Source organism: Ipomoea nil, unplaced genomic scaffold, assembly GCF_001879475.1.
Source record: "Ipomoea nil cultivar Tokyo-kokei standard unplaced genomic scaffold, Asagao_1.1 scaffold0519, whole genome shotgun sequence".
Classification (NCBI taxonomy): Eukaryota; Viridiplantae; Streptophyta; class Magnoliopsida; order Solanales; family Convolvulaceae; genus Ipomoea; species Ipomoea nil.
The window spans coordinates 1,087,036-1,147,983 of record NW_017616947.1 but is presented as its reverse complement, the minus strand read 5'-3'; the positions used below and the strand labels follow the sequence as shown (position 1 = coordinate 1,147,983).

The window sequence follows — 60,948 nt, the reverse complement described above, 5'->3', positions numbered from 1 at the left end:
CTGAATGTTGCATCAAGCGGCATTGCTTCGTTGTTGATGCCCGGCGGTCGTACTGCACATTCACGCTTTGCTATACCAATTGTTGTGAATGAGGACTCTACTTGCAATATTTCACAGGGATCCGATCTTGCTGAGCTACTCATTCAATGTAACTTGATTATTTGGGATGAAGCACCTATGATGCATAAACATTGCTTCGAAGCTTTAGACAGAATAATGCAAGATTTGTTACGATTTGTTAATCCATTGAGTTCATCGTTGCCGTTCGGCGGGAAAACAGTTGTTTTAGGAGGTGACTTTAGACAAATATTACCAGTGCTACCAAAGGGTTCTAGGCAAGAAATTGTTGGTGCAACCATTAATTCTTCTTATTTGTGGGCTAATTGTAGGGTATTGAGATTGACAAAGAATTTGAGGTTGCAAAATGTGGGTTCTGTTCAGGATGTGGAAGAGCTTAGTTCATTAGCTAATTGGATAGCTGCAATTGGTGATGGCGACATCGGTGGCACAAATGATGGTCATGTGGATGTCCAAATTCCCGAAAAACATGTGCTTAAACCAGATTGTGATCCTATTAAAGCTATTGTTAAAAGTACATTCCCTATGTTTCAAGAAAATCAAAACAACGGGGATTATCTAATTGGTCGAGCAATTTTAGCGCCAACACTCGAGGTTGTTGATGAAGTTAATGACTACATGAGTACTTTGAATGATGCTACATCTAGAACCTATCTTAGCTCCGATTCGGTATGCCCCACTAAAAACACGTCTGATACGGTAGCTGCATTGCATACTCCAGAATTGTTAAATGGCCTGAAATGCTCGGGTTTGCCAAACCATTCGCTCACTCTTAAAGTTGGATCTCCAGTCATGCTACTGCGAAACATCGACCATTCAGCTGGCCTTTGCAATGGGACAAGATTAATTATTTCTAAATTAGCAGATCATGTTGTTGAAGCCAAGATTCTTTTTGGTGGTAATGCAGGTGAACAAGTCTTGATCCCACGATTGTCTCTTACACCGTCAGATACTAGGCTACCATTTAAATTCCAACGAAGGAAATTCCCACTTATGTTGTCTTATGCTATGACAATAAACAAGAGTCAAGGCCAAACATTGTCTACAGTTGGACTTTTGTTGAAACAACCAGTCTTTGTTCACGGACAATTATATGTTGCTTTGTCTAGGGTTAGTAATCTGAATGGTCTTAAGTTACTTATTTGTAGCGACAATGGAGAGTATGTTTCTTCAACGTCGAATGTTGTATACAAAGCGGTCTTTAACAATTTATAAAATTTGTATATTATTAATTATTTGTTACCTATGCAATATGAAGTTATATTTTACATACTTTTCGAGATGCCAATATAATTTTTATATTACTATTACTAATAAACTAATAAATAAATAATTGAATACATACATACATACATACACACACACACACACACACACACACACACACACACACACACACACACATATATATATATATATATATATATATATATATATACTATTTTTTTTATTTTATTTTAGCCGTGCATCGCACGGGTGGAGTACTAGTTTCATATAATTGATTAATTGAGAACAAATCGTCATCAATATCCAATGCCCACAACAAATAAGTATTAGTTTTAAGTAAATATAATATATAATAGAACAGAAGTATATTATATAAAAGTTATTATAAGAAAATGCGGATCTCTCTCTCTAGGCTTTTCTAGAGGGTTTTGTGAAGAGATTAACTGTGTAATTATTGATGTAAAGCACATCCTATATATAGTACATGGAGGAGTGAAGATAGCAGGAAGTTACAACCAAATACAACTAGTCTATAGGAGCACAAATAGAATAAATAACAACTAAAGAAATACTAGCCACATATTGGCTTAACACGCCCCCGCAAGATGGAGGATCCGTTGGAGACTCCAATCTTGGACCGAAGTTGAAGAAAAAGGCGACGACCCAGTGACTTAGTAAGAAGATCAGCTAGTTGAGCTGAAGACGAAACGTGCCGCACAACTAGCGTACCATTTGCAACCAAATCCCGGACAAAGTAGTAATCCAAGGCGAGATGCTTCATGCGGGAATGAAACACGGGATTCTTGCAAACGTACGTGGCGCTCAAGTTGTCACAAAACAGGACCGGAGGCTCAACCAGCCCCAATTTCAACTCTTGCAACAGATTTTTGACCCAGAGGACCTCAGCTGCTGCATTCGCCAAGGCCCGATACTCCGCCTCCGTGGACGATCGCGAGACAGACTTCTGACGCGTAGACTTCCAAGAGATTAGATTATTGCCTAGGTACACCAGATATGCTGTAACACCCCAGATTTTCAAGACATTTAAAACTTATAAAATAAAGGTATTATCTCATTAAATCCCAAAACATAATACAAGTGTACGAGGTGCTATGCCACACCTGAGCTGGAGAACCCAGGTGCACAGGCTAACTAACTAATATCCTCAATAATGTAAATGCATAATATGGCACGCAGGCCGAAAGGGGACCAACTACTTCTACGTTCCGAGTACTAGCGCTCTCCAGTGACTTATTATTCTGTGCCTGAAAGCCAAATATATCTGTTCAGCGAGAGATGCTGGTAACCCACTCCAACGCGTTGAAATACAATACATATAGAGATATATATAGATATACGAAAACCATTTTGAGCATGAAGATATATCCTACGAACTCTAGCTTTAAAACCGGGAATGACTCGACAGATAAGGCCAGACACAAGGAACAGTTATAACAGTCATAAGCAGTTCATAACAGATAAGGCAAATAAGGCAAAGCATAAACAATGATCATAACCCAACATGAATAATCCCCAATATAAATCCCATAGTCACATCCCCCAAGACACTCCTAATCACAACTTGTCCATATCACAACACATAACGCACGTTGTTGGCGCCACAGGACCACTTGCATGCCCATACATGCGGGTCAGCGCATATAGCTCTGACACGGCCCCACAGCACCATGCCCCGTATCGCAACACGGGGAGGCCGATCGCAACCGACCGATGAACCGCAGCTCATCATAATGTTTGATCGCAACCAAACAGTGGACCGCAGCCCAAGAGAGTATGTCATCTGACTGTAGCCAGGAATTCCCATCTGACTACAGCCAGCCTCTGAACCGCAGCTCAGGAAAGATGTCACCTGATTGTAGCCAGGAATTCCCATCTGACTACAACCAGCTTCTGGACCGCAGCCCAGGATATCGTCATCCGACTACAGCCAGGAATTCCCATCTGACCATAGCCGGCTTCTGAACCGCAGCTCAGGATAACCAATCCGATCGCAACCGAATTGGGGTAACACGCACACATAACACATAGCAAGCACATGCAACCCACATTACACATTGGGAAGGGGGATAAAGCGTATAACAACCTTATGCGTGATCCATCACGTACTAGGAGTAGTCCTAAGGGGTTCATACTTCTTCCACCTAGGTCAACGGGATACCAATTCAACTAGCATGCAATATAATAGACTCATAAACCTACGAACGGTACCCGAAATATCAAACTAGACATAGGCACGACAAACGGGGTCCGTTGGGACACCACAGGGATCGGGGAAACATCAAACGGGGAAGCCGGGGTCCCGAGGGGGGGGAAATTCCAGCGGGTAGCCGGTGGGTGGGGGTCCACCCGCCGGCTGCCCGCTGCCGGAGCTGCCCGTGAATGCCGCGGGTAGGTGGCGGGTCCCTTACCCCCACCTACCCCCCACTGACTCTTTTCAACACTTTTCGCCCCGGGAACCGATGTGGAACCCGAAACCATTCTTAGACACTTTACAACGCAATTAACGACAACACGTAGACAATTAACGAATCAAATACAAGAAACGAACGGCACATAACCTATCATGCTTTTCTAAATATAATCAACACCCAAACATGCGATTTCCCCCACCCGATAATCCAAGAATAAGATCATACGATACAACCTAGGGTTCTAATCACTTTTATATCAACAAGAATACGGTTCGTCTTCTAATTGCAAGATTCGGTAAGAATAACACATAAACATCAAGAACATCACACAATTATCAAGAACAACACATAATCATCAAGAACTCCATATAATCATCAAGAATCTCCCAATATCAAGATTATCAAGATCCCTCATGGGATCATCATATCAATCATCAATAATAATCATCACAAACCATTAATACACAATAATATGGGGAAACCCTAAGGGGGAATCATAGCTATGAAAATAGGTTTTGTTGAGACATGGGTTACCTCTTAGCCTTAATTAATTCCTTGGCTATGAAGGGTCTTTCTTTAAGCTTTCTTGCTTTCTTGATTTCTTCTAAGGGGATTCTTGGAGCACTTTGGGGTGGTGGAACGTTTATTGTGGTGGGGGGTTCTAGGTGCCTCTTAAGTCCCCTATTTATATATTTAGGAGTCCTGGTTAGGAACTAATATTATAGGCTTGCTAATTCTATTCCTTTTGGAACTAAGGATTGGGTTTAGGGATAAGGGTCCATGGTCCATAGTGGACCATATTAATTAATTAAAGGGAATCCTAATCGTAGTCTGAATAATAAAAGGCCTACTTCCTTTATTCCTAATAGATAACTAGGTCTAGGATTCCTAATTAGAATCTGAATAGTAAAGGGTTTACTTTCTTTATTCCTAATAGGCTTAGGACTCTAATTTAGGCAAGGGTCCACGGTTCATGGTGGACGGAAACCTAACCGAATTAAATCATATTTAATTATTATTAATGGGATTAATTTAATAATTAATCCAGGATTGAAGGCCGTAACACGGGGTGTTACACTCTCCCCCCCTTACGAGAAGCTTCGTCCCCGAAGCTTGGAAATCATTGCAGGGTTAACGAGTCAAGAGAAGAACCGTGGTCCTGTAGAGAAGGTATTCCACGGGGAAATTGTATACTTGAATGCCTATGTGTGTTGGGTTTTTGGGAGCGATTAGATTTTACAGGGCTAAGAGAGTGGGTTTCAAACTTGAGGACACGGTGAATTCAGGAATTAGGATCAAGTTTTCGAGGTTGCAACTTAGGTTGTGAGGTTGCCACTTGTATGGAATCGTTAAAACATGGGATTGAGAATGGGGTCTGAAGGGTAGAAAGGGTTTTGAAATAAGGAAGGGGCCGATTTTCCGAGGGAGGAAAAGGAATTCGGCTAGGATGGGTTAAGGTTTCTCGATCCCAAGTGAATAATCTGGTTAGATGCTTTGATCACGATGCGCCAACGAGCTGATGATCCTCCTTCCTTGGTGTTGGTGCTTGCTTGACTTTAAGATCCTTGTTTAGACCTTGCTTCCCAGGCTAAGGTTTCATCCTTCTCTTCTTTCTTGAGGGAATTTCCCGTGGTGATTCAACACTTACTTCTTTAATGCGCCCAAGGTCTTGACCGAGTTGGGTCAACCAAGCCAATCTCTTAGGGCGTACTTCCCAAATTCTTCTCAAAGTCTCTTGGGAGTCGATGGACTTTGGGTTGAATTTCTCTTCTTATTGAATTTCATCTCCTCTTTTGTGGATGAAATTCTTAGTAAGACTTCATGTCTTACCCGAGGTTCGGCATTGTTGTGCCTTGTTTGTGTTATTTTTAATGATGAAGGTGTCCTTGCGTGTCCTTTTTCTTTTAAAGTGCAGTCGGTTACCAAATCTCGTTGTGGGATGACTCGGCGACTTTACGAGTCACCTCATTTCCTTGTGGGTCCTTAATGACCCTTGAAGTCTTGGCGCGAATGTGTTCTTCACCCTTTTTCTTAGCACCATGGGCTACGTAGTTCTTGATTCCATACAACTTGTAAGGAGTCCTCTGATTTGCTCGAACGATGTCCATGGTTTGGAGGAGTCCCGGTCCCTCCTTAGCATTTTGACTTTTAAGGTTTTCGTGGGTTCTTAGTACGAGTTCCCAACTCGCCTCCTTGGTTTGCGCAATCCTTTACGCCAAACATCCCTAGTCGGTTGTATCGTAGGATCCGATTTCAATTACTCGTGCAATGTAATTGATTGTGATTTCCCGATGGTGTCTCGTGCGTCAAGGTCATTTACGTAGGACACTATGTTTGGGGGGTCCATGGTTCCTTACCCAAGACTCACATTCCTCAATCGAGGCACACAAGTGCACCACAAATCAATAAAATGAGGGGTTAAGAAATCAGCACATTGTACCAGTGGGCGCGAGGTGGGCGGTCGTCCGCCTGCCAAGCTCCTACCAAGGACCCGCCAAGGTCCCGTCAAGGACCCGTTGGGGACCCGCGGGAAAGTGACTAGGAATAGTCAATTCCTTCGGGAAAGACCCCAAAAATGCACAGATTCATGTCCTGACAAGTCCCATGCCCTTGTGCACAATAAAAGGGATTTGGATACATAGGATGACCCATCGTACAATGTTCATTGATCCTTAAGCACGAGTTCTAGAGGTAGATATACATACATATATATATATCTATGTTTTCTTGGTCTGGGTTTAAAGGGGTGTAAGAAGTGCAAGGGCTAGGTTTCAAAGTCGAGGGGCGGATATGGTCGATGTCTCAAGGTCGTAATACAGGAAGGAAGGTTGCCACCTTGTATGGGTTTGTCTGTAATGAGGGATCAAGAGCGAGGTTTGGAGTGATAGGACGGATTCTTTAACGAAATGGTACTTGATTGGCAAGGGGAGGGAAAGGGGCTAAGGACTCTTGGCTTCGAGTGATTATGCCTGTTTGGGGCTTGGTTGTGGCATGCAGTCGAACTGGTGATCCCTTTTCCTTGGCTTTGTTTGATTCTAAGATTTTCGTTTGATCTTCTCTTCCCGTGTCGAAGTCCCCTTCGTTTCTATGGCTTCCAGGAGAATTCTCGTGATGGTTTCCATGCACGTTCCCCTCGGATGTCCAGAAGTCTGGACCCAGTCGGTTTAGTGGGTCAAACCCCTAGGTCTTGACTCCTAATCCTTGCCGAGGGTTCTTAAGGGTAAGGGGGTTTCGGGTTAGTCTTTCTTGTTCTATTTGGGTTTCATCCCTTCCTTGGTGGATGAAATTCTTAGCAAGGATTTATGTCCTCCTCGAGGTTCGGCCTGTTGCACCTATTTGACGATGTTTTCTGTAGCGAGGGCCCCTGACACATTGAACGTATTTGTTTTGCCCGCTCTTGTCAACGCATGGCGTTCTTTGGTGGCGTACGTACAGGCTATGGTTTCTCGTGAAGCCTTCACGGTTTTTGTGCAAGGGTGGGGTGATACGTAATCGTAACCTCCACCTACTTCGCCGATTCCTATCTAACAACTTATTTTAATATTGAATCAATGAATGTCGGTTCTTCACGCCCCTGGGTAGGGTAAGGGCCTTATGCTGCTCTACGGTTTTTAACAGGGTTTCCAAACGGAGTGGGGATATGAACTTAGAGCAAGGGCAATAACAATTTAGGGTTTCCGAGGGTTTGGGTTAAGCGCCACAATGGGTGAGCAAGGTCATGACGGTTGCGAATTTGCTCTTAAGGTAATTAAGGATTCGGGGTGGGAGTTTTCAACAAATAGGGGTATCAAGATGCTGGGGTTTCAGGGCGGATGATATTTTAAATTGGGGTGGTGGGGTCGCAAGGTGTCGCGATATACTTACCTTGCACCCAAGGATTCGACTAATGGTGTCGTTCCTTCGCTACTTTAATAGGTGTCCTAGTTTTCCTTCCTGTTTGTTGTAGCCGCAACCCGGGTTTGCCGAGATAAGGCAACTTGTCGGAAGGTGCATGTCATTTGTCTGACTCGGGGGTTACCGTGGTTACCCTGGGTTGGTGCGTATTGCAGTCCGTCCCTTTTAGCAGTCCTGACTGTAACGCCTCTTCTTAGTAGTCATCCAAATCTTCCTTTTCTTTGGTCAGGGTCCTTGTCAAGTCTTTTGACGGGAGTTAGGGCGAGGCGATTTATCGGGTAAGTGTACGTTACCCAGTTGTGGAAGTAAACTTATCTATTCGCACCCTTACCTGGTGTGGTAAGCATAGGGGGAGGTTCCTTTAAGTTAGAGAGGGATGAAGTGAGGGGAGGTTATGTGTAGGTTTCACAATCTCACTGCGCGTCCTAAGATTCCTGGATCCTATGTTCCTAAGTTCCTAGAGTTCAAGCCTAGTGTCCAAGAGTCCGGTCTTAAGAGTCTTATCCTAGGGTCAAACTTAAGCTCTGATACCAACTGTAACACCCCAGATTTTCAAGACATTTAAAACTTATAAAATAAAGGTATTATCTCATTAAATCCCAAAACATAATACAAGTGTACGGGGTGCTATGCCACACCTGAGCTGGAGAACCCAGGTGCACAGGCTAACTAACTAATATCCTCAATAATGTAAATGCATAATATGGCACGCAGGCCGAAAGGGGACCAACTACTTCTACGTTCCGAGTACTAGCGCTCTCCAGTGACTTATTATTCTGTGCCTGAAAGCCAAATATATCTGTTCAGCGAGAGATGCTGGTAACCCACTCCAACGCGTTGAAATACAATACATATAGAGATATATATAGATATACGAAAACCATTTTGAGCATGAAGATATATCCTACGAACTCTAGCTTTAAAACCGGGAATGACTCGACAGATAAGGCCAGACACAAGCAACAGTTATAACAGTCATAAGCAGTTCATAACAGATAAGGCAAATAAGGCAAAGCATAAACAATGATCATAACCCAACATGAATAATCCCCAATACAAATCCCATAGTCACATCCCCCAAGACACTCCTAATCACAACTCGTCCATATCACAACACATAACGCATGTTGTTGGCGCCACAGGACCACTTGCATGCCCATACATGCGGGTCAGCGCATATAGCTCTGACACGGCCCCACAGCACCATGCCCCGTATCGCAACACGGGGAGGCCGATCGCAACCGACCGATGAACTGCAGCTCATCATAATGTTTGATCGCAACCAAACAGTGGACCGCAGCCCAAGAGAGTATGTCATCTGACTGTAGCCAGGAATTCCCATCTGACTACAGCCAGCCTCTGAACCGCAGCTCAGGAAAGATGTCACCTGATTGCAGCCAGGAATTCCCATCTGACAACAACCAGCTTCTGGACCGCAGCCCAGGATACCGTCATCCGACTACAGCCAGGAATTCCCATCTGACCATAGCCGGCTTCTGAACCGCAGCTCAGGATAACCAATCCGATCGCAACCGAATTGGGGTAACACGCACACATAACACATAGCAAGCACATGCAACCCACATTACACATTGGGAAGGGGGATAAAGCGTATAACAACCTTATGCGTGATCCATCACGTACTAGGAGTAGTCCTAAGGGGTTCATACTTCTTCCACCTAGGTCAACGAGATACCAATTAAATTAGCATGCAATATAATAGACTCATAAACCTACGAACGGTACCCGAAATATCAAACTAGACATAGGCACGACAAACGGGGTCCGTTGGGACACCACAGGGATCGGGGAAACATCAAACGGGGAAGCCGGGGTCCCGAGGGGGGGGAAATTCCAGCGGGTAGCCGGTGGGTGGGGGTCCACCCGCCAGCTGCCCGCCGGTAACACTGTTCCGGGCAGCGGGTGCCCGGCGGGCAGCTGCCCGCCCGCCGGCTGCCCGCTGCCGGAGCTGCCCGTGAATGCCGCGGGTAGGTGGCGGGTCCCCTACCCCCACCTACCCCCCACTGACTCTTTTCAACACTTTTCGCCCCGGGAACCGATGTGGAACCCGAAACCATGCTTAGACACTTTACAACGCAATTAACGACAACACGTAGACAATTAACGAATCAAATACAAGAAACGAACGGCACATAACCTATCATGCTTTTCAAAATATAATCAACACCCAAACATGCGATTTCCCCCACCCGATAATCCAAGAATAAGATCTTACGATACAACCTAGGGTTCTAATCACTTTTATATCAACAAGAATACGGTTCGTCTTCTAATTCCAAGATTCGGTAAGAATAACACATAAACATCAAGAACATCACACAATTATCAAGAACAACACATAATCATCAAGAACTCCATATAATCATCAAGAATCTCCCAATATCAAGATTATCAAGATCCCTCATGGGATCATCATATCAATCATCAATAATAATCATCACAAACCATTAATACACAATAATATGGGGAAACCCTAAGGGGGAATCATAGCTATGAAAATAGGTTTTGTTGAGACATGGGTTACCTCTTAGCCTTAATTAATTCCTTGGCTCTGAAGGGTCTTTCTTTAAGCTTTCTTGCTTTCTTGATTTCTTCTAAGGGGATTCTTGGAGCACTTTGGGGTGGTGGAACGTTTATTGTGGTGGGGGGTTCTAGGTGCCTCTTAAGTCCCCTATTTATATATTTAGGAGTCCTGGTTAGGAACTAATATTATAGGCTTGCTAATTCTATTCCTTTTGGAACTAAGGATTGGGTTTAGGGATAAGGGTCCATGGTCCATAGTGGACCATATTAATTAATTAAAGGGAATCCTAATCGTAGTCTGAATAGTAAAAGGCCTACTTCCTTTATTCCTAATAGATAACTAGGTCTAGGATTCCTAATTAGAATCTGAATAGTAAAGGGTTTACTTTCTTTATTCCTAATAGGCTTAGGACTCTAATTTAGGCAAGGGTCCACGGTTCATGGTGGACGGAAACCTAACCGAATTAAATCATATTTAATTATTATTAATGGGATTAATTTAATAATTAATCCGGGATTGAAGGCCGTAACACGGGGTGTTACATATGCGGTAGTGGAACGGCCCTCAGTGGACGGTCCACCCCAATCTGAATCAGTGTATACCATGTGAAGAGATTAACTGTGTAATTATTGATGTAAAGCACATCCTATATATAGTACATGGAGGAGTGAAGATAGCAGGAAGTTACAACCAAATACAACTAGTCTATAGGAGCACAAATAGAATAAATAACAACTAAAGAAATACTAGCCACATATTGGCTTAACAGTTTTTTCTCCCTAGGGTTTCTGGGGTTTTTGGGTTCTTTGGTACGCCGGTGTTTGCCTCGTGTTCAGGTTTGCGTTAGCAATGGATGTGCGTGGGTTATCAGATGATTGTGCATTGTTATCGTTGCATGAGGAGGATGAAGGGGGCTGGCGGCTCCGACTGTAGATCCGGGAAGCAGTAGTGTCACATATTTTGAACTGGTTGGCCGGTTGGTAACGGATCGGGATGTCAAGTATGATCATATGGAACAGGTTTTCGCGTCCGTATGGAAACCTTTGATGGGGGTGAAGTTCGTGCCGTTAGACCATAATTTGTTCGTTTGCCAGTTTCTGAGCAAGCGGGATATGCAACGAGTGTTGGATGATGGGCCGTGGTCCTATGAAAATCAAATCTTAGCAATCAAGCAGGTGCCGCCGGGGGTACGGCCTGAGGCCGTAAGTTTGGGTATGGTAGATCTATGGGTTCAAATCCATGATCTCCCGAACCGGTTTAATTTGCGTCCGCAGATTTCATAGAAAGCATTGGGAATTATGTGGGGAAGTTTGTCATGATTGATGCCAATAATTTTGGGGGTAATTGGAGGAGTTATCATCAGATTAGGGTTACGCTCGATGTCCACGTTCCGCTACGTCGCCGTATGAAATTGAAGTTGGCTAATGATGCCTTCCAGTGGGTCAACTTCAGATATGAAAGGTTGACCACCTTTTGTTTTTGCTGTGGCCTCATCGGTCATTCAGAGAAGTTTTGTCGCAAAGCAACGGAGGATGATATCCTCTCTAGTGATTACCCGTATGGAGCCTGGTTAAGGGTTGGGGGCAGGCGACAAGTGAAACCGGTGGGTGCTCGATGGATTCTTGCGGATTTCCCCGACCGGCCAGTTTGTGTGCCAAATACGCCGGCCATTCCAACTGTGAATCCGGTTATGGAGGAGCAGTCGGTGGTCTTGCATGGTGAACATAAACGCAGGAGGGAGGAGGACACTAGTGGCGGTCATCAAGATGAGCCTGATGTAAGGATGGTGGACACATCAAAAAACTTGGAAGCGGCGGGTTTGGAAGGCCAAGCCCGCCCTCATCAATGAGCACGATCAGTTGGAACTGTAGGGGGTTGGGTGGCACCCGTACAGTTCGAGAATTATTAGGCTTCGTGGCCTACAAGCGACCCAACTTTGTTTTTCTCATGGAAACGAAGGCGCAAACGAGTAAGTTGGAGAGTTTACGAGTACGCATGGGGTTCGATGGTTTGTTTGTAGTGGAAAGAAATGGTTTGGGAGGGGGTTTAGCTCTACTTTGGAGGGATTCTGATATGGCCACTTTAATTGGGTATTCTGATAATCATATTGACGTCGCGGTGTCGTTGCCAGGTGAGCCCCCGTGGCGTTTAACTTGTTTTTATGGCCACTCAGTAAGATCACATCATCATCTTTCATGGGCATTGCTGCGTGAATTAAAAACATGGTCTAGTCTGCCTTGGGTGGTGATAAGGGACCTAAATAACATAGCCAGCCATGATGAGAAAAGGGGTGGAGCACCACATTCGAATGGGCTTATTGCGGGTTTTAACACGGCATTACAAGACTGTGATTTGTTTGATTTGGGGATGGTTGGTCACCGGTTTACTTGGGTAAAGGGAAGAGGTACTGTTAATTGGATGGAGGAACGTCTTGACCAAGTTTTGGCCACGCCGGAATGGTGTGAGATTTATTCTTCGGCTACAATGTTGAATATGCTAGCTAACTCCTCGGATCACAGCGCCCTTTATCTGGATCCGAAGGCGATTGCTATTAGAAGATCTTCCCGAGTTTTCCGGTTCGAGTCTGCATGGCTTCTAGACGTTAAATGCAAGGATGTGGTAGAATCTTCTTGGCGTCGGACTTCGAACTTGAGCTTCCTGGATCGTAAAGATGTCTGCGGACAGAGTCTGTGGCGTTGGGGTAATGAACATTTTCGGCGGTTTGGCAGGAGAGTCCAACAGTTACGGGATAAAATGGAGGCTTTACGGGGCAGTTTGGCTGCGGGGGATGTTGGCTTGTTCCTTAGGCTTGATGCTGAGCTTAGTACCGTATTGGCGCATGAGGAATTATACTGGCGTCAACGGTTAAAACAATTGTGGTTGCAGGAAGGGTATCTAAACACGAAATATTTCCACCATTTTGCAAGTCATAGGAGGAAGTGTAATCAGTTATTGCAATTGCGTGGCCAGTCTGGTGTTTGGGTCGAAGGGGGGGAGTTGAATGCAGAGATTATGGCTTATTATTCTAACATTTTTCAAGCTGCTAGTTGTGATCTCGGGATTTTGAGCAGGTTCCCGGCCAGAATTACGGGGGAGTTAAATGCTAGATTACTTCGCCCGGTAGAACCAGCTGAGGTTAAGGACGCACTGTTCTCTATGGCACCGGATAAGGCGCCATGCCCGGATGGTATGTCGCCTTCGTTTTATCAATCTTTTTGGCACATCGTGGGGCATGATCTTACAACTTTTGTTTCGGATTGTTTTGCTAATTGTTGGATGCCGGATGGTATTAACAGTACTAATGTTGTCCTTATCCCAAAGAAGAAGTCCCGGAGAGAGTTGGGGACCTACGGCCTATTGCGCTATGTAATGTCACTTATAAAGTTTTAGCAAAGGTCATTGCAAATCGCATGAAGGAAACGTTGGATTATGTAATTTCACCATCACAGAGTGCTTTTGTGTCAGACAGGCTCATTACGGATAACATCATTGTCGCAGGTGAGGTGGGACATTATTTGCGATTAAAACGGGCTGGGAATGTTGGCTGGGCATCGTTGAAGTTGGACATGGCTAAGGCATACGACCGCATGGAATGGGGCTTTCTGATGGGTATGTTGACTGCACTCGGTTATGCTAGTGGTTGGGTTGAGCTTATCAGAATGTCTGTGGAGTCGGTTTCATATACCATAATGGTCAATGGAAGCACAGCTGGTACAGTAAAGCCCACAAGGGGTATTAGACAGGGTGACCCTCTATCCCCATACTTGTTCATTGTGTGTGTGGAGGCTCTTTCGTTGTTGCTGCAGCAGCAAGAGGCAAGGGGTTTGATTCATGGTATACGGGTGGCGAGAGGAGCACCGCCGGTTTCTCACTTGTTTTTCGCCGATGACAGCCTGCTCTTTTTTAGGGCAACGGTGGATGAGGCACAGGAGGTAAAGTCCTGTTTGGCTTTTTATTGCAGGGCTTCCGGCCAGTTGGTGAACTTTGACAAGTCCAGCAACATGTTTAGTGCTAACACGGGGGAGGAGGTGCGTGGTCATGTAGCGGGCATCTTTGGTGTTGTGCAGGTGACTGATTTCGGCCGGTATCTCTGGCTTGCCTTCTGTCCTGGGACGGAATAAAAGGTTAGTTTTCCAGTATATTGAGCAGAGGTTGAGAGATCGTATATCTTTGTGGCAGAAAAAGTTCCTGTCCCGGGACGGGAAAGAGGTCCTGGTTAAGAGTGTTGGCCAAGCGATGCCTATTTTTACGATGTCGGTATTCTTGCTCCCTGCTGCTGTTTGTGATTCTATAGAGAAAACTCAATCGATTCTGGTGGAATAAGGGGTCCGGAAATGGGAGGGGGATTCATTGGCTTAGTTGGACGCGCATGTCAGTTCCAAAGAGGTTGGGGGGATGGGTTTCAAACGGCTACGTGAGTTTAATGTGGCATTGTTGGCGAAGCAAGGATGGCGGCTCTTAGTTAAACCATCATCGTTGGTTTCCAGAATTCTGAAGGCCCGTTATTTCCCAAGGTGTAGTTTTTTGGATGCTACTATTAGGAGCAACCCGAGCTATATTTGCCGTAGTATCTTGGCTGGAAAGGGGTTGCTCAGTGATGGTTTAGCCCGCAGGATTGGAGATGGTAAGGATACTCTAGTGTGGGGTGCGCCATGGCTGGCGGATAGCAGGTATAGTTTTGTTTCAACACCTTTAATAGAGGAGTTAAAGGATACTAAAGTATGTGGTCTTTTGGATAATGCAGGGTGTTGGGATTTGGAGCTGCTACGTGATATTTTCAATGAGGCGGATGTGCCTAGGATTCTTAATACACCTTTCTCTCTAGAGTCCTCCGATACATGGTACTGGAAGGGTGATCTGCGTGGCCTCTACTCCGTTAAGCACGGCTATAATTCCCTTATGCGTGAACATATGAATCAAGATCCAGGCCTGGAGTTTACTGATTGGGGCGTAATTTGGAGCCTTAAAATCCTGCCGAATGTACGTTGTGTGAGGAACATTCTGCCCGTGCGTGAGGTGTTGAGTCGGCGAGGGGTTCAGGTGGTGAGGGGTTGCCTGCTTTGTGACCATTTTTCTGAGAGTGTATCGCATTTATTTTATGAGTGTGGGGTCATAAGGCAGCTTTGGGAGGGTTTTGGGGTGGTAAATGGCAGCTCTTTTATTCAAATGGTTAGGCATTATCTAACTTGCAGCGATATTGATGTTCATGTCCAGTTACCAGCTAGCTTTTGGACGGTGTGGATGGCAAGGAATGAAGCTTACTGGAATGGGAAGAGATGGAATTTGGCTGATTTAAAGCATAAACAACGTGTGTTTGTCTTGGAGTGGCAGCAGGCCATGCAACTGGGAAGAGGACAACAAGCACGGGTAGCTTCTTCTACGGCGATGTGGTGTGTGCTGCCGCAAGGTTATTTGAAGTGTAATATTGATGCGGCGATTTTTTATGAGGGAGTTGGGTATGCCGTTGTTATAAGAGATCATTCTGGTGGGTTTGTCTCCGCAATTAATGGATGGTTCATGTCAGTACGGGATCCGTACCAAGCAGAAACGATGGCGGTAAAAGAGGCTCTCGCTTGGCTAAAGAGATGCAGTTTTAATAATGTTACTTTGAGTCTGATTGTCTTAATTTTGTTAATAATTATAATTCCGTAGTTCAGGATTTGTCTTATGTTGGGTCTTTCGTTAAGCAATGTCATACAATTGCTAGGGACATTGGGAACATTGTTGTTCGCCATGTCAAGAGGTCAGCAAACCACGTACCTCATGTGCTAGCACGGGCGACTGGTTCTTCTTCTGATCTTGGGGTTTGGGTTGTTAACCCACCGAGTTGTATTTCGTGTTTCTTTGATGGTTTAATATAAGTTTTGGTTCTCAAAAATATAAAAGTTATTTTATTTAAAATGTAGTTTATACTTAGTTGAGAACATATGTGCTAAATAATAATTTTTCTTCCCATATATATATATATATATATATATATATATATATATATATATATATATATATGTAGGCTAATTTTCTGGTGCACTCCACTCTTAAAGTGTGAACCGTGTGCACTCATCTGGTGCGTTGATTTCGTGCATCCAACTGCCCAAAATAAACGTACACCCTCTTAGCATGCACCGACGCACATTCAGTTAATCCTTATGTATTTTAGACCGAATTGGACTTCACTACTTATCCTTACGCTAGTTTGCCGGTTTACACGGCTCTACTCTCGGTGATCCCTCCCCGACCCCAGGACGATGTCTTCTCAGAGTGAAGAACCTCCGGCGGCTGCCGCGGCATGTCATGCGACTACAGGTCCCAACCCCATGCTATTTTTTTTTTTTTTTGTGTTTTGTCGGCATTTGCGTATCCCATCCGTGCACTGCCTGGGTACGCAAATTTTGGTTTTTTTGCTATGGCGCCATTGGAAAGGTACCGCCGGAGGTAGCATTGCATGTGTATTATATTTGTATTTGAATGGTATTGTTTGGGGTCAAGCAACCTTGTTCGTATGAATGCATGCGTGTGGAACAACAAACCATACTTAAGTTGTATGCCAACTGTATGAATGCATTACTCTGTTGCAGTTCCTTCAATTTTTTTGGGCAGGACATGTCAAACATTTCAATGAACTGCATTATCATCCAATCATGCATACAGTTTTTTCTTATATTCCACAAATTCAATATGACAAGGCTACCTGATTCTGTCACCTATTCTGACAAAGTTTAAACCATCAACTTGAACTCCAATTTAGTTGAGGAAATGTACTGGGATTTTTTTTATATTATTATTTGACTTCATCTATGTTAACAATGTTACCGGGCACCTTTAATTCATTGCAGGGTTACTTGGCAATGATTTAGGTACCGGGGATGTATTGTAGAGCGCGACAACGCTTGACACTGTGGTTAAACAATACTGACTCCCCGATGTGGACGCTGACTTGCTACCAGCCATCGGTCAATGTTTTAACTCCCTAGCCGAAGGAATCCAATTCTACAAGGCCTATGGACAAGCAGGTGGATTTGACATCAGGCATAGCTCTGTTAAGCGAGATCGCGGTGGTGTAATTATTTCCAATCATTTAGTATGCAACCGATAAGGGGCCAAAGGAGGTGGGCGTAGCAAACGCATAGAAGGTAGTGTCAGCAGTGGTAGCCCCAAACAACGACGGAGACGGATTTCTAACAGAGTGGGGTGCGACGCTAAGCTTGGATTTAAGAAAGTCAGTAATGGGGAGTTTAAGGTGTCTATATTTGTCGACAAAGGGTAATCGTGCAGTGATCGAGGCATTATGTGGGGTGAATCCACCATGATCCATAACCATTAAAGCCCCGACCCAAGCTAAGAACAAAGGGAGTGGGAAACGTCTTAAAAGCAGCCGGGAGATAGCCATAGAGAACAGTGCTAAAGTTGGGCGAAAGTGCGGGTTGTGCAGTGAGTACGCTCGTCATAATGCTCGTAGTTGTCCTTCCAAGTGCAACGTGGATTAGTTAGTCATAACCTGTAACACCCCTGATTTTTAAGACATTTAAAACTTAATAATAAAGGTAATATCTCATTAAATCCCAAAGCGTAACATAAGTGTACGGGGTGCTATGCCACACCTGGGCTAGAGAACCCAGGTGCACAGGCTGTCTAACTACTATCCTCTTGAAATATAAATGCATAACATGGCACGCAGGCCGAAAGGGAAACTATACTACTTCTACGCTCCAGTTCTAGCGCGCTCCAGTGCTCTAATCCTCTGTGCCTGAAAGCCAAATATATCTGTTCAGCGAAAGATGCTGGTAACCCACACCAACGCGTTGAAATACAATACATATAGGGATATATATAGATATACGAAAACCATTTTGAGCATGAAGATATATCCTACGAACTCTAGCTTTTAAAACCGGGAATGACTCGACAGATAAGGCCAGACACACGCAACAGTTATAACAGTCATATGCAGTTCGCAATAGATAAGGCAGATAAGGCAAGGCATAAACAATGATCACCACCCATCATAATCAATCCCCAACATAAATCCCACAGTCACATTCCTCCAAGACACTCATAATCACAGCTCATCCATATCTCAACACATAGCACACTTTGTTGGCGCCACAGGACCAATCGCATGCCCATACATGAGGGTCAGCGCATATAGCTCTGACACGGCCCCGCAGCACCCTGCCCCGTATCGCAACACGGAGGGGTCGATCGCAACCGACCGATGAACCTCAGCTCATCATAGTGTTTGATCGCAACCAAACAGTGGACCGCAGCCCAAGAGAGTGTGTTACCTGACTGTAGCCAGGAATTCCCATCTGACTACAGCCAGCTTCTGAACCGCAGCTCAGGAAAATGTCATCTGATTGCAGCCAGGAATTCCCATCTGACTACAACCAGCTTCTGGACCGCAGCCCAGGATACCGTCATCCGACTATAGCCAGGAATTCCCATCTGACTGTAGCCGGCTTCTGAACCGCAGCTCAGGATAACCAATCCGATCGCAACCGAATTGGGGCAACACGCACACATAACACATAGCAAGCACATGCAGCCCACATTACACATTGGGAAGGGGGATAAAGCGTATAACAAACCTATGCGTGATCCACCACATACTAAGAATAGTCCTAAGGGGTTCATACTTCTTCCACCTAGGTCGACGGGATACCAATTCAGCTAGCATGCAATATAATAGACTCATAAACCTACGAACGGTACCCGAAATATCAAACTAGACATAGGCACGACAAACGGGGTCCGTTGGGACACCACGGGGATCGGGGAACCATCAAACGGGGAAGCCGGGGTCCCGAGGGGGGACAAATTCCAGCGGGTAGCCGGTGGGTGGTGGGCCACCCGCCGGCCACCCGCCAGTTTCTACTGTTCCGGGCAGCGGGTCGCCGGCGGGCAGCTGCCCGCCCGCCGGCCACCCGCTGCCAGGCGGTGGTTTACGGCTATGGGTAGGTGGCGGGTCCCCTACCCCCCACTGACTCTCTTCACACACTTTACGCCCCGGGAACCATTGCGGAACCCGAAACCATGCTTAGACACTTTACAACGCAATTAACGACAACACGTAGACAATTAACGGATCAATTACGAGAAAGGAACGACACATAACCTATCATGCTTTTCTAAATATAATCAACGCCCAAACAGGCGATTTCCCCACCCGATAATCCAAGAATAAGATCATACGATACGACCTAGGGTTCTAATTACTTTTATATCAACAAGAATACGATTCATCTTCTAATTGCAAGATTCGGTAAGAATAACACATAAACATCAAGGATGCCAATTAATCACCAAGAACATCATAATCATCAAGAACAACACATAATCATCAAAACCCCAATTAATCATCAAGAACATCATAATTATCAAGAAACTCCCAATATCAAGATTATCAAGATTCCTCATGGAATCATATTATCGACATCAATAATAATCATCATCAATCGCCATTTACAACAATATAGGGGGAAACCCTAAGGGGAAATCATAGCTATGAAAATAGGTTTTGTTGAGACATGGGTTACCTCTTAGCCTTAATTAATTCCTTGGCTATGAAGGATCTTTCTTTAAGCTTTCTTGCTTTCTTGATTTCTTCTAAGGGGATTCTTGGAGCTCTCCTGGGGTGATGGGCGCTTATGCGTGTGGGAGGGGGTTTTAGGTGCTCCCTAAGTTCCCTATTTATAGATCCAAGGGTTTATTTAGAGTTTATTCCTATTGGGTTTAGGGGTTGGGTTTATATAATTGGGCCCATGGGCTATGGTGGTCTTTTCCCTAATTAACCATTATAATTTATTCTTTCTCCTGGGTTATTAATTAATTAATTAATTAATCAGTTGGTTTTAGGGTCCGTAACACGGGGTGTTACACTCTCCCCCCCTTAACAGGAAGCTTCGTCCCCGAAGCTTGGCCCTGGTGACAAAAAGAAAGGAAAGTTTTCCCTTAGTTACCTGGAGTGAACAGCTCGGGGTACCGCTCCTTCATTGTGTCTTTAAGTTCCCATGTGGCTTCCTCGGTCCCGTGGTTGGTCCGGAGAACCTTTACCATTTCTACGACTCGGTTCCGGGTATTTCTTGTTTTGGTGTCCAGGATTCTTACGGGTTTCTCTTCGTATACTAGGGACTCGTCGAGGTCCACGGTCTCGTGTTGGAGTACGTGGCTTGGATCGTGTATGTATTTCTTTAGCTGAGATACGTGGAACACGTTGTGTACTCGTTCTAGCTCGGCGAGTAAGGCGAGACGGTAGGCCAAGTCTCCGATTCTCTCCACGATTTCGTACGGGCCGATGAACCGGGGGCTGAGTTTTCCTTTCCTCCCGAACCTCATTACCCCTCGAGTGGGCGAGATCCTTAGCCAGATCTTGTCCCCGAGGCTGAATTCGGCTCGCTTCCTTTTTAGGTCGGCGTACGACTTCTGGCGGTCTTGGGCGGCCTTCATCCTTTCCTGGATGCGTTTGACCTTAGCTATGGTGTCTTGTAGGTATTGGGGGCCCAGTGTTACCGGGTTGACCATATCTTCCCAGCATAATGGGGTTCTACATCTCTGACCATACAGTGCTTCATATGGTGCCATGCGAATGCTCGCGTGGTAGCTGTTGTTGTACGAGAACTCGATGAGGTCTAGGTGTTCTTCCCACGTTCCTCGGAAGTCGAGCACGCAGGCTCTTAGCATGTCTTTGAGGGTTTGGATGGTTCTTTCGGTTTGGCCGTCTGTGGTGGGGTGAAAGGCCGTGCTTAGCTTTAGTCGCGTCCCCAACGCCGCTTGTAGTGATTTCCAGAATTGCGAGAGGAACCTGGAATCTCGGTCGGACACAATGTTCCGGGGAACTCCGTGGTATTTCACTACCCGGTTTACGTAAGCTTGGGCTAGTTGCGTCATCGTCCATGTTTCTTTCATGGCAATGAACCGCGCTGTCTTGGTGAGACGATCCACTATGACCCAGATTTTATCCTTACCGGTTTTTGTTGGGGGTAGCCCTCCGACGAAGTCCATGGATATGGAATCCCATTTTCCTTGTGGTATTTCAAGGGGTTGTATGAGTCCCTTGGGTTTGCATCGTTCGGCTTTTACCCTTTGGCAGTTCAGGCACTTGGCCACAAAGTCTGCGACTTCCTTTTTCATATTCGGCCACCAAAATGATTTCTTTACGTCTTGGTATAACTTGTCACCGCCTGGGTGGACGGAGTAAGGGGAGTTGTGTCCTTCCTCCAAGATCTGCTGTTTCAAGTGGGGGTGCGTTGAGGGTACACACCACCTCCCTTTGTAGCGGAGGCTGCCGTCTGGGTGCGCTTCGAAGGGGCCCTCTTTTCCTCGAGTCAGGTCGCGGCGGATTTTATCTAGTTTCGGGTCCTGTTGTTGTCCTGATTTGATTTCCTCGAAGAGGGTGGGCACGGCCTGTGTGTTGAGTAGATAGGCATTGGGGCGAGTTTGTCCCTGCTCTATTATTTCCAAGTGTAGCCTTTGGAAGTCCCTGTACAGATGGTCCGGTAGGACCCACGTAGTGTTAAGGGAGTGATTTGTCTTCCGGCTTAGGGCATCTGCCACCACGTTGGCTTTTCCCTCGTGGTATTGAATGTCTAGGTCGTAGTCCTTTATGAGTTCCAGCCATCTTCGTTGTCTCATGTTTAGGTCCTTCTGAGTAAAAATGTACTTCAGGCTCTTATGGTCGGTGTAGATCTTGCATTGTACTCCATACAGGTAGTGCCTCCAAATTTTCAGTGCGAATACGATAGCGGCTAGCTCGAGGTCATGGGTGGGGTAATTTTCTTCGTGGGTTTTGAGTTGCCTGGATGCGTAAGCTATTACCTTGCCATTTTGCATTAGTACGCATCCCAACCCCTTCTTGGATGCGTCGCTGTAGACTTCAAACCCTTCCGATCCGGAGGGTATGGCTAGCACGGGTGCAGTGGTTAGTTTATCCTTTAATGCTTGGAAGGCCGAGATGCAGTCGTTGTCCCAACGGAAGGGGGTTTCCTTTTTCATGAGCTTAATGAAGGGTTGGGCTATCTTGGTGAAGTCGGATACGAATCTCCTGTAGTAGCCTGCTAGACCTAGGAAGCTTCGGACTTCCGAGAGTGAGTTCGGCGTGGTCCATTCTTTAACGGCGCGAACCTTAGCGGGGTCCACTCTAATCCCCTCCTTGGTTATCACGTGGCCCAAGAAGGCTACGCTGTCTTGCCAGAATTCGCACTTGGAGAATTTAGCGTAGAGTTGATTCTCCCTGAGGGTTTGCAGAGATATGCGTAGGTGCTTCTCATGTTCTTCTTTATTTCGGGAGTAGACTAGGATGTCGTCGATGAACATGATGACGAAGTCATCCAGGTGAGGTCGGAATACTCGATTCATGAGGTCCATGAATATGGCAGGCGCGTTAGTGAGGCCGAAAGGCATTACGGTAAACTCGTAGTGGCCGTAACGTGTCCGGAAGGCCGTTTTCTGGATGTCCGGTTTGGCCACTTGGATCTGGTGATATCCGGATCTTAGGTCGATCTTCGAGAACACCCCTGCCCCTTTGAGTTGGTCGAATAAGTCATCTATTCGGGGAAGGGGGTACTTATTCTTTATAGTAACTTGGTTGAGTTCTCGGTAGTCGATGCACAGGCGCATGCTCCCATTCTTCTTCTTAACGAATAGTACCGGTGCTCCCCATGGGGAGGTGCTGGGCCGAATGTAACCCTTATCTAGCAGTTCTTGGAGTTGTGTTTTCAGTTCCTTCATTTCCTTTGGTGCTAGCCGGTAGGGTGGTTTAGAGATTGGGGCGGCGCCCGGCATGAGGTCTATGGTGGACTCGACCTCTCTGGTCGGGGGTGCCCCGGGAATCTCGTCTGGGAAGACGTCGGTGAACTCGTTCACCACTGGGATGGCTTGTGGTTCGGGTGTTTTGGCGTTGAGGTCTTCGACTGAGCATAAGAAGGCCTCGTTTCCTTGGCCCAGATACTTCTTAATTTTCATCATGTTTATCAGCTTGATCCCTGGATCCTGGCGGGCACTGCGGTACGACACCCTCTTACCGTTTGGCCCTCGTAGGACCACTTTCTGCTCTCCGCACAGGATTTGCGCTTGGAACTTCCCTAGCCAATCCATGCCCAAGATTACTTGCATCCCATCCAATTGAAACTGGATCAGGTTACTGGGAAATTCCACTCCCTGAATGGTGATCATTACATGCTCGTACATGCGATCACATTTTATGACCTCGCCTGAGGCCACCTTGACTTGGAGTCGGACCTTGGTGGTGGCGTTAAGACCGAGCTGGGCGGCGAACTCGGTTGCTATAAACGAGTTGGTAGCCCCTGAGTCGAATAATATGACAGCTGGGGTGGCGTGCACTAGGAAGGTTCCGGAGACTATGTTGCTATCTCCGATCCTGGCCTTGCTTAGGGTGAGGATTCTCCCCCGGGTAGTCGGCGCGATGGTTTGGTCAAGTGGGGCGGTTTTGAGGTTCTTAGCTTCCTTGGCGAGAATTGGACGACTTCCTTCCGGTTTCCTTTTATACCCCAGTTGCATCCCTGGAGGCGGGTCCGCTACCTGTTGTAGCTGACATGCCTTGGCATAGGCCTCTCCGAGGGTCTTTGGTTCCTGGGCGGCCAAGGACCTCTGGTGTTCGGGCTTAAGGCCCGTTAGGAATTTCCTGACCTTGATCCCTTCGGTGGGTACTAGCTCGGGGGCGAGGCGAGCCAGTTGGCAGAATCGTCGGTAGTATTCTGAGACCGGGGCCGTCCCCTGTCTTAGATTGAGGAATTCCTCGCACATGGCGGCCTTCAGGTGGTTGGGGAAGAACTGTTCTCGTAACTGCGTCTTTAAGCTCTCCCAGTTGAATCCGGGGTCTTGCTCGTACGTAGGCCCCTCGCGGGCCCACCAGTTGTCGGCCTCGTGCTTGAAATAGAAGGAGGCTATCCTGACCCGGTGGCGTTCGGGGCATTGGGTCGCCCTGAACACCTTGTCGAATGTCTCAATCCATTCCTCGAGGGTTGTGGGGTCTTCGTCTCCCGAGAGGGTGGGTGGTTGATGTGCCAAGACTTGGTGGTGGATTTCCAAGTTCTCGTCTGTTGGCAGAGGTTGGGGTACGATAGTACTTAGTGCCTGGGCAATTTGGGTCAGGCTTTGTAGGGCTTGAGTCAAGATTTCTTGAGAGGGGTGTCCCGGTGCTCCTGACTGTTTCTTCTTGGGTGTCATTCCTGGCGATTAAAGGTCGATATTATTTTGTGTTTCAATCTTGATATAATAAGCGGGGAAGGGATTCCTAATATTAGAGAGGGATAAAGTGAGAGGAGGTTATGTGTAGGTTTCACAATCTCACCGCGCGTCCTAAGATTCCTGAGTCCTATGTTCCTAAATATCTAGAGTTCAAGCTTAATGTCCTAAAGTCCGGTCTTAAGAGTCTTTCCTAGGGTCAAACTTAGGCTCTGATACCAACTGTAACACCCCTGATTTTTAAGACATTTAAAACTTAATAATAAAGGTAATATCTCATTAAATCCCAAAGCGTAACATAAGTGTACGGGGTGCTATGCCACACCTGGGCTAGAGAACCCAGGTGCACAGGCTGTCTAACTACTATCCTCTTGAAATATAAATGCATAACATGGCACGCAGGCCGAAAGGGAAACTATACTACTTCTACGCTCCAGTTCTAGCGCGCTCCAGTGCTCTAATCCTCTGTGCCTGAAAGCCAAATATATCTGTTCAGCGAAAGATGCTGGTAACCCACACCAACGCGTTGAAATACAATACATATAGGGATATATATAGATATACGAAAACCATTTTGAGCATGAAGATATATCCTACGAACTCTAGCTTTTAAAACCGGGAATGACTCGACAGATAAGGCCAGACACACGCAACAGTTATAACAGTCATATGCAGTTCGCAATAGATAAGGCAGATAAGGCAAGGCATAAACAATGATCACCACCCATCATAATCAATCCCCAACATAAATCCCACAATCACATTCCTCCAAGACACTCATAATCACAGCTCATCCATATCTCAACACATAGCACACTTTGTTGGCGCCACAGGACCAATCGCATGCCCATACATGAGGGTCAGCGCATATAGCTCTGATACGGCCCCGCAGCACCCTGCCCCGTATCGCAACACGGAGGGGTCGATCGCAACCGACCGATGAACCGCAGCTCATCATAGTGTTTGATCGCAACCAAACAGTGGACCGCAGCCCAAGAGAGTGTGTTACCTGACTGTAGCCAGGAATTCCCTTCTGACTACAGCCAGCTTCTGAACCGCAGCTCAGGAAAATGTCATCTGATTGCAGCCAGGAATTCCCATCTGACTACAACCAGCTTCTGGACCGCAGCCCAGGATACCGTCATCCGACTATAGCCAGGAATTCCCATCTGACTGTAGCCGGCTTCTGAACCGCAGCTCAGGATAACCAATCCGATCGCAACCGAATTGGGGCAACACGCACACATAACACATAGCAAGCACATGCAGCCCACATTACACATTGGGAAGGGGGATAAACCGTATAACAAACCTATGCGTGATCCACCACATACTAAGAATAGTCCTAAGGGGTTCATACTTCTTCCACCTAGGTCGACGGGATACCAATTCAGCTAGCATGCAATATAATAGACTCATAAACCTACGAACGGTACCCGAAATATCAAACTAGACATAGGCACGACAAACAGGGTCCGTTGGGACACCACGGGGATCGGGGAACCATCAAACGGGGAAGCCGGGGTCCCGAGGGGGGACAAATTCCAGCGGGTAGCCGGTGGGTGGTGGGCCACCCGCCGGCCACCCGCCAGTTTCTACTGTTCCGGGCAGCGGGTCGCCGGCGGGCAGCTGCCCGCCTGCCGGCCACCCGCTGCCAGGCGGTGGTTTACGGCTATGGGTAGGTGGCGGGTCCCCTACCCCCCACCTACCCCCCACTGACTCTCTTCACACACTTTACGCCCCGGGAACCATTGCGGAACCCGAAACCATGCTTAGACACTTTACAACGCAATTAACGACAACACGTAGACAATTAACGGATCAATTACGAGAAACGAACGACACATAACCTATCATGCTTTTCTAAATATAATCAATGCCCAAACAGGCGATTTCCCCACCCGATAATCCAAGAATAAGATCATACGATACGACCTAGGGTTCTAATTACTTTTATATCAACAAGAATACGATTCATCTTCTAATTGCAAGATTCGGTAAGAATAACACATAAACATCAAGGATGCCAATTAATCACCAAGAACATCATAATCATCAAGAACAACACATAATCATCAAAACCCCAATTAATCATCAAGAACATCATAATTATCAAGAAACTCCCAATATCAAGATTATCAAGATTCCTCATGGAATCATATTATCGACATCAATAATAATCATCATCAATCGCCATTTACAACAATATAGGGGGAAACCCTAAGGGGAAATCATAGCTATGAAAATAGGTTTTGTTGAGACATGGGTTACCTCTTAGCCTTAATTAATTCCTTGGCTATGAAGGATCTTTCTTTAAGCTTTCTTGCTTTCTTGATTTCTTCTAAGGGGATTCTTGGAGCTCTCCTGGGGTGATGGGCGTTTATGCGTGTGGGAGGGGGTTTTAGGTGCTCCCTAAGTTCCCTATTTATAGATCCAAGGGTTTATTTAGAGTTTATTCCTATTGGGTTTAGGGGTTGGGTTTATATAATTGGGCCCATGGGCTATGGTGGTCTTTTCCCTAATTAACCATTATAATTTATTCTTTCTCCTGGGTTATTAATTAATTAATTAATTAATCAGTTGGTTTTAGGGTCCGTAACACGGGGTGTTACATAACCCATGGTCCCGGGACGAAGAAACAAGCGCTTGTTCCATTCTAGTTTACTTGGTTTAGATTAATTTTGATTCGTTTTTGCACTCCTTTTGTCAATGAATGAATGCAGCATTTCTGTTTTACTAATGCAATAATTGAAATCTGTTTTTACTATATTTTCACTGTTCATTTATGTTGTTTTCGTTTGGCACTCCTTTTCTTAATGAATGAGTGCAGCATTACTGTTTTTACTAATGCAAGAACTGAAATATGTTTTTACTATATTTTCTATGTTGATTTATGTTATTTTTTTCCCTCTTTAGCTACTTTTGGCTATTCCTGTGCATAAAATTTGCAATGTGATAGGTTTTGGGCACTGCATATGGGCTAAAGGCTGTGTTTGGATTTGGCTTCGTTGCACCTTTCTGCCAGGTTTTTGGCTATTGCTGTTTTGTTACTGCATATTTATTCTCTCGTAGTAAGCCATTCTCTTTCAATAGTCTCATAATTAACATGACTACTTCTCTTTCAATAGTCTCATAATTAACATATGATTAGGCACTGTAATTGTTCATTTTAACTCATCATTCACGTACCACCAAGTAAACAAAATTGACACTGAGAAATTGCTAATGAAAATTTAACGCAAATGAGATTAACGTAGGGATTTTGCTGCTAATTACTGCACACGATAAATGAACACCTAATTAGTGCACACACCAAATGTATATGCAGGAAAAATATGAACCAAAAAGCAGACTAAGCACATCCTTATTACCCGCTAAAAGTTAGCTAAATAACACCCACACATGACTAAAGCATAGGTGTCCAAACCGACCTGCTTGCTTTTTGCAACAGAACCATGTACAAACTAATGTCTAAACCGTAGGTGGGGGAACCAAAATGCAGCAGTTTTGCATTTTAAAACTGTATTAACTACTGTTGCGATAGTTGTTCTACGTAATCACAGGTGGAGATGTGCCACCCTCTTGGTATCATATTGACCGACACGAGAGGCTCATTCTCCATGTGTTCATTGTCCTTGCACAAAAGTATGTTGTGCATGAACCTCTTTCGTAGGTCTAGAAGTTGGTGGCTTTTCCCCGTTGCAACCCACAGTCCCAGTTTGCGCAACTTTACCCGGTGTACACCTCCATGTGCCACATTGTAAACACCGCAGAGTTAAGGGTAGATGTGGTGTCTCTCCACGCCATCTGCATCCTTGGGCATCCTCAAGGCCCACATCCTCAAGAACCCGTGCTGATCTGCGAAAACCGGCTGTCCGCGTGTCCAGGGCCAGCATGCGGAGACCCTTCAAGGCCCACATCCTCAAGAACCCGTGGCGGGGTGTAGAAGCCGGACGGTCGCAATCCCCACGAGCCGTCACTCACGAAGGACGGCCGCTTGAATGTCCAGGAACCCACTGCAACCCTGTGCAAACCAGCTGCCGGCGGCGTTCCCGGCGTGAACGGACGCCCAGGCCTACCCCCTTCGACCGACGATATCCACTTGACCGCGCCATGAGTTTCCGACACCCAACCTGCAACAGCGAGATGAACAGAAAACCACACCACTGGAAAGCCGTAGAGGAATTAACTCCCAATTTGAATTCTGAAGCCCTTGTACCTCCACTACTGAATTAGAATTAGACATGTTCTAAAAGGGGCCTACAATTGTGCACAGTGAAGATGCACTACCCAACACTGCGGTGCACACTAGCCCCACGTACCCTCACCCCCAGCCGTTGATCTTCTAAGATGAACGGCTATAAGAAGTGCACAGGTTCACACTTTAAGAGTGGAGTGCACCAGAACTTTATTCTATATATATATATATATATATATATATATATATATATATATATATATATATATATATATATGTACATATATATATATATATATATATATATATATATATATATATATATATATATATGTACATATATATATATATATATATATATATATATATATATATATATATATATGTACATATATGTACATATATATATATATATATATATATATATATATATATATATGTACATATCTATATATATATATATATATATATATATATATATATATATATATATATATATACATATCTATATATATATATATATATATATATATATAGATATGTATATATATATATATATATATATATATATATATATGTATATGTATGTATATATGTATACATACATATATATATACATACATATATACATATATACATACATACATATATACATATATACATACATACATATATACATATATACATACATACATATATACATATATACATACATATATATATATATATATATATATATATATATATATATATATATGTATATATTGTTGGAAAAATTAGCTTAAAATGGCATATTAAGTGGCTATTTTGTGGTACAATTATCAGTGGGGTCCACTTCCGATTTGGGTCGGGTCAAAGTGGATTCGGATTCTTCGTAGTAAGACGAAGAGATTGATATATTGTACGCTCAAAACGGATAATGGGTGAATGAGATATTGATTCTCAAAGTAGACCCATTTAAGTTGGGAAATGAAGGGAAAATGTAGGACTTTGTCCCACATTGGTTTGGAAACAAGATTTGCCCCCCTTATATACATGATCTCTTTTCAAGCTTGTAGAATTGTATAGCATAGAGGCTCTCTCGCGCGGGGGGGGGGGGGGGGGGGGGGGGGGTGCAAATCAAAATCCAACTAGAGGACATCAAAAGGCTTGAAATCAAGCCCGAACTCGCGTGCGCCGGCACCTGCGGGCACGAATGTCGTCCGGAAATGGGCTGGCCTTGCGGGCTAAGTTATGCCTAACTTCGGTATCATTTTCCATCTGATATAGTCACTTGGTTCGGTCAAAACCGAACCGAGAGCACCTACTCTCGTGTGCAGCACGAGAGGTTGTGGTGCACCGAGAGCACAACTCTCGTGCATCTGTGACCACGAGAGCAGTGCACTCTCGGGTTGCACCACAGTGCATGCGAGAGATGTACTCTCGTGTTGCTGGTCCGTGTGCTCTCGTGTGAACCTGCACCCCAACGGTCTGAAACCCGAAATTTCAGCCTGTTGTACAGATTAAACTCATCTGTTACGGAATTAATATTGTTTTAATTCCAATTTTAAATTCTGAGTTTAATCCTACTTAGTGGGTGACCGTTACAGGTGTTATACAATTGGTTTTAATCCCAATTTACTGCCATGTTGAATGCTATCCCTTCCAACGAGCCCTATATAAAGAAGAGGTTGGGCAGAAGCATTTTACACACACAGTGAGAAAAACGAAGGAATTCCAGTATAGTTTTCAGCTTCAAAACTTCTGCTTCTTCTCTCTTCTTTCCCCAGCTGTGTTCCAGCTTTGTTTTGTTCGCCGGGCTCTTTGTTTAGGTGCTTAAACAAAGAGTCGTAGCACGTTTTATCCTGGGAAACCTAGGCTACAACGCTCCTAGCACTTGTGGGAGGTAGCAAATAAGGTTTTAAGGAAAAGAACCTTGTGTTCGAACTCGTGCTAAAGCCTTTACCCCAAACACTCAACCTTTTCCTTCCTAGTTTCTGTTTTCCCATATAATATTAATCTTTCCGTAGGATTATTATTATTTTGGGATTTTACAACCATATTACCCAACAATCTTAAAACCTTATTTCCGTTTCCCGTTGGTTGTTTATCTCTAATTTCCTAGAAGAAATGGAGAATCCAGTTTTGCCAACTCTCGGGGAGGAGAATGTTGTTGAGAACAACAGTGGTAGGAATGGCAATAATGTTGCTAATTCCCAAGCTACACCAGTGAACATTGGTTCACAAGATGGTGGGAGCACTGAGGGATATATTCCCATGACTCGGGTACCTACGGTACCGAGTGGTTCGGCCGAAAGACCGGAGAAGTTCACCGGTATTGGATCGAACTTCAAGAGGTGGCAGCAAAAGATGCTGTTCTACCTGGAAACTCTCGGCTTGGCGAGATTCTTGACCGAGAAGGTTCCCGAACTAAGGGAACAAGATGCCCAATCCGTGATGGCAGTTGGCTATTGGAAGGATTCGGACTTCCTATGCCGAAACTACATCCTAAATGGATTGTGTGATGCGTTATACGATGTATATCGCAAGATTGGGACAGCAAAAGCATTGTGGGAAGCCTTGGATCATAAATACCGAAGTGAGGATGCCGGCGCAAAGAAATTTGTGGTTGGCCGATTCCTTGACTTCAAAATGGTTGATTCCAAGACCGTGCTAAGTCAGGTTGAGGATTTACAACTAATCTTTGATGAAATCCGTGACGAAGGCATGACGTTGAGTGAAGCCTTCCTAGTGGGATCCGTTATCCACTTGCTGCCTCCAGGGTGGAAAGACTTCAAGAATTACCTTAAGCATAAGCGAAAGGAAATGAACCTGGAGGACCTAATCCAGCGACTCCGAATTGAGGAGGGGAACAGGACGAATGATGGCAGAAATACTGTCACTGTTGGCGCTAAGGCCAATGTTGTGGAGCATGCCAAAGGCTCCAAGAAGAACAAGAAGGACAAGCAGAAGCTAGGTCCGAAAGGAGGCATTACCAAGAAGAAATTTCATGGAAAATGCTTCAATTGTGGTAAGACTGGCCACAAGTCCTCTGAATGCAAAGTTCCTAAGAAGAAGAACAAGAGTTCTGAAGCCAACATGGTTGAGGAAAGCAATCAGAAGGAGGTCGAGATTAGCCTTTCGGCTATGGTGACCGAGGTGAACCTCGTGGACTCTAACCCACGAGAGTGGTTCATCGACACTGGTGCAACAAGGCATTTGTGTTGCAACCGAGAGATGTTCAACACCTTTGAGACCGTTGAGGGCGAGAAGGTTTGGATGGGAAACTCTGCTCAGTCTGCTGTGGAAGGCATGGGCAAGGTGGTTCTGAAGATGACTTCCGGGAAGGAACTGACGTTGAACAACGTGCTGTATGTTCCAGAGCTGAGGAAGAATCTGGTGTCTGGCTCACTGTTGAACAAGCATGGCTTTCGCATGGTGTTCGAGTCAGACAAGGTTGTTTTGTCTAAGTTAGGAATGTTTGTAGGCAAAGGTTATGTAACCAATGGGCTCTTTAAGCTCAATGTAATGCCTATTATGAATAAAAGCAAAGTTACTTCCGTTTACTTGCTTGAGTCTTCCAATTTGTGGCATGGTAGACTAGGTCATGTTAATTATAATTCTATGCGTAGATTAATTAACATGAACCTAATTCCTAACTTTCATATTAACACAAATAACAAGTGTGAAATTTGTGTTGAGGCAAAATTAACGAAAGTACCTTTCAAATCGGTTGAAAGGGAAACTGAACCACTAGAATTAATCCATAGTGATTTGTGCGATTTTAGATCGATACAAACGAGAGGTGGTAATAAATATTTTATCACCTTTATCGACGATAGCACACGTTATTGCTATGTGTATTTGCTTAAAAGCAAAGACGAAGCCTTGGAAAAATTCATTCTTTATAAGAATGAAGTTGAAAACCAACTTAATCAAAAGATTAAGAAAGTTAGAAGCGATAGAGGTGGTGAGTACGAAGCACCTATTGGTGACTTCTGTGCGAGTGTAGGTATAATACACGAGCGTACTGCACCTTACTCACCTCAATCGAACGGTGTTGCCGAACGAAAGAATCGTACATTGAAAGATATGATGAATGCGATGCTTATAAGTTCGGGCCTACCTCAAGACGCGTGGGGTGAGGCTATTTTGACAAGTAATTACCTTTTAAATAAGGTACCCCACAAGAAGTTTGATAAGACTCCTTATGAGCTGTGGAACGGTAGGAAACCTTCCTACCAGTACCTGAAAGTGTGGGGGTGTCTTGCCAAAGTTTTGGTGCCAACACCTAAGAAAGTAAAGATAGGTCCTAAGACAATGGACTGTATCTTTATTGGCTATGCACATAATAGTAGTGCTTATCGGTTCTTAGTACACGAGTCCCATAATCCGGACGTACACGAGAACACGATAATAGAATCAAGGAATGCATCTTTCTTTGAAAATGTATTTCCTTGTAGGTCCAATGAGGGACCGAGTTCGTCAAAACGAACGTTTGACGAAGCTATGGATAATGATAGTGGGGAATCCGAGAGAGAACCCGAGCTCGAGCCAAGACGCAGTAAGCGGGCGAGAGTTGGAAAATCATTTGATCCTGATTTTCTAACTTACTTGTTGGAGTACGATTCGAGTACTCTAACTTGTTTATTAGAAAATGAACCCGATTTTCTATCTTGTTTGATAGAAAACGAGCCCCGAACGTACGGAGAAGCCGTGACTTCTACAGAAGGACCAATGTGGAAAGAGGCTATTAAAAGTGAAGTGGATTCTATTTTACAGAATCACACTTGGGAACTTGTTGATCTTCCTCCGGGTAGTAAACCCTTAGGATCCAAGTGGGTCTTTAAAAGGAAGATGAAACCCGATGGTTCCATCGAGAAGTATAAGGCTAGGCTTGTAATCAAGGGTTACAGGCAACGCGAGGGCCTTGATTACTTCGACACGTATTCTCCCGTGACGAGAATAAATTCCATTAGAATGATACTTGCTATAGCCGCATTGCGGAATTTAGAAGTTCATCAAATGGACGTTAAAACCGCTTTCCTAAATGGCGAACTAGATGAGGAAATCTACATGGAACAACCCGAAGGATTCGTGGTTCCGGGCCAAGAAAGGAAAGTGTGTAAGTTGGTTAAATCGCTATATGGTTTAAAACAAGCGCCTAAACAATGGCACGAGAAGTTTGACCATGCGATGTTAACTAATGGATTTAAAATAAACGAAAGTGACAAATGTGTCTACGTTAAGGAAACGATAGACGGCTATGTCATTCTCTGTTTATACGTAGATGATATACTCATCGTTGGTAGTAACGATCGGATGATCAAGTCTACCAAAACCATGTTAAATGCGAGATTTGACATGAAAGATATGGGTTTGGCTGATTTAATCCTCGGGATTAGAATCATTAGAAGACCTGATGGTCTTGTGTTGAGCCAATCTCACTATATTGATAAAATCCTTGGGAAATTTATCAAGGATAATCATCAAGGGACTAGGACGCCTCTAGATCGAAGCGTTCATCTAACCAAAAACCACGGAGAATGTATTTCTCAAGTAGAATATACTCGGGTTATTGGTAGTTTGATGTATCTTATGAGCTGTACTAGACCGGATATTGCATTTGCGGTTAGTAAACTCAGTAGATATACAAGTAACCCCGGTGCCATGCACTGGACGGCAATAGTGAAGGTTCTGAGATACTTAAGGTATACTCGAGACCTTGGACTGCACTATGGGAGATATCCTGCTGTACTTGAAGGGTATAGCGACGCTAGCTGGATATCTGACATTAAGGACTCCAAGTCCACGAGTGGCTATGTGTTTACACTAGCCGGTGCAGCCGTTGCATGGAAATCCTCTAAGCAGACCGTGATAGCTAGATCCACGATGGAATCTGAGCTAATAGCCTTGGACAAATGTTGTGAAGAGGCTGAATGGCTACGCCATTTTTTAGAGGATATTCCTAATTGGGAAAGACCTGTACCTCCAATGTGTGTCCATTGCGATAGTCAAGCTGCAATTGGACGAGTACAGAATCATATGTATAATGGTAAGTCTAGACATGTGCGTCGTAGACATAATACCATTAGACAACTTCTCACAACTGGTGTTGTCTCGATTGACTACGTAAAGTCAGAAGACAATATAGCGGATCCGCTAACCAAAGGGTTATGTAGAGTAGCTGTGGAGAAGTTGAGACGAGGAATGGGTCTAAAGCCCTTGGTATAAAGTTCTATAGTGGACACCCAACCTAGCTGGCACCTAGGTTCAATGGGACAACTAAATTATGGAACGGAGCGTGTCACTGTGGGGGTCTCGGATTCCCTACCACTCCTCGTTAGAAACAGTGGCTCCCGCACAAGGTTAGCATGTTAAATGCTTTAGTGATTCGAATGTCGATTGACATATGTGAGTATGCGGGATACTCGGGAAAGAATCACCTATGTGAGAGAGAAGTGAGGGTCGCTTCAAAGGAGAATTGACGGGCACAATTCTTCACAAACTCTTGCAGAACCAAGAATGGTGACCCACAACCAAAATGGGCACAATCATGAGAACAAAGCATTGTTGGAAGGTTCTTGTGTGAGATATGTCATCGTCTACACAAACGGCAGTCGGTTCAAAGACATCGCGTTCTACCGTACAGTCAGTAGAGTAAATGTATCTTCACGAGGGAAGGTTCAAAGGGTGTGACCCTACCTATCCTATGCAGGGATCGACCGTTGAACACAGTTGTTTCCGTTTTAAAACTACCCCCGAAAATCAATTTTCATTCATGTGGGGGATTGTTGGAAAAATTAGCTTAAAATGGCATATTAAATGGCTATTTTGTGGTACAATTATCAGTGGGGTCCACTTCCGATTTGGGTCGGGTCAAAGTGGATTCGGATTCTTCGTAGTAAGACGAAGAGATTGATATATTGTACGCTCAAAACGGATAATGGGTGAATGAGATATTGATTCTCAAAGTAGACCCATTTAAGTTGGGAAATGAAGGGAAAATGTAGGACTTTGTCCCACATTGGTTTGGAAACAAGATTTGCCCCCTTATATACATGAGCTCTTTTCAAGCTTGTAGAATTGTATAGCATAGAGGCTCTCTCGCGCGGGGGGGGGGGGGGGGGGGGGTGCAAATCAAAATCCAACTAGAGGACATCAAAAGGCTTGAAATCAAGCCCGAACTCGTGTGCGCCGGCACCTACGGGCACGAATGTCGTCCGGAAATAGGCTGGCCTTGCGGGCATAAGTTATGCCTAACTTCGGTATCATTTTCCATCTGATATAGTCACTTGGTTCGGTCAAAACCGAACCGAGAGCACCTACTCTCGTGTGTAGCACGAGAGGTTGTGGTGCACCGAGAGCACAACTCTCGTGCATCTGTGACCACGAGAGCAGTGCACTCTCGGGTTGCACCACAGTGCACGCGAGAGATGTACTCTCGTGTTGCTGGTCCGTGTGCTCTCGTGTGAACCTGCACCCCAACGGTCTGAAACCCGAAAGTTTAGCCTGTTGTACAGATTAAACTCATCTGTTACGGAATTAATACTGTTTTAATTCCAATTTTAAATTCTGAGTTTAATCCTACTTAGTGGGTGACTGTTACAGGTGTTATACAATTGGTTTTAATCCCAATTTACTGCCATGTTGAATGCTATCCCTTCCAACGAGCCCTATATAAAGAAGAGGTTGGGCAGAAGCATTTTACACACACAGTGAGAAAAACGAAGGAATTCCAGTATAGTTTTCAGCTTCAAAACTTCTGCTTCTACTCTCTTCTTTCCCCAGCTGTGTTCCAGCTTTGTTTTGTTCGCCGGGCTCTTTGTTTAGGTGCTTAAACAAAGAGTCGTAGCACGTTTTATCCTGGGAAACCTAGGCTACAACGCTCCTAGCACTTGTGGGAGGTAGCAAATAAGGTTTTAAGGAAAAGAACCTTGTGTTCGAACTCGTGCTAAAGCCTTTACCCCAAACACTCAACCTTTTCCTTCCTAGTTTCTGTTTTCCCATATAATATTAATCTTTCCGTAGGATTATTATTATTTTGGGATTTTACAACCATATTACCCAACATAAATATATATATATTTACATACATATATATATATATATATATATATATATATATATATATATATATATATATATATATATATATATATATATATATATATATATATGTATGTATATATGTATATGTATATATGTATATATATATATATGTATATATATATATATATATATACATATATATATATATACATATATATATATATATATATATATATATATATATATATATATATATATATATATAGAGTTAATTCCAGCAAAGGTCCTCCGACTATTGTCATTTTCTAAATTTAGTCATCGTCTTTTAATTTGGACGAATTAAACCCTTGACTATCAAAAACATTCCTTCTTTAGTCCTGCCGTGAAACTAACGTTATTTTGTTGTTTAAATCAGGGGTAAAACAGTCTTTTCATATACTTAGTGTCTTCTTCCTCCATTTCTTGCCATACCATTCTCTGCACATCACCGCACTCAACTTCGCAATGCCTAATCGTGTTAAAGTGGCATCGGAAAACGTCTCGCAAATGGCGCTGTAGATTTCCTGGCAGTCACGGAGGCATCCAATCGACCTTAGCCCCCGCGCAATGGACCGGAGATCATCCAGGACCAAGCTTGTGGGATCAATTTCAAAGCAGAAACCAAGAGAATAGCTACGTGTGGTAAAAGAATATGTAGTGGGACTGGCTGAAACGGTTTGTTTGGTGCTGAGAACATGATTGAGCATGGTTTCGAACTCGTCCAAGAGCTGCCGCCGAACAATCCCAGCTTCCCAGCTCCAGCTTTGCATGAACTGCTGAATTATGTAGTCTACAGCCCAGAGATATTCACGATTTCACTCCGGCAACGTCGGAAGATCATTTTGAGCCTAAAGTTATCGCCTTGTGCACATTTGGGATCATACTTGAGGACAATCCCCCTCGCTCTGTCATCATCCGTCTTTACCACTTCCATTTTTACAGATTACAGTGTTGAAATCGGATTATTTTATGCGATGAAATCTTTTTCTGTATAATATAGGGAGTGAAATATTAGATGCGTGTTCATCTATTTAACTAGTTTTTGTTCTTGATTTCTTGTTCAGCCATTAAAGGGGGCAGAAAAGAAGTCATCGGATCCATTGTTTCAACATATTACAGGACAAAAATGAGGAAGAAGAGGACTAACACGGCTTTACGTATTATAGGTTCTTGCAAGGTCAAGGGTCCAACAAGAATATAGACTTGAGTGCAGAAAATTGCAGGTGTTTACAATTTAGTAAAAAAGCTAGTAGAGTCTATGACGACTCGACCAGAAAATGGTTTAGAACAACTCTACAACTGAGTGGAAAAGATCATTTTGATTGAAATTAAAGATGGTGGAGGCCAGGCGAAGACTTGAAAGCTCGCATGTTATTAGTATGTATGTATTTTTGCTTAGATTTTTTGTCAGACTTAGTGTTTATAAGAAAACTGTTGGACTGACTAATTCTGAAGTTGAAGAATGGAGAAATGACGAGAAGAAACCTAACTAAGAAGAAAAACTATGGAGTTTTAGGTTGAAGACTATGCATTATCGGCATATATATTCCTCCAGGAAGTGAAAGAAGACAAAAAGCATATGAAAAGACTGTTTTACCCCTGATTTAAACAGCAAAATAACGTCAGTTTCACAGAAGGACTAATGGAGGAACAGTTTTGATAGTCAAGGGTTTAATTCGTCCAAATTAAAAGACGAGGACTAAATTTGGAAAATCGCAATAGTCGGAGGACCTTTGCTGGAATTAACTCTATATATATATATATATATATATATATATATATATATATATATATATATGAATTTTGAATCCGGTGAGGTTACCCTAATTAGGTGAGGTCGTGAGGCTCAATCTTGATCGTCCATTGTTTTATTTTAACGGGTCAGATTTGGGGTTTTTTTAAAGTGATTTCCGCTGGAAAAAAAAGGGGTGGGGGCTGTTTAGTAATTTCATTTATTCATTAATTAATTGCCATTGAATACCGAGATATTCTCGGTATCTTCACGGTACCTTCCTTTAATTTAATTTTCTACTCCTTCACTCCACAGAAGACATAGTAGCCGATCTCTCTCTCCCTATCGTGTGTACAGGCGATTCGAATGTTCCGTGGCATACTCCTCGCTCCGGTGGTCAAAGAGGCGGAAGCTATCGTCTTCCGATGGTTTGCAAGGTAAGTTTTTCCTCCTTTTTTAATGGTTTTGATTTGCATTTTTCGGCTAGATAATCTTATGCTGATAAGGATCTCTTCCTTATAAAGTTTCATGAGTTCTTGCAAAATGAACCAACCAAATCAGCGGTTGACGTTTCATCTGTTTGTTATGCTGAAAAAGTGGCTGTTATTCGTAGAAACCTTGGTAACTTGTTCTGACTAATTGATCTGATTTTTTAATCTACTTATTAGGATTTTTTTTTTTTTTTTTTGCTTTACTAATGATTAGTGTTTCCAGGTTCAGTTCTGAGTCATGCTAAATCTTTAATTCCTAGTTTACTAAATGAAGAGGATGTACAACTTTTGAGGTGATTTAGATCTCAATTTTGCAAGCCTGTTATTGCATCCTTTTTCTTTGTATTTTGTGAGACTCTTAGTTGTAGATCTGGTCATTACATGAGTTTTGCTATACTTCCTACTGGTATATTTATTTCTTTATAATAAAATTATATGCCATCTGATCTTTCATTGCAGGGTGTTCTTCACTCAGTTAGAGTCTCTGATTGCTCCTGCTGAAATTGGAGAAAACCGAGTTCAAGTAATTTCTTTCTTCCGATAATGATGTATACCATTCTTTTTATTTCTACATATTTGATTTGTTGCTCAGAAATGTCTTTTCAATTTTCTTAGTAATGGTTATAGTTAACTTGTTTGTCTACAAACTGAACATGTGCTTGAATAGTTGAATTGTTCTATTGAAAGAATTCAATAAAGGAAAAGATGGGTTTAGCATGTTAGAATAAATTATCAATTAGCCCAACATGATGACCGGAATGCTATATGTTGTTTTTTTCATTTTCCCCAATAAATTATGAGATTTATATTAAAAAAAATGTGGTTTTGATGGTAGTTGAGTTTATGTAAATGGGCGTGTGCAAAATCTTAGAGTGCAGCGTTTTAGCTCATTAGATTTTTGGAGTTTGGTTTATTTTCGTTAGTACTTATTTGCTCCTGACATTTGGGTAAATTGTGAAACAGAAAATGGGTGATTTCCTGCATGATTTCACGAGCATGATGGACCAAAATGTTGGGACCAGGTGTGAACTGATAAATTTACAAACCTTGACTTCGCTGATTTTGTTCTCAAAAGCACTGGTTAGCATTATCATGTACATATTACGGTGTATATAATCCCACTTTTTATGCTAAAGATTACATTATTAATTCTCACCATATTTAGTCATTTTGATACAATTACCTTTAAATCCTTCTAATAAAATAATATCCTAAATTAATTGACATTAATCTCTCAATCTAGAACATCCATTGCGTTTGGGTTGATGGATGTGATACGGTCTCATGATCTCACAAATCATAGAGATCTCACTGGATCTGTAGCCATATATATATATATATATATATATATATATATATATATATATATATATATATATATATATATATATGTATATATATATATGTATATGTAGATATTAGATCCAATGAGACCCCTAGTTAGGTGAGATGATGAGATGTAATCCTGAGCATTCATTTTTTTATTTTAACGGTTCAGATTTCAGATTTTTTTATTTGTAAATGGCTGTTCTGTAATATACTTAGGGTAGTTGAGTAATTTTACATACACATTTATTTCTTTCCTTATCAAAATCGTGATATTTTATTTGTTTCCTTGTGCTATATTTTTCTTCAAAGCCGATAGTTGCCTTTTTTTCTCAGTTTTTCTTCTTCTCAAGAGTCGCAGCTGCTCCCCTCTCCTTGCCACCGGCCACCAGCTTCGCGGTCTCCGTCTTCACTCTCATCCCGCCTCAGTCGCCGATCGTGAGCCGCCTCCATCTTCACCACTTTCCAGTCAACGCCTCGCCTCAGGTTCGTAGTCTCGTTCTCAACTTCTCGTTCATACTTGATTGGCCAGAGAGCGAACAAGGAGATCAATTCTGTCGGCAATGACATCAATGTAAGCTACTTCTTGTTTTGCTCGGATACTTCGGTCTCTTAGTTTTACTTTCTTTAATTTGTTTTTTCTAGAAATCAATTTTGCTTAATTACGTTTTCTTGTTGGAGTTTTAGTTCTGGGGATCTCTTGATTGTGATGATGAATTACTAATTATTTTTTCTGTTAAATTAGCATGATTTTCTATGAAAGTAACGATCTCGTGTTGTCGGTGAGTCAGTCGGTCATGGTTGATCTTAGCCTTATCAGCGACTTAGGCCATTTGAGCCTTTTTCTGTTTCACGTTTAGGTTTTGAGGTTAATATCTTAATAAAAGAATTTTCCATAAAGAAGATTAGAATCTGTTGATTAATTTCAATTCCATATTTTCATTAACTATTGGTAATCTGTTTCAATTGGGAATATGAGAAATTATTTGCTGCATACTTTGAACTATAGAAGTACTGTAATACAATTGAGATGGTGTGATGTTAGGGTATCAAAACACACAAAGCTAGTAATGTGTAAAATCGAATGCAATGTTACGGAAATATAATTTGAACAATTAGTATATTCAAAATGAATAGGGGTTCATCTATAGTAGTTTTGCAGTTTTGCTATGCTTTGAAGGATATTACAATTGGGGGGCTGCTGTTTGAAATGTAGTATTAGGATGGTGTGTGCGTAGACAAACATTAGTTTGTGCATTGTACTTGAACGAGTGGTTTTGGCTTGACGATGGTGTTATAATGTATCTGTTTTAGTGTTTGGTTATGGATTTTTAATCGTATTTCCAGATTCATTTTAATTTATCTCAAGGATCAAATGTTTAGATTTTTTTTGTTTCTGGAATGCTAATTTTTTGATCAGGGACGTGTTGACACTGGTTTGTGCGTAGTTGTATGTAGGCATGTGCATTTATATCTATACAGATGTGGTAGGAAAGAAAAATAGTATTACATGAGCTTTTTATTGTTGTTTGAGCTTTTTATTTTGTTTTTCTTTTTTTTTGGTTTTTTTTTTGTTTTTTTTTTGTTTTTTGTTTTTTGTTTTTTGTTTTTTTTTTGTGTGTGTATGAAAGGTAGCTTTTAATCATGGTTGGCTTGTCATGTTCTCATTTATTATAATAGTGTAGATCATATATTTTGTTGTTTTTTTTTTTTTTTTTTTTTTTTTTTTTTTTTTTTTTGGTGTATGAAAGGTAGATTTTAATTGTGGTTGTTTTGCCATGTTCTCATTTATTATAATAGTGTAGATCATATTGTACTGGCAATTAGTGTGTACGTTCTTGGGGTGACGTTTGTGCGTAATTCTGTAATTGTTAATTGGTTGGTGCGTTATAAGTAATAAGATAGTGCGTACTATTAGTGTGTGCATTCTTTGTGTGATGTTTGTGCGTAATACTGTAATTGCTAATTGGTTGTTGCGTTCTAAGTAATAAGCTAGTACGTAATATTGGGCTGCTGGTTTCCCGATTCTGGTCTGTGCGGTGCAGGGGAAAAGTGAGTGCTCAAGAGTATGATGATTTTTTCTTTTACTGTTTTGTGGTATCTTTTGTTGCTAATAGTGCATTAATTTTGGTATGTCTAGGTGTCACGGCTGTAGAGACGGTAGATGCGGTAGAGGCTGCACATTTGATGCTGTCCGAGGATGTTGAAGCACCCCCTGTTCCGCAACCAGACACAAATTCGGATGAGGAGGATGATGGGCTAGACGTGGATGACTTGAAACTATTTCCGCTTTTGAAGATTCGTGCTTCTCCCAAGCAATTGGTCGCACCGATGAGGCTGTTTAATGTTTGTCAGAAGAGAGCTGTGGTCGAGTTGGGGTTAGGAGAGTTGTTAAATCTTCAAATCCACGAAGGTTAATAGCTTGTGCGTATTGTTGTGTTTTTATGAGGGGCAGTAGGTGTGTTCTAGGCCAATATTTAAGTCCTTAAATTAGTCACGAGCGTAACAAATTGATGATTACATAATTGTAATTCTTTTTGACTCCTTGAATATATATATTTTATTTTATTATATTTTTATAAACTTAGTATTCACCTTCTAATTCGTATTCCGTTCATCGAATCCACCTTACCTTATATTGAATTACATCTGTATATTCCACATTACACACACGCACATGCCGACGTGAACAAACGCACACACAAAACTGCTATGGCCCATGAAGCACACTCCGTCATAAACAAACGCACACACCGCATTTCATGCACTAACCACAAAAACAATCATACTGTCTAATTCATTCAATAAGAACATACAAATTCCTTTCACGCACACCCATTATAAAACTAATTTAAGACAAACTACTTCATTCCCGGCACACCCATTATACTACTAATGCCTATGGTGCACACTCCGTCGTAAACGAACGCACACACCAGAATTCATGCACTAACCAAATACCACCCATACCGTCTAATTCATACCCAATGAGCACACAATTTCATTCCACTCACATCCATTATAATAATAATTTTCGGCTCCACAATGAATGTCACACCACACAGGCCAACGTGAACAAACGCACACACAAAACTACTATGGCCCATGACGCATACTCCGTCGTAAACAAACGCACACACCGCATTTCATGCACTAACAAAAAAACAGTGATACCGTCTAATTTATTCAAAATGAACATACAAATTCCTTTCACGCACACCCATTGTAATAATAATTTTCGGCTCCACGATGAATGTCACATCGCATCAAAACCCTCGTAATGCACGTCATGTTAACGCCAACTAAAAAAATGCACCCACCGCCCGTCCCCCAACTACCTACCTACGTAAACATTCTTCTATTTACTAAAAAAACACACACAAAAACGTCCTAATTGTTTCGTGTTCCCCTTGCATATTAATTTAAAAACCGCCACCAACAAAAAACAATGACAACAGTGTAAAATTTAACTACGCACACGCCGTAGGACCTGGATGCACAGACCAACGTACAAAGCTAATTACATACTTAAGTCAGCAACTCTGATACCTGCGCTACTCTCCATCTTCAACCTCTGAAAATTAGTCCCAATCACAAATCAAAAGCTCACGGTTAAACTCCTACAAACATTTTCTAGAATTGACTACAACTTATTTCCATAATATTTGTAATCTTTGATTATGGTAAAGATTCCAATCTAATTCTAACCAAAATTAACACATTAATACAATTACTTTTAAACCCCCCTATTTAAAATATGCCCTTATTTACATTATATTTCTCATTCAATCTCATCCATCCATTACAAATTTATAAATGGATGGGATCTCATCTCACCATCTCATTTAATAAGGGAGTCTCATGGGATCTGCACCCTGTATATGTATATATATATATGTATATATATAGATATGTATATATATATATATGTATATATATAGATATGTATATATATATATATATATATATATATATATATATATATATATATATATATACATATACATATATATATATATAGATATGTATATATACATATACATATACATATATATATATATATATATATATATATATATATATATATATATATATATATATATATATATATATGTATGTGCAGATAACACTTTGGTAATTTCAATTCTAAGTAACAAGCATCAACAAGTTATGCTTAATAGTGCGGTGCACAAAGAGAGATTCTAAACATGTAATACGTTAGAAACACTTGATATGGTTCAAGGATGATATACGTAAAGTTTGGCTCGCATGCAGACGTGGGAACTATCAAACCCAGACAGATAAAGATATGCGATAAATCGTAATCGGGTTAGTTCGCAGTTAGAATAAGCATGCACAAAATAGATGAGCAGTAAGTAAAGTGAGGGAGAGATTTATAGTGGTTCGGAGATGGTGTAATTCTCCTACTCCACTTTTCTCCTTTCACTCCAAGGAGGAAATTCGCTATTATCCGATCACCAAGATACAATAGTGAATAAGTGTCCACCGACACTTCTCCGAGCGCTTCGCACAAAGCTACACTCCTCCAAGATTTTTCGCAAGCTCCTCTTGTTACTCCGCCTTCCCGAGTATTTCGCCCCAAGCTGTACTCCTACACCACGAGAACTACGCACAAAGCTACATTCTCATAGGGTTTTCACAAGCTCCCCTTGTTACTCTGCCCTTTACAACGAGTGATACGCACAAAGCTACACTCAACCAGGATTTTTCACTCTCTCTAGTTACTCCGCACTCTTTCTACACTCTGTAGAGATGTTTACAAGGAAATAAAATATTTCTCTCACTCAGACTTGAATTCTATCGTGTATAGCTCAATATATCACTTGATGATTGATTGGATATTCTTTGTTGTAGAATTCTTAAACCTTCTTGTCTTCAAGTCTGCTTGGGTAATTTATAGCCAAAGAAAGCTATTTGCCCGTTGATCAACTTTCGATCTCGATCGTCCATCTTCGTATGTAGTTGATCAAAATAAAGTTGTCAACTTGATATGAAAAGTTAGGTAGTAGTCTTTTCGCCTTTTGTCAGATGATTTGAATATTTTGGCCGTTGCCGTGTCTTGAATTTTGTAACCTCCAAAATTTGAATAAGTTCAGCGCGGCAAGCTAGACATTTCTTGTCATTCATAAATGTTCTGACATATCAAGTTGATCAAATAATTCATCTGCTGATTCTTGCTTGAGTATGAAAATATATCTCCGTGAATCAGCCTTCTTCGAGCGTCTCCGGTTCTGTGATACCCCGGTTATTTGAGTATTTTGTTATAAATATTATTATTCTAAATAAAATTTTATAAAATAGATATTATGTTAAATAAAACATTTTTACTATACGGTCTGTAATTATATTATTTTATGTGACCCAAAACTATTTAAACTAGTTTGTTACTGCTACTCTTTTATTTCTAAACGGTGTATTATAGCTAATAATTATTTATTTATATATATGTTACGTATGTATATATCTTAAGTACTAGTAGGCTAATATGTATATTAATATTATATTAAGCTTTTAAGTATTTTAGTTCCTTACAACTAGAATTATTATTTATAATACAAGTTATTAGTTAAGTATTTAAGTAGTAGTCTAATTGTTCCAATCCTCATCAGTAGCTGATTCATTAAATCCTCTCCTCTTGCTAACACAATACCGCCGAATAGAAAGGAAAAACAAAAAACAAAAACTTATTCCTCTTTGTCATCGATTCACACTACAAGAATAAACACATTTAGTGACAAATCTTTTGTGACACTTCATAATTTAGTCACAAATAATACTCTTCTTGTGACCAAAAAAATAATTCGACACTATTTTTTGGGATAATTGTGATAACTTTTTTTTTTTGTCACGAATAATATGGTAATTGTGACAAATAAGTATTTGTTACGAATAAGTTGTCACTGTTACTAGAATAATAGTGTCGTAATATACGTTGTCACTATTTTTTGTCACTAAATATATGTGCATTTTGGCGGCATTATAATTATTGCGGGAACAAATGTAATTGTGACAAAATATAATATGGACACAAATTTTTATACTTTTTGTGACAAATAGTTATTGGTCACTCTTGTTTATAATATTTGTGACAACTTTTTTTGTCAATAAAAATACAATTGGTTAGTACCATTAGAAATGAGAAACAATTGTGAGAAAAAACACTGTTGTCACTAATATTGTCATTGTTTGTGATGAAATTGTTACAAATATTATTGACGCTCTATAATTCCGTAACAAAAATTACTAAATTGTGACATAGTTGTGTTGATTTCAAGTGTTGTCACTAATTTATAATAATTGTGATTTCAAATTTTGTCACTAATTTACGAGTAATTAATTGTTACAATGACTTTGTCATTATAATTAAATAGATGAATATCGTGTGAAGTTATGTTGTAATCAATGTTTGCCATTAAAATTGCATTCAAGTTGGTGTCAAGTAATTTGGTGTGAATTTGGTATTAAATTTTATATATGATCACTCATTTTTAAATGTTCTTATGTGACAGATAAGTTTACTAGCACTTATTTTACTAATTTGACATATCAATTTTTTTGGATGCTTCTTTTTTGGACAAATGGTTGTATCAATATGATTGTATTAAATATATAATATAAAATTAATTATATACAATAAAAATTTGCTTATGGACCAATTAATCGAACTAGTTAAAGTATAATTTAGTTTGGCTGATTAGGTAACAATTTCTCAAAATTAAAATTCAATTAGTTTGATTCATAATTAATCAAATTAATTGAATTATTACTCCTAATCACATTAGCCGATTATTTGTACATTACGAGTCATCATCTTAGTATAATTTTTTTACAAGATGGTTGTATCAAATATATAATATAAAATTTATTATACATAATAAAATATTGATTAATTCGACCAATTAATTGAAACAATCAAAGTATTAATTTGGTTGATTAGGAAACAATCTCACCCACATGTAATTCAATTTTAAATAATCAAATTATTGAACAAGTTTAGTCTTTTTGTTATTTATGTACATTACCAAAAAACTAATAATTTAAAATATTAACTAATACTCAAATATTCCTTTTTGTTATGTATTATTCCTTTAATAATTATTTAGTAAATTTGGAAAGTAAAAGATAAAAAAGAAGATCTCATCTCATTCTTTCACTCACGTAGAAGAAACCCTCATCTCTCCCTCACTGCCCATCTTACTCCTTGGCAACGAAAAGCCCATGGTGAAATCAAAGAGAAATCCTATTTTAGTCGTACCATTCGATGACGGTCGAGAACCTTGCGGCATGGAAGAATCTGGTCAATCAAAGGCAACCAAAAATCAAACACCTTCGCAATTGTATTCTTGGAACACCTTGGGTCAAAATCAACATGACTCAGAAGGTAACCCTTTAGATTAGACTAGTATTTCATATGTTGTAGAACCCACTCCCCTGTGTATGCATATGTTTGCTTTTGGTCTTGGTAATGATTTTAATGAAGATTTTTTGTTGGACTTGGGGCTTTGCAAATAAATAAATGATCATATAGACAAAAAAAAAATGATAAAAAGATAATGGTGCCTCTTTTTTATTTTTTTTTCGAGAAAATTGACACTTCGGTTTATATATATATATATATATATATATATATATATATATATATATAGAAGATGCGGCGGGGTCTTACGGTGCGGCGGTGCGGTCAAATTCCAGAATACACCAACAGTGTTAACAATATGCACCAACAGTGTAATAAAAATACACCCCAATGAAATGTAATAAAACATCACAAAATACACCACAGACTCAAAAAAACACACCATATAACTCACCACTCCCAATGGTGTATTTCCGAACAGTGTATGGTGTTTTTACTCACACCTAATGGTGTGTGTTTGGTGATGCAGGGCTCTGTTTACTCTGTTTTGTGTGGTGTATTTCCTAACGTTGATGGTGCATATTTGGTGAACTATTAGTGTTGCCGCACCGTAAGAAATAACCGCACCGCAAGACACTGCCGCACCTGAACCCGCCTCTCTATATATATATATATATATATATATATATATATATATATATATATATATATATATATATATATATGTATGTATGTATGTATGTATTTATATATGTATGTATGTATATATAAAATTTAGAATTATACAAAATATTTTATAGCAAACACCATTCACATAAATAAAGTTTCATCACCTACATCATCATCAAGGTATTTATTAAAAACTATTTACATGCTTTTCTTTTTGTCCACATACTCAACATGATTCTTGGTCTGCAATACATGTTTTTGTTCTTAGATTTTTATATTTAGATTAGATTTGTTCTTGATCTGCAGTACATACATGTTTTTATTCTTGGATTATATATATTTAGATTTGTTCTTGCCATTTTATTGAACAACTCGCGGGCAAACTGGGATACCATTATTCCTTAATCAATTTTAAATGCATGTGTTAAGTTTTTATGTCTATAGCTGAAGCAACGAACTTGGTATATCCACTTTCGTTCTACTAGCCAATCCTTCAAGTATATATAAAGACATGGCAATCAACTCAAGTGTCTTAAGGTTTAAGGTTTGACTTTAGTTTTAGTTTTAGTGATTCAAACAAGTTTCTAGTATTGTTTCTGGTCGGTTCTAAATGGAAAGGAAATCATGGTATGAAAAGTATAGTCATATAAATGTTGTGACCTTTCTTAAATTAGTTTACTCAATTATTAATATTTATCTTAATTGCAGAATAAACTTCAAGAAAATGGAGAGAAGAATATTAAAGAAATGATTTCAGCTGCACCTCTACCGTACCAGTCTAGGGGTGGGAATAGGCCAGGCCCCTTGTAGGGGCCTATGTCCAGGCCTAATTAAAGCCTAGTTAGGCCTAGCTCGTTTAATAAAAAGGCCAGGCTTGAGTCAATTTCAAAGCCTATTAAACTAAACAGGCCAGGCCTATATATACCAAGCTCGGCCTTCAGGCCTGGCCTATATATATATATATATATATATATATATATATATATATATATATATATATATATATATATATATATATATATATATATATATATATATATATATATATATATATATATATATATATTATTTAGAATATAACCCCAAGCAGGGCCGTATTTTAAATTTTGGTGGCCCTGTTCTGGTAAATAAATGTGGCCCTACCAAAATCACAATTTTTAAAATCAATACATGCAAGTTTCGAACCTTTGACCTCCAAGTTAAAATACAATAAATATACATTTTTACCATATCTTCATAGAACCTTTTAAGTTTAATTGAAAACTCTTAATTTTTATTTCTAAACTAGCTAGGTAAAAATTAAATATTGGACCTATAAAATTTGGGGCCCCTCTAAAATTGGGGGCCCTGTGCGGTAGCCCAGCTTGCACAGCCTAAAATCCGGCCCTGACCCCAAGTATATATAATTACCAAACCTTAACCCTGCACCTCTAAAATTCCATTCTAAATTATGACTCAACTATAAATATTGATGTTAATCCTGCTATAAGTGTTCTTATTGTGTGATTTTTTTTGTTAACTGTTCTTACTATCATAATATTTAATGAAATGTCACAACTTAATTATGTGAGTTGATTGTTAATTATTTACGATATTATATAGGATAACAAACAATAATACAATTGAATTTATTTATAAACAATTTAACGAGCATGTTGAAGTCGTGACTTGTTTTGTTTTATTTATATTTAATTGCTATTACGTTCGCATTGTGGTGATATACTTATGTAATTATGTATTAGTTTTGTATTAGGTACATTTCTTATATTATTTTTTTTTTTTGAAAATTTCTTATATTATTTAGATATACTAAAGTTTTTAAAAAGTCTTAACATGTAGGCTTTAATAGACTCAAGGTAGGAGTTACTTTGAAGCATTTTTAATGACCTAAATATTAAATAAGCTTTTAAAAAGGCTTCAGGCCAGGCTAGGTTAATTGCAGGCTCAGGCTTGAGCCTAACAAAAAGCCTGCATACACGCTCAGGCCCAGGCCTAGGCCTTAGATATTTGTAACAGGCCCAGGCTTAATTTTTCAAAACTCGGCTCGGCTCGGCCCATTTCAGTCCCTACGTATCACTTGTTGAGCATTTTGATTTGGTATTAAAAAGAAGAGTAAGAAAGTCAAGTTATGCACGTGGTTTAAGGTCTTAAGGGGATAACTTCAAAGGCCCAAGATAATATTCTTCTTCAAGCAGAAATAGAAAATTCAAAGAAGCATGAAAAGAATTTAGAATATGAAGTTGCAAAATTAAAGAAATCGCACAAGCAGCTTTAGGGAAATACGTTGTTGAAATCAAGCAAATTTTTGCTCACTTAGCAAGCAATCAAGGGCTTCAAAATATACTAAGTAATGCATCTCCATCAACTACCTCAAGTGAAGAATAATCAAGACATTTTATTTTAAAAAAAATTATTTGAATTCTCTTGTATTTCTTACAACGTATATTTCTTATTAGACAATGAGGTTATATTATATTATATTATATATATATATATATATATATATATATATATATATATATATATATATATATTTCGTGATTGACATTTGTTGAATGAATTATTTTATTTCAGATAACAATTTAATTATTTATTTATATATATGTTACGTATGTATATATGTTAAGTACTAGTAGGCTAATATGTATATTAATATTATATTAAGTTTTTAAGTATTTTAGTTCCTTACAACTAGAATTATTATTTATAATACAAGTTATTAGTTAAGTATTTAAGTAGTAGTCTAATTGTTCACATCCTCATCAGTAGTTGATTCCTCTCCTCTTGCTAACACAATACCGCCGAATAGTAAGGAAAAACAAAAAACAAAAACTTATTCCTCTTTGTCATCGATTCAATCATGATTGGTCTTGTTCTTCTATCATCATCAAATTCTCTCATTTGTTCACCGTAGGGATTCAAGTGTTAATGTTAATGTTTGAATCCAGGTAAGATTTATGTTCACTAAAATTCCTTTTACCCCAAATCAAAAATTATTTTTTCCTATGTGTTTATGTGATTCATGATTTTAATGAATTTGTGATATTTAAAGTGGAAAGTTATTTGATCATATTATGTGAGTAGATATATGAGTTTAGATGTTTTGAAATTTCTGCATATGTGATATGGTGATTTTGTGGTGATTAAAAAGGAAAATTTTTACTCAATTTGATCATTGCGTGAGAAAATTCTGATTGGCGCAGCTGGAAAGAACAATTCGTGAAAATTTCTTCCTAAACTTATTTTTGCTTGAATTTTTTTATGGAGAACCTAGACTTGTTATAATTGATTTTTGTAAAAAATTTTGGTTAAAAATATGTTTCGGTTTTTCCAGAAAAATTTCGTAAAGTGGAGGCAGTGTGCTGCCAGTTCAATTTTTGTCTGGCACAGTGTGAGGAAATGTTTCGGGAAAAATACTTCTAGGACTTGGATTGACTTGAAAATTTTTGTGTATAATCTAGACTTTCTGTAACTATTATCTGGAAAGTTTCACGTGAAAATATATTACCGATTTTTCTCAGTAAATTCTGCAATTCAGGTCATAGTTACTGAAAATTTTTGTCAGTTTCTTATTTGAGATATTGAGAAGTTACTTGCTTGTGAAATATTTGGTATAAAAACTTACATTTAATTAACTTTGGTCATGGAGGATTTATACTTGGATTTTTCTTGTGAGGTTGGTCTCTCACTTTTGGTTATGGATCTTGTGGGGTTGGTCTCTCACATTTAATTCTGGAATATTATTATGTACCTTGTGGGGTTGGTCTCTCACAATCGAGTTCGTTCTACCCATTGGGGTTGGTCTCTCAATGGGGGTATGCATACTTAAGGGATTGATCTCGAGCCAACTGGATTGGTCTCTGGTTGGTTGGTTTTGGTCACTGGGGCCGAAGTAATGGCTTTGCCTTGTATTTTTCCTCCTCATTGACCTGGTGGTAAATAAAGGATTAAATCCTAAAATTGAGAAAAGTGGTCAAACGTGGAAGTTATGGTATTTTATGTTAAATTAATTGATGTTATGGTAAATTCTGAAATGCTATGTGAAATTATAAATTAGATTTATTATGTGGTTGAATTGGTAATTGATAATTAAATGTGAAGAAGTGGTATGAGGGACTGTTGCAAATATAATATGAATAAGGGGTTAATGTGGAATTATGTGCTCCAAGGTGTTATGTGTTATGTGAAAAATGTGTTACAGGGTGGAGTAAGTCTTACCAGCTGTTGTATGCTGAATTTGTTCCCCCCTTTAGTTATTTTGCAGGTAATGTGGCACGAGTATCTGGAGCATGAGAGCGATTCATCTTTTAGAACTTTGAAGTTTAATATTATTTTAGAAAAATCTAGAAGTGAATTCTTAGACAAATGTATTTAATACGTTGTAATAGAACAAATTATGGGTTATTTTTAGTAGTGTTGTTTTTAGCCTGTGCGTTTGTATATAGGTTGTTATCTAAACGTGGCGGTAACATCCCTTTTTCCTTTTGTTTTGTTTAGCTTTCGCAACTAAAAATGGTTTTTAATAAAATAAATTCATTTTTATAAGTTATTTTGGTTAATGAAAAATGGGGGTGTTACAAGTTCCATCGTGAAAATGTTGATGTTCGGATGAAAAATATCAGTTATTTTCTCCTTCATAATCCGTGTAGAATGATATATTGGAACCTCTGTTGTTCATGGTGAGATGCTCTGTTTCGATTTTGTGTTTGGTCCATCTTACTTGGTGTATTTCTTCATCTGTGCATGGCTTTTGTGGGACTAGTGCATTCAACTTCATGTTAAGCTATGTGGGGCTTTTGTGGGACTAGTGCATCATAATTATGTTAAGCTATAATCCCGCTTAACTTCTTCATGTAAATTATGATCTTCAAGACTTGTACGTGGGTTGCATGATATGGGTGCACCATACTCTGTAGACTCAAAACAAACTCAAATAAAATAAAATTGGGGACTACTTGATTTTTCAAAAATACATTCGACTCATCAAAATTTACAATTTATTCCTAACAAAACAATATATATATATATTTTTTTGATGTAAACCACAATGTAGTCCGGGTCTTTCTCTGTCCGTTTAACGGTCCAGGTCCACCTGGTTCGCTCCGAGAGGCACAGAAGCTGGTCCAGAGGGAATCGTCGCTTGTGGAAATTGAACCCGGGTTATCCCAAAATTCTCCCCCACAAAGACAGCTCATTTGCCACTTGAGCTACCCTTAAAATATAAACTATGTGCATGTAACTATGTTAATGTGTGCACGAGCTAATCTCAGGTATTGTTGGCAGTGTGCCTAGTGTGAATGTAAGTATGTTAATGTGTGCACGAGCTTTGATGGATGGTTGTGATTTTTTCCTCCTACGCGCGGTGTACATGTAAGTATGTTAATGTGTGCACAAGCTTTGATGGATGATTGTGATTTTTAATTTTCTCCTATGCGCTGTGTGCATGTAAGTATGTTAATGTGTGCACGAGCTCAAATTTGTATTTTAAGGAGGTTTGTATTTGAATGCAACCCTATACACACTTCTGCTCAAATGCGGTCGCGCCTTCCCATGCGGTTGGTGCGGCCGCTTGAAAAAGGCACCAATAGTGTTAACAAAATGCCCCAATAGTGTTAGGAAAATGCACAACATGAAATGCACAAATACACCCCAAAAAAAAAACGCATAACAGGCCCAAAAAATGCACCATAACTCCCTACCTATAACTATGCATTTCCGAACACTGTGGGGTGCTTTTATGCATACATAATGATACGTTTTTGGTGATGCATACCTAATTTGTGCATTTTTGTTGTTGTGCATTTTCTAATATTGTTGGTGCATAATAACATAACTGTTAGTGCGACCGCACTTTACAGCACGACCGCATTTGAACTTTACTCTATATATATAACCTAATGGTAAATCAAAAAAGAATTCAAAGTTATCTAAAGTTATCTTAATTTTATCTCTAAAAATATGCTTAACATACCGAAAATATAATATTTACTGTAAAAGAACTCATATAAATTACCTAAAATGCCCTTATTAAATAAAAGAAAGAACATAAAAAGGGAAAAACAAAAAACACAACCATCAGATCACTCTATTACATTGTAGTATCTATTTAAACATACTTTCTCAACCTAATGATGTACAAAGAGCCAACACTCCTCCACTGAGGCTCAATCTCATGACCTCTCACATGGAAGAGGTCACTACATGCCATCTGAGCACAAGGTACAATGGTAATTTCGTAATTTTTTGCTTCATGTATATTTTAACGGTGCATTACATGCCAGTGTGTGGTGCATTTTTGAGTGATTCATTACATCGCTCAATGAGGGTGTCAAACCTGTCGATGGGTTCAATAAACCCGTTATTACGTGCTAGTGTGTGGTGTATATTTGAGTACTCTGTGGTGTATATTTGAGTGCTATGTGATGCATTTTTTAGTGATACGTGGTGCATTGATTATTAGTACACTTAATTTTGCACCATTCAACAAGGGTGTCAAACCCGTCGACAGGTTCAATAGTGGAGCATTTTGTGCTAGTTTTTGGTGCATTTTTAGTGCTCTGTGGTGCATTTTTAAGTGTTCTGTTGTGCATTATTGAGTGATTCCTAGTGCGTTTGTAATACCCCTAAATTTCAAGATATTTAAAACTCATAAAATAAAGGCTAATCTCTTATTAATTCCCAAACAGAGCATAAACTAGACATAGTAGTCGAGGTGCTATGCCACATCTGAGCTGGAGAACTCAGATGCACAGGCTAAACTAACTATCAAAGCATAAGCCATAAACTAATTCCCAAATACAAATCAAGGAACACATGCCATCTCATCCAGGCTAGAACTATCTAAACTAAGTCCACGAATCCACTAGCGCGCTTCGAAGCTACTCACTGTCCCTGAAAAACATTTGGTATAACAACCGTCAGCGAATAATGCTAGTAACCCACTCCAACGCGTTAAGTACAATATAGGTAGATATAAGAAACTCATTTTGAAACTAGAATATATATATATATACTTACGAGACTCTAGTTTAAATCCAAGATCAAGACTCAAGGCATATAGCACACTCAATATCATAGAATAATCATAAGAACTAATAGACACCCTAACCATGCAATGCAAGACATAACAGGTAGATAAGCATGCAAATAACTAAGACATTCAATACAATCAATTAGCAAGTAGTCGACAAAGTACACAATTCATCCTCCAACCTTATACCAAGTCAAACCGTATAACTCCCCTCTGTCCTTATATCAGTTCCAACCTATACCTCCAGGCCACCCTTATATCCCCACCCCTTATGCCTCCGGACAACTACATGTCCCCACCGACGAACCCACCTTTCAACCACCAACATATCAAGATGGTGCCGCAGTGCCATTCAATGATCCGCACCCTCTAGTGCCAATATCAAGGGGTTAGCGCATATAGCTCTAACATGACACCGCATCACTTATAACCTGACCCATGCTCAACGACAAGCTAGTCGAAGGTGGGTGTGTGCCTTTAGCACAGTCACCGCTATGGCCTGTACCTTTAGTACAATGACCGGGCACAAGTGGTGCCAACCGCCAACAGTTTATTTTCCACCAATCACAATCTCATCAATATCATTATCATCATCATCACCAGTTACACTGGCCATTGCGTAATGACCATGATACTCATCATCATCAATCAATCAACACATAAGCACATAACAAGCAAGACACAACAGCAATGACACGCACCACACATAAAATCCTTGAACAATGCCTAAAACACCAAAAGAGACTCATACACGAAAAACAGGGTACAACGGGACACGGGGAAAAACACCACGAACCACGCCAGGATTCTAGCGGCTAGGTGGCGGGTGGAGGACCACCCGTCAACCACCCGTCGGCGGCGGGTTACTATTCCAGCGGGTGGCCGGCGAGCAGACCACCGGCCGCCGGCTGCCCGCTGGAACAGTGAATGCGGGCAGCGGGTGGTCAGTCCCCCCCACCTACCCCCCACCGATACACAGGCAACTTTATGGTCACATGATCCCTCGTGGAACCCGAAACCACGTCTAAATATATTCAAACACATAACGACAACACCATGTATTCAATTAACGAAATTAAACCAAGAATCACACGAAATACACCCTAACACGATTCCTAAACATGCCAAGACTTAACACAAATCACATAACGATCCAGGGACTTCTGGAATCACAAGGACATCAAGGAATCTATATGCAAAGTCCTAAACACAAGTCCTATGCTAGACTCAACACCCGATCATGCAAAATCCCACCCAAACATATCAAGAATAACATAATACGAAATTCACGTTATAATCCTAGGGCTCTAGACATAGTCAAAATGCAAGATTATTCATATAATTTATCATAGTATCAATAACGTCAAGATTATCACATAAGCATCAAGATTATCACATAAGCATCAAGATTAACACATAAACATCGAGATTATCACATAAACACAATATAAACCCTAGGCAAAGCTCTATCAAGGCTCAAGCACAGAATCATATATCAAAGGAGCCAATTAATAAGATATAGCGAGGAAAATAGGTTTTGTCGAGACATGGGTTACCTCTTAGCCTTAATTAATTCTCCCTTGGCTATTAAGGTTCTTCCCTAAGATTTCCATCCGATTGATCTCCCTAGACTTGGTGGTGGGGAATCTCTTGGGAATAATTTCGTGTAATATAACTATGGGTGGTAAGGTTTCTAATTGCTTTCTAATCCCCTATTTATAGAGTTAGGAATCTTAATCAGAGTTTGAATAGTAAAGACCTACCTTCTATTCCTAACAGGTATATATGTCTAGGATCCCTAATTAGAATCTGAATAGTAAAGGCCTATTATCTTTATTCCTAATAGGTCTAGGATTCCTAATTAGAATCTGAATAGTGGAAGGTCCACTCTCTTTATTCCTAATAGGCTTAAGACTCTAGTTTAGGCAAGGGTCCATGATCCATGGTGGACCACATTAATTAGTTTAAAGGGAATCCTAACCCAATTAAATCCCTTTTAATTATTATTAACAAAATTAATTAAATAATTAATCCAGGATTAAGGACCGTAACACGGGGTGTTACACCCTACCCCCTTACAAGGAGCTTCGTCCCCGAAGGTTTGAAATCATTTTGGGGATAAAGAGTCTGAATTAGTATAGTAGTACATTAAGAAAATATTATATGAGAAACATATACATATACACATATAAATATACTGGTTTAAGTCTAACTATTGTGCTTGCAAAATGCACCAAATAATAAGGTTATGAATATGCAACTCACATTATGTTAATTTTATGGATGAATAATAACATAACATAGAAGTCTCACCCACGGCATGTTCATTGTTTAAATAATTTAAAATAATTTAACATATAGGATCACAAGTTGCGCCGAACATATAATTATTTATGTAGCTAAATAAGAGGCAAATACCACGCGGGTGTAGATTCGGATAGCCACATAATTATTATAAAGCACATATGCACATATATCAACACATGCGAACCACATTTACGAATGGATGCAAACATTTAATATGTAGTGTAGCATGTTGTGAGCCAAAATGTCATATATACATGATCTATACCTAATCATTGTGCTAAACAGACTATACCAAATACTCATAGTTACAAAATAACAAGCCTAACACGTATGATAATTAACTATTATGTTATATGCTGAACCTGCAAGTTGGCATGCCTATATGTATACAGTCGTAGTTATGCTAAATATGAAATTTCTTAATTCTATAGGCATAGAGTATGAAGGCACGTGAACATATTTCAAGTCTTAAATAATAACTTGTCCTATGGAATCATACAACATATATACGTATTATTCAACATGTTAAACTAGTGCATGATTAACAAATAAATTCACGTACTCAACATCGTGGAATAACCAAACAATTGTCATATAAATTCAGGAAGGTCATAAATCATATAACAATTATTCAAATAGCGAATATCAGATTTTGAGGAACGATTGTAAGTAATTAGGAGTAAGGTTCTTGCTTCTTATGGGGTAAATAAATTTTGGGTAGACAATAGAATTAGGACCTTTATTTTGCATATCATGAATAATGATGGATAATCACATAACAAGTATTGACACTTATATGCAGATTGCTTGTAAGTAATATATTGTATATATGCATAGTGGGATGCCTTATGACATACAGTTTTGTCTAACATGCTTTGTATATATACATGAATGCGTGTAAGTATGTATTTTAACACATCATGCGAGCTATGTGGTTTGACACAAAATACATATGAAAATATAAGTCTCCACCTATAATTTGAACATGCAATTCGCATACAAGTATTCTTTAATAATTACGAGTAAAATAGCCTATGTTCACAAATACTAAAAGATTTATCTTTGAGATATCTTGACCGAATTTGATCATACTAGCACTTAGGAAAATCAGTTTTATCTTTGTGGTAAATAAATTCTAGGTAGGCATAAATCTTACATCTAGAAGCCCAGAATACCTAAACAACTTATAATTGAAGACCCTTGGTTGCTAATTCCTGAATCAATTGATGACCTGATGACGAGGCTAAAATTTTTAATTATTTAGGGAAAATAGGAGTGGTAACAGGGAGCTTATGCGAGGAGGAAATATAGAATTAGGGTTATCTCAGGATATATATATATATATATATATATATATATATATATATATATATATATATATCTCCCAAAAGAGATAAGATGAAAGTCTAGAGGGGGAGGGGGAGGGGGGGGGGGGGGGGGTGAATACATTTTTAAACTTTTTCGTACAGCACAACAATTGCTAAGCCAGAGATAAACCAAAACTCTTAACTAGATTGTTAGAGTATGGTGCACAGCGGAAATAAATAAAGATAAAGTGCGTGTGAGATGTGAGCAGTATATCTCGTGAGAAGCAGATAAAGAGCAGTAAGTAAAGAAAGAAGTAAAGAATACAAGACAATTATAGTGGTTCGGAGGTGGTGTAATCCTCCTACTCCACTTGCTCTTATATCCAAGAGCAATTCACTATATCCACCACTTCTTGGTTCCAAGATACAATGAATTTCGTGATCTAGTGCTTTGATCACCAAGCCCGCGCTAATCACGCCCAATGACACCACACTGCTGCTTCGGGTTTCATGTTGTCGCGCTACTATCCCAGGATTTCACGACTCCGCGTTACTTTCCCCCCGTCTTCCACACTCCGGTAGAAACGTATCCCGTGATCTAGTGCTTTGATCACAAAGCCCACACTAATCACGCCCAGTGCCTCCGATACTGCTGCTTCGGATCTCACAGCTCCGTGTGACAATCCAGGATTTCACAGCTCCGTGCTACTTTCCTCCCTTTTCTTGTTTTGCCTCCAAAACAAGTTTTGTCTTGCTTCCAACTTCGAGACTCTGTAATTGATCTTCAATGATGCGCAGGTCTCTTGATGAAGATGAAACACTCTTTGAAAGATTTCTCTTGAATGCTCTGAGTGTTTTCTCTCTTTGAATGTATCAAGTAAAACACTTGATTTTTATGCTCTGTTTAGCTCTACTTTTGAACTCTCAGAATATTTCTCTTTAAGCTCTCTGAGTTCTCACACTTGAAGATTTCTTTTGGTATGCTCTGTACCAAATGAGATTTTTGCTCTTTGCTCATTTTAGCTCTTTGCTCGTATGTTCTGCTCTTGTGCTCTATTCAGTTCGTTTTCTTCAAGTCTTCATATCTTCATCATTTTATAGCTGGTAATGAGGATCTGCCCGTTGGAAAGAGACGATCTCATTTTTGAATTCTATATCTTTTTGTTAGAGATCTTATCTTATCTTCTGGCAAAGTGTCAGAAGAGATAAGCTAGCCGTTGGTAGAGCTTCAACTTCATGCAAATGAGTTCCCAAACTTCATATGATATTCCTCTGGTTTTCTCACGTTTCTTGGAAATATCTGGGTCTCAGTTTTATGTAGAATGGCTTCTCTGATCAGCTCTGAAGTGGTCCTTGTATCTTTGGGATTTAAATACTTGAAAAATATTCTTCAATTTAATCGCATACTAGTTAGACTAGTATTTTTCCTTGTGAGAATATTTTCACTGTAATTTTTTCTTCATCTTCTTCATTCTCACATCTGGGTGTTCTCAGACTTCAAACTGGCTTTGAACTTCCTCCCAATTTGAATTTCTCATTTGTAATTGACACCCAATTGCAATTAACTTGTAATTGGCACCCAATTTCAATTGACTTGTAATTGGAACCCAATTTGAATTTCTCCTTTGTAATTGGCTCCCAAATGACTTTGACTTGCAATTGGCTCCCAAACTTCTCCTGGTGCTTCAATTACTTCCAAATTTGAAATTTGAATTGTATTGACCTTGACTTCGAAATTGGCTCCCAGACTTCTCCTGGTATTGAATTTCATCTTAATTCAATTGCTTCTCAATGTCTTCTTTTAATTGGTCCCCAATTTGAAATTGCATCCCATACTACAATTTTACATTGGCTCCCAACTTGAATTGAGAAATTTCAATTGCTATGAAACTAGCTCCCAATTTCAATTTCTATGAAATCGGCTCCCAATTCCCTTTGAATTGGCGCAATTGCTATGAAACTAGCTCCCAATTTTACATTGGCTCCGAACTTGAATTGAAAAATTTCAATTGCTATGAAACTAGCTCCCAATTTCAATTTCTATGAAATCGGCTCCCAATTCCCT

The 60,948-nt window shown here is 40.4% G+C and overlaps 1 protein-coding gene and 1 long non-coding RNA gene across 6 annotated transcripts; one reads left to right on the top strand and one right to left on the bottom strand.

The window, feature by feature from the left end:
* Nucleotides 1-2,009: 2,009 nt before the first annotated feature.
* Nucleotides 2,010-21,007, bottom strand: LOC109174096. Its single transcript, XR_002053008.1, has 3 exons — nt 20,995-21,007; nt 8,270-8,274; nt 2,010-2,126 (listed from the first exon to the last, which is right to left on the bottom strand). It is a non-coding gene; the product is annotated as an uncharacterized LOC109174096 (long non-coding RNA).
* A 17,700-nt stretch (nt 21,008-38,707) lies between these two features.
* Nucleotides 38,708-42,760, top strand: LOC109174076 (nodulin homeobox-like). Of its 5 annotated transcripts, none has more exons than XR_002052999.1 (8): nt 38,708-38,812; nt 38,900-38,996; nt 39,096-39,159; nt 39,326-39,389; nt 39,830-39,888; nt 40,546-40,766; nt 42,178-42,244; nt 42,333-42,760. XR_002052999.1 is itself a non-coding variant. In XM_019323367.1 (8 exons), the coding sequence occupies exons 1-6, from the start codon at nt 38,801-38,803 to the stop codon at nt 40,757-40,759; spliced, it is 516 nt and encodes a 171-aa protein (XP_019178912.1). In that variant the 5' UTR covers nt 38,708-38,800; the 3' UTR covers nt 40,760-40,766; nt 42,238-42,244; nt 42,333-42,760. The 5 variants fall into 5 exon arrangements, 3 of the variants coding, with proteins under 3 accessions (XP_019178912.1, XP_019178911.1, XP_019178913.1); XR_002052998.1 differs by having other exon boundaries at nt 39,090-39,159; XM_019323367.1 differs by having other exon boundaries at nt 39,090-39,159; nt 42,238-42,244.
* Nucleotides 42,761-60,948: the final 18,188 nt, after the last annotated feature.

Coding starts and splice junctions, on each gene's coding strand:
- LOC109174076 (XM_019323366.1), top strand. Junction 38,997..39,089: donor TGTTATTCGTAGAAACCTTG/GTAACTTGTTCT, acceptor TAGTGTTTCCAG/GTTCAGTTCTGAGTCATGCT. Junction 39,390..39,829: donor TTGGAGAAAACCGAGTTCAA/GTAATTTCTTTC, acceptor ATTGTGAAACAG/AAAATGGGTGATTTCCTGCA.